Source organism: Phacochoerus africanus, chromosome 7 (genome assembly GCF_016906955.1).
Source record: "Phacochoerus africanus isolate WHEZ1 chromosome 7, ROS_Pafr_v1, whole genome shotgun sequence".
Lineage (NCBI taxonomy): Eukaryota > Metazoa > Chordata > Mammalia > Artiodactyla > Suidae > Phacochoerus > Phacochoerus africanus.
In genome coordinates, this window is record NC_062550.1 from 67,209,654 (window position 1) to 67,274,530 (window position 64,877).

The window sequence follows — 64,877 nt, forward strand, 5'->3', positions numbered from 1 at the left end:
TTCTTTCAGCTTTTCACCATTGAGGATGTTGTTAGCTCTGGGTTTGTCATATATGCCTTTATTATGTCGAGGTAGCTTCCATCTATGCCCACATGCTGAAGGCGTTCTATCAGAAATGGGTGTTGGATTTTGTCAAAGGCTTTTTCTGCATCGATTGAGAGGATCATATGGTTTTTATTCTTCAGTTTGTTAATGTGGGGAATCACACTGATTGATTGGCTGATATTGAAGAATCCTTGCATCCCTGGGATAAACCCCACTTATCATAACGTACAATCCTTTTAATGTATTGTTGGATTTGGTTTGCTGGTATTTTGGTGAGGAGTTTTGCAGCAATGTTCATAAGTGATATTGGTCTGTAGTTTTCTTTTTTTTGTGGAGTCTTTGTCTGGTTTTGGTAGCAGGGTGATAGTGACCTCATAGAATGAGTTTGGGAGTGTTCCTTCCTCTGCAATTGTTTGGAATAGTTTCAGAAGGAGAGGTGTTAGGTCTTCTCTAAATGTTTGATAGAATTCGCCTGTGAAGCCATCTGGTCCTGGACTTTTATTTGTTGGTAGTTTTTTCATCACCATTTCAATTTCAGTACTTGTGATTTGTCCATTCATCTTTTCTATTTCATCTTGGTTTAGTCCTGGAAGATGGTACTTTTCTAGGAATTTGTCCTTTTCTTCTATGTCAGCGTTTTATTGGTATATAGTTGCACATAGTAGTCTCTTTTGATCCTTTGCATTTCTGTGGTGTCTGTTGTACCTTGTCCTTTTTCATTTCTAATTTTATTGATTTGAGTCTGCTCTCTTTGTTTCTTCTTAAGTCTGGCTAAGGTTTTATCAATGCTGTTGATCTTTTCAAAGAACCAGCTTTTTGTTTCACTGATCTTTTCTACGGTTTTTTTTTGTTTCTGTTTCATTGATTTCTGCTCTGATCTATATGATTTCTTTCCTTCTGCTAACTTTCAGTTTTCTCTGTTCTTCTCTCTCTAGGTGCTTTAGTTGAAAGTTAGGTGGTTTATTTGAGCTTTTTCTTGTTTCCTGAAGTAGGCTTGAATTGCTTTACACTTCCCTTTAGAACTGCTTTTGCTGCATCCCATGGGTTTTGGAGTGTTTTGTCTTTCTTCTCATTTGCTTGTAGGTATTTTTGGGTTTTATAATTTTTGCCATTTCTTGGACCGCTCCAGCGGCATGTGGATGTTCCCAGGCTAGGGGTCGAAACAGAGCTGTAGACACTGGCCTACACCACTGCCACAGCAACATAGGATCCAAGCCATGTCTGCAACCTACACCACAGCTCATGGCAACACCAGATCCTTAATCCAATGAGCAAGGCCAGGGATTGAACCCGCAACCTCATGGTTCCTAGTCAGATTCGTTAACCACTGAGCCATGATGGGAAATCCACTTCTAGGTATTTTTTAATTTCCCCTTTGATTTCCTCAGTGATGCATTCGTTGTTTACTAACATGTTGTTTACTCTCCATGTGTTTGTGTTTTTTGCAGTTTTTTTCTTTTTGTTGATTTCCAGTCATATAGCATTGTGGTCAGAAAAGATGCTTGATATGATTTCAATTTTCTAAAAGTTACCAAGGTTGGATTGATGTGATCAATCCTAGAGAATGTTCCATGTGCACTTGAGAAGACTGTGTATTCTGTTGCTTTTGGATAGACTGTCCTTTCCTATAAATATCTATTAAGTCCATCTGGTCTAATGTTTCATTTAGGGTCCTTTTTCCTTGTTGATTTTCTGTCTGGATGGTCTGTCTATTACTGTAAGTGGGGTGTAAAGGTCCCCCACTATGACTGTGTTATTGTCAATTTCTCCTTTTAAGGTTGTTCACTGTTGCCTTATATATTAAGGTTATCCTATGTTGAGTGCATATAGATTTACAATTGCTACATATTCTTCCTGGGTTGATCCTTTGATCATTATGTACTGTTCTTCTTTGTCTCTTATAATATTCTTTATTTTAAGGTCTATTTAGTCTGATATGAATATTGCTACTCCAGCTTTTTTTTATATATATCTGTTTGCATGGAATATTTTCTTCCAACCTCTCACGTTCCATTTGTATGTGTCCCTAGAAGTGAAGTGGGTCACCAGAAGACAGCATATACATGGGCTTTGTTTTTGTATCCATTCAGCCAGTCTATGTCTTTTGGTTAGGGCATTTAGTCCATTTGCATCTAAGGTAACTTTGATATGTATGTTCTTATTGCCTGTTTATTAACTGTTTTGGATTTGTTTGGCTTGCTCTTTTTTCTTCCCTTTATTTCTTGTTCTCTCCTCTTGCGGTTTGATAACTATCTTTAGTGTTGTATTTGAGTTGATTTTTCTCATTTGTGTGTATCAGTTGTAGATTTTTGGTTTGCAGTTACCCTGAAGTTTTGATATAGGAGCCTATATATACACACGAGATTGTTTTAAGTTGTTGGTCTCTTAAGTGCAAGTGCATCCCCAGTGTCCTGCATTCGTACCCTCCTTTCCTCATGATTTCTGGTTTTGGTCGCATACTTGTGCAAGAGTGATTTCCTACATTTCCTGTGCATATGCCTTTACTGGTGGTCCTTGTCATTTGAGGTGTTTTTGTTTCTTTTCTGCCAAGAGAAGTTCCTTTAGTATTTGTTGTAAAGCTGGTTTAAGGTTTCTGAATTCTCTTAGCTTTCACTTGTCTGTAAAGCTTTTGACTTCTCCTTCAAATCTGAATGAAAGCCTGGCTGGGGAAAGTAATCTGGGTTGGAGCTTTTTTCCTTTCATCACTTTATATCACGCCACTCCCTCTGGCCTACAGAGTTTCTGCTGAAAAATCTGCTGAAAACCTTATTGGGGTTTCCTTGTGTGTTATTTGTTTCTTTTCCCTAGCTGATTTTGGTATTTTCTCTTTGTCTGTAATCTTGGTCAGTTTGATTAAGATCTCTCTCAGGGCGTTCCTCCTTGGGTTTGTTTTACATGGTACTTGTCCTTTCCCATGTTAAGGACATTTTTGGCTATTGTCTCTTCAAATATTTTTTCTGTCCTTTTCACTCTCTCTTCTCCTTCTGGCACCCCTATAGTACAGATATTGGTGCATTTAATATTGTCCCAGATTGCCCTTAGACTGTCTTCAGTTCTTTTCAGTCTTTTTTCTCCTTTCTGTTCTGCATCCGTAATTTCCACTTGGCTGTCCTCCCCCTCACTTACTTGTTCTACTGCCACCTGTATTCTGCTGTTGCTTGCTTCTAATGAATTTTTCATTTCCATTATTTTATGGTGCATCTCTGCTTGCTTAAGTTTTCAAGCTTCTATTTCTCTGCTCACCATTTGCTGTAAATTATCAGTCTTTGCCTCCAGTCTATTTCCAATGTCCTGCATCATCTTCACTATTATCAGTCTAAAGTCTTTTTCCTGGAGGCTGATACTCTCCAGATCACTTAGCTGTCTTTCTGTTTTGTTTTGTTTTTCCTTGCTCCCTTACCTGAGTTATAGTTTTCTGCATTTTCATTTTTATGGGTTTTTGGTGTGATCTCCTTTTTGCAGACAATAGAGTTGAAGCCTCTCTTCCTTCTGATGTCTGCCCCGATTGTGGCTAAAGTTGGTAAGGGTGGCTTGCTCTAGTCTTCCTGATGGGAAGGTGGATCTCATTCTTATCCCTCTGGTGGGTGGGCCTTTGTCTCCTGGTGAGATTAGAGGCAGCCTGATTACTGATGCGTGGGGCTGTGATCCCACCTGAATGATCCTTTGGCCTGGGCCTTCTCAGCACTGATGGGTCAAGCCAGATTTTCCCAAAATGTCCACCTCTAGAGGAACACACACTGATGAGTATTCCAGAAACATCTCCTCCCATCTTCTTCCCCCACAGCAAGCCACAGTCACCCCCCCCCCCCATTTTCCCAGGAGATCCTCCAAGCATTGCAGTGAGGTCCAACCCAGATTCCTATGGAGTCCCTGGGACCCAGGGCACATGAAAAACCGTGTGCCCCTTTCAAGAATGAGGTCTCTGTTTCCCCCAGTCCCATGGAGCTCCTGCGCACACGCCCCACTGGCCTTCAATGCCAGATTCTCCAGGGGCTCTTGCTCCCAATGCCAGATCCCAGGCATGGGAACCGGATATGGGGCTCAGTACTCTCACTCCTGTAGGTGAGTCTCCGTGATACAGGTACTTTCCAGTCCGTGGACTGCCCACCTGGTGGGCATGGGGTTGCTTATGTGATTTCTATTTCTTCCTAGAGTTCATTGGTGTTATCTTTGTCAGACATGATCGAACCCAAGTTTGCCATTTCCCGAATCCCCAACCATGATTTTCAATTGCTGTTCCTTTAGATCAACTTGCTCTCTCAAAGCTACAGCAGTAAACAAGTAAAGGCATTAGCATTCAATAAAGTCTGGAGTTTCCCAGTTTCTTATACCCTGAATTTACATAAATGTGGCAAGATGTGCCTCCTTTAGCTGCACAAAAACTCAATTCAACCTTCTAAATACTTAAGAAAATTCATGCAAAACGGAGATTCTCAAATGTGGACACAGAAAAGAGAGCAATTAAATCAAAAACCTCTACGGAATAGCCATTTATGTTGCTGCAAAGAGAACACTAAGACCCACCGAGAATCATTGAAGAGTTGGATAAAGACTATGATTAGGAGTGCCCGTCGTGGTGCAGTGGTTAACGAATCCGACTAGGAACCATGAGGTTGCGGGTTCGGTCCCTGGCCTTGCTCAGGGGGATAAGGATCCAGCGTTGCCGTGACCTGTGGTATAGGTTGCAGACTCGGCTTGGGTCCTGCTTTGCTGTGGCTCTGGCGTAGCCTGGTGGCTACAGCTCCGATTGGACCCCTAGCCTGGAACCTCCATATGCCACTGGAGCGGCCCTATAAATGGCCAAAAAAAAAAAAAGAGGCTATGATTAACAGCAACACATCAGCTGTATGAATGTCTATATCAATAGCATGGCTCTTCTTCTAAGGAGAAGTTTGAAATACAAGTTTATGTTTTCTGATCAAAGACCATCCTTAGTTAATTCAATAACTTCCATTCTCCATATAAGACAGGGGCCTTATGTACCAGATAGACTATCCTTAGTCCAAATTCAAACATCACTCTCACTCTTTCATTAACAACTCAGAAACTACGAGTATTACAGCTATAGATCAGGGATCAAGGATATTTGGTGACCAATCATAAACAAATCCCAGAAGGACAGCTGTGAATGATATTATAGTGGGACCTAGCCAGATTTCTTAAAGAAGATCAAATTGGTAGAACACACGTGTGAGCAGCATTTTCCTGCCTTCAACTCGCAGTGAAGAGATAGAGGAGCTGATATAATTCACTTGGAAGGCTATATAATTGGACAACAAATAACAGTGTCTCAAAGAAACAGGAAGAAGTGATGGAGAAGAAAGACTGTATATAAAGATTTGATAACCAACTAGACATGAGAGAAGAGTGACGAGGAGTCTGTACGGCCACAAGGAATAAACAGAAAAAGTAACCTGAGGATGTAGAGATGGAAAAGGAATAGGCAGGTGTGTAGAATTTGATGTTTTATTTGATGTTTTATTTTTAATTTTATCCCATTTTTTATGTATTTATTAGGCAGGACAAGGAAAGCTGTATCCATTCTCTCCCATGCGCCAACCTCCAACCTTCAGCTTTGAAAATCACACGCTAGTTTGGTGCCTCTCAAGAAAGAGGCTCCGACTAGTTCAGATGAATCTTCAGGGTTACGTCTTTCTCCACGAGCCCATCTTGGCAGGAATGAGGGTGTGAGTTTGGACCAAGTTTAGAGTCTCTTGTCTAAGTAAGAGTGACCTGGAGCATCTGAGAGCCTGGGCACAGACATGACTTGAACAGCATTTGGGGGAGATGAGAAAACAGGGCAGTTCACTCACCTGGCCATTTCCTTTGAGAGAACATAGTAATTGGGGATCAAGTCACTGAATGCATTTGACATGATACATTAAATCACCAACAAAGGGAAAAGTACTTTACTCAGAACATTTTACTTTGAGCAGTTTCATTCTAATACAATTATACGTCAGCAAAACACTGTTGAAATACAAGCCATTAGAGTATCTGAGTCTTCGTCTCATATCATTACAACATCATGGGAAAGCCACCATGGAGGCGCCAGGGGGACTTAGTTCAACGTCATCATACTCAGGGTCCCCCTTTTCCCTCTGGAGAAGCAAGGGGTTATCTTCTCCTTTCCCAGGATCAGCCACCTCTCTAGGGAAGTTCAGAGAAGAGCCTGAAATAGTCCAGAGAAGTTTGCTTAGAACCGACACTCAGGGACAGGGCAGTGTCCTGTGGTGGAAGCAAGTCTAGCAGGTGGTGATGACAAAGCATCCTTGGGGACCCAGTAATGCTCAGAGAGGCTCAGACTAATTCGTATGAGTTACAGGACGGATGCATCAGCACTGTCCTATGGGGATCCAACTCATCTGGGTCTCTGGGGCCTCAGTTTGCCGTGAAACTTGGCACCACAGGACAGGACATCTGTGCCCAGGAGCTCTGTGAAGACCTGTTTCCTGGCTTAGACAATCAGCAAGGAGATGGCCCATGAAGGGAAAAATCTCTAGAAGGACTTGAAAACTTTTCTCACAATTGACAGGTCTACCCTGACGAGGACAGGAAGACAGGAAACCACATCGGGAGAAATCTCAGCTCCTCACTGACGATCCACCTCTGCCCTTGGTGGTCTTGACTTGTGTTCCCAGCTGCCCACCAAAACAACCACAGGCTGCTTTCATAGCTGCCCCTTCCCCGGGAATTGTATGGACCTCAGAAGGAGAAATACCCTTCTCTAGAGAAGGAGTGGATTCACTTGGACATTACAGTCTCCGGAGCAAAATAGCCCTAACCCGCCCACAAATCTGAGTCTAATATTCACCACCATGGGCTTTATTTTTTTTTTTTGATTGTTTGTTTGTTTGTTTTTTGTTTTTTTGCTCTTTTTTGTCTTTTCTAGGCTGCTCTCGCAGCATATGGACATTCCCAGGCTAGGGGTCTAATCAGAGCTGTGGCCTCTGGCCTAAACCAGAGCCACAGCAACGCGGGTTCCGAGTTGTGTCTGCAACCGACACGACAGCTCATGGCAATGTGGGATCCACAACCCACTGAGCAAGGCCAGACATCGAATCCGCAAACTCATGGTTCCTAGTTGGCTTTGTTAACCACTGCGCCACGACAGGAACTCCCATGGGCTTTATTTTCTAAGGACACAATACAGCATAGACTTTATACCTACTTGGGCTGACATGTGGTCACAGTGCATCTTAAAGTATAAAAATGCTTCCCAAATTTCAATATTAAAAGATCTTCTTAAACCTCTAACTGCATTTCATTCATGAGACAACCCCCCAAAAAAATGTTATCTGAACATGTGTTCCATGTTTGGATTTGGTAAACATAGTCAATCAATCTATAAGTCTTAATGCAAGAACATCGGGGATAAAGCTATGAAGATATTGATGCCCAGTATACAAAGTGATTCCTCCCTCCCAACAAGTCTGACAGCATTACAGAAAGGAATGTGGTGGAGGTGATGCTATCAAGCAGAGGAGGTCATCCAAATTTTGATTCTCCAGGATGGATTGGTAGTGAGGAGCTCACATTCACCCTTTCCAGGACAAAGACCATAGATGACAGGAGATCACTCAACCCCACTCACCTGTCTGAGAGGCCCGCATCCCACTCTCCTCTTCTGGAGGCACTTCCCTGGTGCCCATCGGAGAGGCAGCAGGAGCCCCAGGCACGGGTACCTCTTCAGCATCATCATAACCCTCACTGGGGGCATCAACCCCCTGGGCTGAGGGTTCTAAGGGCAGACAGGGGGGTCAGATGAGAGCACAGTAAGTGGGTTTGCCTGGGAAATACTGAAAGTCCATTCTGACCTAGCGTCTCTGACCTGATAAATACAAGCACCATCTACTCATTCACTTCTTTTTATTTCTATTTTTCCTTTTCTTTTAGGGCCACACTTGTGGCATATGGAAGTTCCCAGGCTAGGGGTTGAATAGGAGTGGCAGCTGCTGGCCTACACCACAGCCATAGCAACACCCCTTCCTAAACCCACCAGGTGAGGCCAGGGATCAAACCTGCATCCTCATGAATACTAGTAGGGTTCATTATCTGATGTATTCCAATGGAAACACCCACCATTCATTTCTTTCAACAGGTTTCTCTTCAAGGCCATGACTTTTATTGTAATGTGCCCATGAAGCAGAAAAATCTGTTGGTTTTTTTCTTGATTAAAACCGCCTGTTTCAAAGTAGCTAGTACATGAATGAGCTCTACTAAAATGTTTTGCCAAATTATGTTCTCCTGATGTTGTTATGTAAGATAATGGCTGCCTGGGAGTTCTCCTGTAGCACAGCAGGTTAAGGACCCAGCATCACTTCTGTAGTGGCTTGGGTCACTCCCGTGGTACAAGTTTGATCCCAGGAACTTCCATATGTCAAGGGTACAGCCAAAAGCAAACAATGTGTGCTTGTTGTGACTGAATGAGGACGGTTTCTGGACACAGAGAGCTCATCCCCCACAGGAGACTTCACAAAACAGCCAGAGAAGGGGAGGCTGGACCCCATCTGGAGACAAGAGGTCCCACAATCCCAGTCAAAGGAGAGCCGCTCCCCTTGGGGCCCATCCTTAAGGGGGAATTTCCCTGCCCCCAACACCCAGCCCAGGCACAACCTCCTCTACCATCTGGAGCAGATCTGGAGTCTCTGTTCTCTTCACCTTCCCCGGTGTAATACTGCAGTTTGGTCACTGAGTCATCTGATAGGAACCCTAAGGTGAAGAAAATCATCACAAAGGAACAGAACAGACCTTCCCACACCCATAGGAGCCTCAAGGCTGAGAGGACGTGCTGGGACAGCCTTGGCTCCTGGAGTGTAAAGGGAGTTAGGAGTTCACAGGGGCTCTGGAGAGGCCCATCATGCCACCTTTGCTGCAGGGGCTGCCTCTGTGAGCTTGGGGCAGATGTAGGGTCTGTGGATCCTGAGAAGCCTAGGCTGACCACCAGGGGTCCCAGGAGGGCAAGACAGAGACACACACCTGGGCTGCCCAGCAGATCCTCCTTCGGGGTTACAAGGTAATCGATCTCTTCATACACGGCCTCAGCGAGAGCACCTTCCAAGCCGGATAAGGCTGAGAAAACCACCAGCAGCTCAAACATTGCCACCCTAGACACCCTGAACCAGCAGGCTAGTTCTTCAACTCCCCCATCCTCATACACACAAAACCCTCAAGACTGCTGGGAACTCGTATAGTCCATGCCCCATGTGCTATGTCTGCACCTTCTGCCCTTGCCTGACCCTAAATCCACATCTCAGCCCTGACTCTCTCTTCTCGCACACAAGAGGCCATCATGGTCACACCCCAATTCTAAGAACCTCTGTCTCGTCAGCCCTTAGAGTTCAGCATGGAGCTGACGGAGTTTTGCAGACTAATGGGGGTAAGAACAGAGACCTCACCCGCTTTTCCCCTCCTCACACTCAGCCCCATTTCCCACGTCCACACACTCTCCCTGTTACCCAGTGCCCCCAACAGCCCACCTCTGCGCTCTGCTCTCCACCTGAGCAGCTGAGTCACCAGGGCGATGACAACCAGGAGGAGAAGAGCCCCCAGGATGAGGCAGAGGATCTCAGGAAGGGAAAAAATGCCAGGGATAGGATTGGAGCCTGGTCTGGCCCCTACGGAGAACAAGACAAGAGGGGTTGGACAAGGCGTGGGCACAGGGAAACTCCCTGCCAGCATTTCCACAGAGCTCTGGACAATGAAGCCTCTGGACTGACTGTGACTGGGATCCACCAGGTCCTGCCCTTTGAAAAGTCAACTCCAGGGCAGAGCTGGTCATCATCAAGGAGCTTCCCTGCTGAGACAGCCTCTGAGGACCAGGCTCCCAATTTCATCCCTTTCCCAGGGATTCTCAACACCAGGGCATCAAACAAGTCCTGAGACTGGTACCTTGCTATTGAGGACGGACATTCATGGGCAAGTAGGAAAGCCTTAGAGCCTACAGCACAGGAACCGGCCTCCCGTGACCAGGTGCATGAGAAATTTCTGGCACCATCAAACAAGGCAGGGGAGTTTCCAAAGAAAATGTCCTTCTTCCTCCCCACCAGCCAGTGACTCCTGAGGACCTTTCCTCTCCTGAGTTGGCTAATTCTGCCAGAGAGTCCACAGAACAGGTCCCAAGAATCTGAATACCCTCCCCTGTCCATGGGTGTGGCTGTGTACCTACTTTAGTCAGGGCAATATAATTCTTTCACCTAGTGAAAAAAAAAATAGGAGTTTGGAGCACAGGAATTGGGTAGAATGCAGGGAAGCTCATCTCCCCTCTGTGAGACCTGAAATCACCCCTCAGTTACTACAACCTCAGTGTTGAGTCTTCACCAATCCCCCTTCTCCCTTGTCCAGAGCTCCAGCACCAAGATGCTTTCTTAACAAATTCTCTATCTCACCCCTGTACATCCCATGGCTCCATCATTGCCCCAGCTCACTCAAAGCAGATCCCAAGCCCCCCTCCACTCACCAGAGCACCTCACTCCAGCGTCCTCCTCGTGCTTGCAATCGCTCTGCCCCCAGGGCCCCGCAGCACAGTCCCACAGGGAGGACTCCCTGCCCCTGCACTGCACCTCGTCCAGCCAGATGCTCCCACTTCCGGGGCCAAATGCCGCATCCCGCAGGGCTTCCAGGGCATGGCCACAGCCCAGCTGCTGACACACCACCTCGGCCTCTGCCAGGCTCCAGGAATCATCACACACTGTGCCCCAGGAGCCGCTGTGCCACACCTCCACTCGCCCTGAGCACACGCTGTTTCCTCCCCTGAGTCGCAGCTTCTCTTTGTCTGAAAAGGCAGCAGCCCCACCTGTGACTGCCCCTGGTGGGAAGGAGGGAGCCCCTGGGAGCCACGGGAGAGGTTGGAAGGGCTGACATACCTGTGCAGGGGGCAGCAGTTGGGCAGCTCTTGGGTCTCCTTCCTGCAGAAGCAAACAATGGGGAGGTGCTGGGTCAGGGACAGTTGGGGTGTCTGTGTCTCCAAAACAAAGTTATCTATGGTCCTTGGCTCAGTCCAAATGACAAGCATAGACACAGGCTTCACTATCTGATGGGGTGAGACATTCATTGCATCCTATCACCAGCTGTAATAACTTTCTATTTTTACTTGTTTATCACTCTCTATACCCCACAGATATCTACAAATACACACACACACACCTTCCTGAATTAAAACTCCAGTAGAGGAAGGACCTTACATATATTATATATTTTTAGCTATTAGGACAGTGCCTGGCACATTGTATGCATTTATTCAGCAAGTATGTATGGAGGACCTTCTCTAAATACTGTGATAGTGGTTTGGTATTTATTAAATAAATGAATAGATGAATAAAATCCAATGAAATATAATTCCTTTAAATTCTTGCTAACTAGTAAGGCAATAAAGAAAATACACATGAATACTGTGGTAACAGAGAAGAGATATTTTAAAAATAAAAAATCCAGAATCACAGAGGTAATTTGTATTCAATATTACACTTATACTTTTTAAAGAAAAATAACATAACAGATTCTAAACTTTTCAATCTATTTTCAGTATGATGTATGAACAGACAAAGAGATTACATAAGAAGATGATACTTTTGGAGTTCCCTTGTGGCTCAGCAGGTTAAGGATCTGGCATAGTCACTACAGCAGCTTGGGACACTGTTGTGGCACAGATTTCTTTCCTGGCCCTGGGATTTTCCACATGTCATAGGCATGGCAAAAAAAAAAAAAAAAAAAAAAAAAGATGAAGAAGAAGAGAGGACACTTTTTTAAAAGGAATGAAACAATTGGAATTTAGAGAAAGTTAGATAAGTAGACAAATAGCTAGGTAGTAAGTGTCCATGAGGTTCAAACAAATATATTTTTAAAACTATATTAAGAGGACACAGAGATTTTTAAAAAGGTACAACCAAAAAAAACATATAAAAGTATTGAAGACAAAGAAAACGTATAAATTCAAAACAGATGAGGAAACAGACATATATACAATATTTGTCATAAAATATCAGAAATGACATATCCTTTCCATATTACCCTATCACAGTCCTACCCTAAGCAGTAAGACCATTTCTAAAAATGATGTAAGGACCTCTTTCAGATGGTTGCTCACATTCAGTGACAGCTACATGTAAAAGAATGAAATTAGAACATTCTAGAATACCATATACAAAAATAAACTCAAAATGGAATAAAGACCAAAATAAAAGGCCACATACTATAAAACTCCTAGAGAAAAATGTAGGCAGAACACTCTTTGACATGAATCACTGCAACATCTTGTTTGATCCACCTCCTAGAATAAGGTCAATGAAAACAAAAATAAACCAATGGGACCTAATTAAACTCAAAAGCTTTTTCACATCAAAGGAAACCATAATAAAAACAAAAAGACAACACACAGAAAATCTTTGCAAATGATGCAACAGACAAGGCCCTAATCTCCAAAATATATAAATAACTCATACAACTCAGCAACAAAAAAACAAACGACCCAATCGAAAAAATGGGCAGAAGACTTAAATAGACACTTCGCCAAAGAAGATATACAGTTAGCCAGTAGGAACACGAAAAAATGCTCAATATCACTATATTAGAGAAATGCCAATCAAAACTACAACGGGAGTTCCCGTCGTGGCGCAGTGGTTAACGAACCCGACTAGGAACCATGAGGTTGCGGGTTCGGTCCCTGCCCTTGCTCAGTGGGTTAACGATCCGGCGTTGCCGTGAGCTGTGGTGTAGGTTGCAGACGCGGCTCGGATCCCGCGTTGCTGTGGCTCTGGCGTAGGCCAGTGGCTACAGCTCCGATTCGACCCCTGGCCTGGGAACCTCCATATGCCGTGGGAGCGGCCCAAGAAATAGCAACAACAACAACAAAAAAAAAAAAGACAAAAGACAAAAAAAAAAACTACAACGAAGTCCCACCTCATACCAGTTAGAATGGCCATCATTAACAAGTCTACAGATGACAACTGATGGAGAGAGTGTGGAGAAAAGGGAACCCTCCTACACTCCTGGTGGAAACATAAATTGGTACAACCACTATGGAAAATAGTATGCATGTACCACAAAAAACTAAATATAGAACTACCATATGATCCAGCCACCCCACTCCCAGGTATATACCCAGACAAGTCATTCATTCAAAAAGATATATGCACCTCTTTGTTCACCACAGCACTATGCAAAATAGCCAAGACATGGAAACAACCTAAATGTCCACGGAAACAGATAAATGGATTAAGAAGATGTGGTACATATATGCAATGGAATACTACTCAGCCATAAGAAAGACAAAATAATGCCATTTGCAGCAACATGAATGCAACTAGAGATTCTCATACTAAGTGAAGTCAGTCAAAAAGAGAAGGAAAAATACCCTATGATATAACTTATATGTGGAATCTAAAATAGCACAAATGAACCTATATACAAAGCAGAAACAGATCACAGACATGGAGAGCAGAATGTCGGTTGCTATGGGGAAGGAGGAGAGAGTGAGATGGATGGACATTTGGGGGTTAATAGATGCAAGCAGTTATTTTGAAATGGATAAGCAATGGGGTCCTACTGCACAGCACAGGGAACCATGTCAAATCTTTGGATTAGAACATGATGGAAGATAGCATGAAAAAAAAAGAATGTATATATGCACGACTGGGTTACTGTGCTATACAGCAGAAATTGCAGCAACACTGTAAAACAACCATAGTTTAGTATGAAAACACAATTGAACTACCAATAAGTAGGCAAATGGTAATATGAGCTGCAGTACCAACCTCTCGTGAATAAAATATTATGCCATTGTTTTACAAATGCATTAAATCTACCTGGAGGAATATCCATGATATATTGTTCAGTGATACAAAGTGGATTTGACAATAATGTGTAAAACATAATCCCAATCTTATAAATATGAGTTACAAGACACCATCAACATTAACTCTTTTATGGGTACATGTGTTTGGATATGTTTATGTGAAAAATGTAGAGAATTTGAAAAATAGCATATATTAGTCCATTAATCTTGTTTACATCAGGAGGATATGAACGGACAAGAGGTCATGGGATGGGATTAGTTTATCTTATTACATTTTATATGTCCTCTCTGTTTATAATAATTAAGTAAACCCTTTGTCATTTAGATGAAGGAGAAAGGAACCGGTCTTTTTAAGCATAAAACAGGGCAGTGGAAAGGACACAATTTCCCTATGCCAAGCATGGTACAAACCAGTAAGAGGAAGTCTGGCAGATTCAGGGAAAAGACAGAGAGATAGGTGGGGACTTAAAGGAAGGAGGGCTAGCCATCCTTTCATGGCTTCGGTGTTCCTTTACTTGGTAGTATTGTTCTTTCCCTGGGAGATCACCACAGGGGTAAAGTTCCCTTACACTACTGTACTGAGGGTGAACCTGAACCTGTCTCCTTGTAACCTCCATCCATTACCAGAGTCCTGTCCCCAGAGCAGCTCTGCTGAGTCTCCTCTCTCTTCATTGGGAAAGTCCTTCAAAGTCTAAGGTCAACAATTAGGCTACATTGACTCTGGCATTTCTGCTAATTAGCCTGATCATAGACTCCCTGTGACATGGTTTCTGGTTGTTTCTGCACTTTGGACACAGGCATCCCCTCTCCCTAGTGTTTTTCACATAAACTGCTCTCAGCCCATGTTTCTTTACTTTTTCAGTTGAAACAATATTGCCACAAGTAGATTAAATAATCTTGATGTAAAATTCATTTTATAGACTTGACTTAAGCTCATCATTTAGATTTAAATATATAAAATCTCACTAACAACATAGTACAGGGTTGGGACAGACACACAGAAAGACAGTAAGTCACCTGCACAGGAGACATAGGCTTCCTCCTTTGAAGAACATGAACTATATTTCCAAGGGTCAGAAGGACACTCCCAGAGAGAGCGATCAGTTTTCCGACACTGGATTCTATCCACCCACCGGGGTCTAGAACCTTCCCTAAGAGAAACAGAAGAGTTGAGGGTTCCACGGTCCCCACAGCCAAGCTGCCTGCAGATCATGGACAAGGTGATGTCTTCCATGGGGCTGCGGCAGACGCCGCCCCAGGTCCCGTTGTAGAAAACTTCCAGCCACCCGGCACACTCTTGGTCCTCGCTCACCATCCTGAGGGCCAGGGACTCTGCAATGGAAAGGGGGGCACTCAACTCAAAGCTCTTGGTTTTCTTCTCTTCCAGAAATTGTGGACACTCATCCCCAACAAGCTGTTACTGGGTGAATTTGTCCATATCTGTCTGCCTTTCTACTTCTACCACAGTGATGTAGTGAAACATGAACTGAGAAGGAACACCAACCTGGGCACCTGCAGGAGGGGGAGCTAAATCCTGCTTCCTGACAAAACCTCCAAAATCTATGTGAAAGGGGTAGAGACAGTGGAGTGGCAGACAGAATGATGGACCCCCAGAGACGCCCACATTCCCAATTCCTGGAACCTGTGAATATGTTCCCTTACTTTTCAAAAGGGACTTTATAGACATCATTAGGACTAGGACTTTGGAGTAGTGAGATTAACCTGAAATATCATGAATTAACCAAGTAATCTAATCACATCCTTAGACCTACTAGTCTTTAAATGGGAACACTTTTCCTGACTGTGGTTAGAGGGAGATGAGACTTGGAAGAATGGTCAGAGGAGAGAATGTTCTCTGTCTGAAGAAAAAGAGAGGGAGCTCCTGCAGGAGCAAATGAAAGCATCCACTTCACATCTGCTACAAAGTCAGGCTCCCTGGGAGGAAGCATCCTCCTCTGGCAGTTTCAGCAACTCTCCCTCAGGGCTCAGACCCTGACCTCCAGGGGCCCCGCCCCTCCCCCAACCTGTGTTGAGCGGACCTGAGCAGATGACCCCTGCATCCTCCTTGTGTCTGCAGTTGTGCTGCCCCCAGCCCCGGGAAGGGCACTGCCATACGTGGGACTCCTTTCCTGTACAGATCACGTCATCCAGCCAGATGCGTCCTGAGCCCGCCCCGAAGTGAGCAGACCCTGGGGCACTGATGGCATCTCCACAGCCCAGCTGCCTGCACACCACGTGCGCATCGTCCAGGTCCCAGCTGTCATCACAGACGGTGCCCCAGGAGCCCTGGTGAAGGATCTCCACTCTCCCTGAGCAATAACTCTCTCCATCCACCAGGCGCAGCTGTCTGCTGTCTGAGGAGAGAGAGTCAGCAAGGTCAGGCATTTACGCAGGGAAGAAGGAGGGTTTTCTGGTCCTGTGCAACCCCTACCTGAGCAGCTGGAGGTGCTCTCCTCTGAGGCTGCAGAGCCTGCTGGTTCAGACAGGGAGTCATTGCACTGAGGCAGCACCTGGGTCTGGTTTCCTACAGAAACAATAATGAACAGAAGGTTGGTGGGGCTGAAGTACAGGACCTTGAATTAAGCTAGTGACCTACTGCTGCGGTCTGAGATGAAAACTGTAATAATGCAGTAAAGTCATCAAAACTAAGATTTCACCTTCTCCATGGAGAGTTCTGCTTCTGACAATGTCAAAATTTCTGTTTTAAGTCAAGAATTTCACTAAGAATGAATTTACGAAAGGGAGAAAATATCAATACTCTTGATAGTGTTGCAGGGATTGAGATGCGGGCGTCTCTGGGGGTCCATCATTCTGTCTGCCACTCCTCTGTCTCTACCCCTTTCGCATATGATTTTAGAGGTTTTGTCAGGAAGCAGGATTCAGCTCCCCCTCCTGCAGGTGCCCAGGTCCTTCCATCTTGGTTCAAATGGCAGAATTTTACTCTTTTTATGGCTAAGTAATATTCCTTTGAATATAAACACAACACCTTCTTTAACCATTCCACTCTCTTTCGGCTTGTAGAGTTTTGGCTAAGAAATCCACCAATAGCCTAATGTAGGTTCCTTGTAGGTGACACTTCTTTTCCTGCTACTTTTATGATTCTTTTATCTTTTTTTTTATAGTTTAATTATAGTGTTTCTGGGAGAAAGCCTTTTTGCAATCAGGTAATAGGTGGTCTATTAACTTCATCAATTTGAATTTTCAAGCCTCTCGTCAAGTCTGAAAAGTTCACAGTTATTATTCACTTAAATCAACTTTCTAACACCCTCTCCCTCTCTTCTTTCTAGAACCACAATTACTCTAATATTTATGTGTTTGATAGAGACCCATAGGTCACATAGGATATCTTCATTCTTTTGGTTCTCAACAGACTGATTATTTCAAAGGTTGTACATATCTTGTAGTGGCTGATTCTATCTTGAATTTTGTCTGCTCTTCAATAGATGCTCTCTTGCATTTTTTATTTCATTTATTAAATTCTTCAACAACAGGATTTCTGTTTGGTCCTTTTTATAACTCTCATCTCTTTGCTAAATTTCTCATTTTATTCATCTATTGTTTTCCTGATTTTGTTGAATTGTCTTTCCATGTTTTCTTGTAGCTCATTCGGTTTCATCGAAACAGCTGTGTTGGATTCTTTATAAGTTAGATCACAAAATTCCATGTCATTGACATGTGTCTTGGTCAGTTTTGGAAGATTATTATTACCCTTTTGTGATGACATCTTTCCTTGATTCTACATTTTTCTTTTAATTTTGCATTTTTGCTTTTGTCTTAGAAATAGCAGACACCCCGCCAAAACTTTACTAATTACCTTCAGTGGTATATACTCTTCTCTGACCTTGTATAGACTCTCTTGCTCCCTCTTATAGCAGAAATCTTAAGCTTTCGTGTTTTCTCCGATTCTTACAACTCACCAGGTAGGCTACTAGAAACTTCTCTTCTGTTTTGCAGAATGTTGTGCTGCACCTCAATTCTATGGTTCCCTCCTTTCCCACAGACCCTAGTCTGGTTTTTTGAGATCATTCCATTTACTGGAGTTTGCTCTCAACTCCACTCTTGAGAATACACACAAAAATAGCTGTAGGGAGAGCAGGAGTATGTGTGGGTTTAGAACTCAGGGCACTAGAGGTGTCCACAGGCCCAGGGAGGGAGATCTTTGGGTGACATTCTCCCAGAGGCTTATGGGTGTGTTTCCTGCTGAAGCCCTGAGAACAATCAGCAGGTACCGCATCACTTTTACGTACTTTGACTTTCTTATTGATCTTTGACATCTCCTCTGTCCCTCCAGTCATGGAGACCCAGCCCCAGAATTCTGGGTGCTACTGGAGAGAAATTGGTTTCTCCAGCAGCATCCCACGCAGCTGGTTGAGTGGGGACTAACTCATAGCTCTCCTTTTCTCCATGCAAGAGTCCCCACTAGCTAACTCAAATGTCTGCTGTGTCACCTTAGTGTGAGGGGCAGCTCTGGAAAAATCCTTTAATCCTTTCCAATCATTCAAATATGTTTTCTTCTTTTGTGGGTATTTGTTTTGTTTTTTGCTCCAATGGAGTACCAAAATATCCCCTCAGGAATCCTGGACTTTTACCAATTTTTATCCATGGGTGTCTGACCAGTCAGCATTCTCAAGGTTTCACCAGGTTGTCCCTGACCATGGTCCAGGGATTGGGACAAGTTCACTAGCTCTTACTAGTTCACAGCTCTTACATTACTAGATACCAATGTTTATCTGCCTATTACTGGATGCCCAGGTGGGTGACCATCCTTCTGGTCCCTTGGTAAAAGATATTGCACCCCACAACTTTCCTAGAGGCACTTTTGATCATGAATGTATGGTTAATTAGTTTTTAAAAATGGAGGCAGGAAGGAGAGTCATCTTACACCACCACAATGCTGATGTCACTCCTCCTTTGTCAAGACTTAAATATTTAGCTAAATTAGAGAAATTCCTTGAAAAGCACCACTTGAAATGACGCAAGAAGCAATAGAACATGCAAATAATGCTGATTTATTAAAAAATATTGAATTTGTAATTAAATCTTTCTGCCAGAACAACAAAACAAGACATAAAGCTAACAACTTCAGGTTCAGATGTATTTTTTAAAGTTAATAACATGTGAAGTTAAAATTTCCTGAATTTTAATGAACATCTTTGTGCTTAAGAAATATGCTGAGAAATCTACTAATGTAATCTGATGTATATAATAATTTTAAATAGTACAGAAAGGTAAAAAAAAAAAAAACCCGACTGACATGTATGTTTATTGCTTCTACATTGTTCTCTATGATTATACTTACATACTTAGGTTTACTTAAAAAAAAATTTCCCCTTGATGCCTGTTGCCCTGATCTGAAAAATGAATGAGCAATGAGAAAAAGCAATTTACCATAAAATATATTTCTTTTGAAGCTAGTTTTCCAGCACTCTTTGCCCTTAGAGACATTCCCCTCCAGGAGCATCCTGAGTAGCAGCTAGCCCTTCTCCCTCTTACCTGAGCAGATCACAGAGGCTGTGTTTCCATGGGCACAGTCAGGAACACCCAGGGCAGTCACAGGGCAATTCCACAAGAAGGACTCAGCCCCAGAGCAGTGAAATCGGGCTTTCCACATCTGATCACCTCCCTCTGCTCCCTTCGGGGTGGAGAGGGCGACTCCACAGCCGAGCTGACGACAGACAACATTGGCATTGGCCGTGGTCCAGTGGGAGGCACAGAGTGTTCTCCATCCTCCAGAAATATTCATCTCCACTCGCCCCGCACACTGAGAGGTGCCATTTCTCATGAGCCGGACTTCTGAGTACACTGGTGGGAGAAGACGGGATTTCAGCAACATCTCAGTTTTCTTACCTGAACTGGGTTGGCAGGGAGGTTGGGTCCTGATCTGCCTCTCACCTGAACAGACAACTTGAACAGCTCCACTGTGGTGACAAGTGCCTCCTGGACAGGGCACTCTGGGGCAGGACCAGAGCACGGACTCCTCCCCCTTACACCTGAACTCTTCAGGCCAGACCTGGTCATCTGACTCTCTGAGGGGCCTCTGACCCAGGACAGACACAGCCTTGCCACATCCCAGCTCTGCACAGATGACCTGGGCGGTGGGGAATGTGAAGTTCCCATCAGACACTGGCATCCAGTCTTCTCCAGAATGCACTTCTACTCGCCCTGAACAGGGTCCATTCCCTTGAGCTAGACGCACGAATCCTAAGAGAAACAAACAAACAAAAAACCCAATTAGTGTTCATGATCCTGGCTTGATAGCTGGAAAAAACATGTCACAGGCAATGGTGTGAAAACTTCTCTCTTCCAGGTGTGGGGCATGGAGAGAGAATTTGACAGTGTCAGAGTTGCATTTTCATGAACAAGTTTCTGAAGAGAAATGCAGGAAGATTTGCGGGGTCAGTTTGGAATGGCTGAATCCCAAGAATATATACTTTGAAGTTGGTTAGAAATGAGAATTCCTTATCAAGGGGCCTGGAAATTACAGGGCTCAAGACTGGTCATTTGGAATGATCGAATATTAGGAACACGTACTTTAGCATTGGTTGGAAAAGTGACTTTCAAATTTAGGCGCATGGGACCTAAAGAGCCCAAGGAAATAATGCACAATGTGTGGGCACTTCAGCTTGAGTATAGAGATGTGAAGAACAGAACCAACCCAGAGTGACGTGATTATGAGAGGGCAGAGACCTGGCACGTAGACAAAAGTTAGAAAGCCATCCTGAGCATTGTGGGGCTAAGCATCTGATAAATTTTCTCCGCCAGGATCCAATCCTCAAGGGACTTGGAGTAGAGAAAATCATGAGGGCTGGATCCATGAGGGTATGCTGCCCTGTATACAGATGAGGGCTCAAGAAAAGAAATATAGACATAATAAATAATCTACTTTTATGGTACCAAATTTTGTTTTTCTAATAATTTTTGATTGCAAAATTTCCAAGAATTTCTCAGGTGGCCTAGTGGGTGAAAAGTTGAGTTATGTTAGGAAAGCTCAGAGAGTCTTAGGAGAGAGATCAGTTGGTCCCAGCCATTTCTCTTGAAAACCTAGGATTTGTCAATGAACATGGGAAAGAGTGAGCTCCAAGGGAAATTCATGAGCCGGTGAGTTTGCCAAATGATTCTTACCATAGGTTTCTCTCCTGAGATAGAAATATAGAAAATGCTAAAGGGTGATGTTAATTGACTTTCATTTTATCATTGCGCTAATTCCGTATTCATATCCAACATCAACAAGATGACAGAAAGGGAGGTCCTCAACCATCATTCTCTGCAGAAACAATGTATACCCAGCAGCATACCTGCCAACTTCAGACACACCTGTATACCCAGAAGCAGCTCCATGATGCGGCTCCAAGCCTGCACCACCATGGTCCTAGAGGCAGTCCTGTCTGCCCAGGGATTCAAGTGGAGCCACACCATTTAGCATCAACAGTAACAGGATTGCCAAGTGTGAACACGAGTGCAGAATTATAATACAGCCCTGTGATCTGCTTCCAGCCTCACTCTACCACAGCAGGGAGACAATCCTACGCACCCAGACACCCAGAGGAAGCCAAACCCACCCACGCTCCTGCCACAGGCTCGCTGATTGAAGACATAACAGTAGCCCCAGCAGCAGCCCATAACCTGTTTCCAGCTTTGCTCAACATGATTCCAGTTCTGTCAGTTCAAGGACCTGGCAGAATAAGATCTTTATTTGTCGAACCAGTCTGTAAATTCTGGAAGAGAGTCTGCCCCTTCAAATGCACAGTCATCAATGAAGGCTAAACAAATCGTGAAGAATCTGGCAAATATGATGCCATTTAAAGAAACTAATAAATCTCCAATAGCCTACCCTAAAGAAATGAAGATCTATAACATCCCTGACAAAAAAAATTAAAAGCTCAGTGAGGAGTTCCCATCATGGCTCAGTGTTAACAAACCTGACTAGGATCCACGAGTATGTGGGTTCAATCCCTAGCCTCATTCAGTGGGTTAAGGATCTGATATTTCTGTGAGCTGTGTAGGTTGCAGATGCAGCTCAGATCCCACATTGCTGTGGCTGTGGTGTAGGCTAGCAGCTACAGCTCCAATTCAACCCCTAGCCTGGGAACCTCCATATGCACTGAGTTTGGCCCTAAAAAGACAAAAAAAAGTTTAATTTAAAAATAGAAAACATAAAAAAGACAAGTTCTGGAATTCAAGAAAACAACTGAATTGAAAAATTGAATAGAGCACTTCAAGCAAAGTGTATCATGCAAAACAGATTATCGGCAAACTTGGGAACTATTTCAAATCATCTGATTAAAGGAACAAAAAGGAAAAAAATGAGTAAATTATACATATGTGATATAAGGGAAACTTTGCAGCAAAATTATGCATGCAATATAAGTCCCAATAAGAAAAGTGAAAGATAAAGAGGCAGAAAATTGAATTTAAAAAATAACAACTGAGGAGTTAACTGTCGTGGCTCAGTGGTAACGAAACTGACTAGTGTTCATGAGGATGTAGGTTCAATCCCTGGCCTTGCTCAGGGGGTTAAGGATCTGGCATGTAGGTTGCAGGTGCAGCTTGGATCCCTAGTGTAGGCCGGCATCTATAGCTCTGGTTAGACCCCTATCCTGGGAACTTCAATGTGCCATGGCTGTGGCCCTAAAAAGTAAAAAAAAAAAAATGTGAACCTCCGAAATCTAGGGAGAGAAAAGACATCTTGATTTATGAAGTCCAAAAGTTTTAAATAGGTAGAACCCAAAGAGGTCTATACCAAGAAACATTATAATTTAATTATCAAAATTCAAAAACAAAGATAATTTTTTTGTCTTTCCAGAGCTGCACCCATGGCACATGGAAGTTAGGGGTCTAATTGGAGCTGTAGCCACTGGCTTGCTCCCAGCCACAGCAATGCCATATTGGAGCCACATCTTTGACCTACACCACAGCTCAGAGCAACACCAGATCCTTAACCCACTGAGCCAGGTCAGGGATAAAACCTGTGTCCTTATGGATATTAGTCAGATTTGTTTTTGCTGAGCCACAACCAGAACTCCAAGACAAAGCTAATTTTGAAATAATCAAGAGAAAAGTGATTTGTTCCATACAAGGGAGCCCCTATTAAGACTAATAGTAGATTTCTCAGCAGAAAACTTGCAGGCCAGAAGAAAGCAGGGTAATTAATATATCCAAAGTATTTAGAGGAAAAAAACTTGCCAACCACCAAAACTTTACATAGCAAACTGCCTCTTAAAAATGAAGGAGAGGGTTTTTTTTAATTAAAAAAGATAAGCAAGCACTGAGGATGTTTATCACCACTAGACCCACCTCTCATGGGTAAAGTTAAATATGAAGAGAAGTACGGAATATTGAAATACTGTTATCATGGCACATAACTTGCTTTTAATCTTAGTTTATGAATCAAAAGATGAAAATAGTAAGAATAATTATAACCACAGGAATGTGTTGATGAAAACACATTTATTATAAAGAAATGAAATCTGACATCAATTACATAAAGTGTAGGGAAGAAGTAAAATGTAGAGTTTCTGATTGCTATTGAAATTGTTACCTTAACTGTATGCAACTTCTTTTACAGACTGCTATAAGGATAAAATGTTTGATGCAAGTTCACAGGTAACCATAATTAAGAGTTTAGCTTATACCCAAATTAAAGAGAAAGCAGCAAAGTATACCATAAAAAACATCCTTCGCAAAGACAGCAACAGAAGAAGAGAGGAATAAGAGAAGTGCACAACAGACAGAAAACAGTGAACAAAATGGCAGCAGTTAAGTCCTTACCTTTCAATGATTATTTCGAATGTAAATATACTAAACTTCCCAATCAAAAGAAGTAGAGTGTGTGAACAGATTTTAAAAAATAAGACCCAACTACATACTCTCTACAAGAGACTCACTTTAGTTATCATAAAACACATAGGCTAAAAGTGAAGAGGTGGATAAAAAAATTCCATGCAAATAGTAACAAAAAGAGAACAAAATCAGGCAAGAGTCTAATTCCAAAACTGTCACAAGAGACATAATGATAAAATAATTAGTTCGACGGGAAGATATGACCAATTACATACATACATGCACCAAACATTAAAGCACCTAAATATACAAAGAAAACACTGACAAATCTTAAGGTAGAAATAGAAACAGTACAATAATAGAAGACTTCAATATCATGCTATCTATAATGGATGGATCATTCAGACAGAAAATCAATAGGAAACAGCAGAACTGAACATTATAGATCAAATTAAACTAAGAAACATATAGAGAACACTCATCCAACAATAGAAGAATATAAATCCTTCTCAAGAAAACAGAGAATATTCTCCAGAACTGATGGAATGCAAAGTTACAAATAAGTCTTAACAAATTTAAGAATTTTGGAGATTCCATCGTGGCTCAGTGGAAACAAATCTGACTAGCATCCATGAGGATGCAGTTTCAAACCCTGGCCTAGCTCAGTGGGTTAAGGATCCAGTGTTGCTGTGAGCTGTGGTGTAGGTCACAGACTCAGCTCGGATCTGGCATTGTTGTGGCTGTGGCATAGGCCAGTGGCTATGGCTCTGATTCGACCCCTAGCCTGGGAATTTTTTAATTTAAGAATATCAGAATAATTCCAAACATCTTTTCTGACCACAATGGAATGAAACTAGAATCAAGAATGGAAAAAAAAGGAAAAATTCATAAATCTAAAGATAGACTAATATTTTAATATTTTTTTTCTATTTATATAAAGAATGTCATTGGGATTTTGATAGAGATTGCATCAAATCAGTAGATTGCTTTGACTGACAGACATTTTTAGCAATATTAATTATTCTAATCTGTGAACACAGAATGCCTTTCCATTTATCTGTATATCTCTAATTTCCTTCATGAAAGTTTTCTATATCAAACATTTTATAATTTTAAAGGAATCTTACATGCTTTTTAAAAAAAAGAGAGCAAGAAGAAATCAGCAATCGAGCCATAATCTGGAGAATTCCAAGTTGCATAAGCCTCCATATTGATAATATGCACAAATATTTGGGGAAAACATTAGTCGAAAAAGTTTTTAGGATATTTCATCACCCTTTGCTCCTCCTATCTACCTCTTAACCCTGGGTTTTCCCATTTCTCCCACTTCAGACGAGTAAATCCAATCTTAAAAGATACAAATGGATGGAAAATAAAAGTAAAAAGGGAAGCAATTGCTATAGAAGTGGAATGAGGGTGGGGTATGTGGCAGGGAAAGATAGCATACTATGAAGTTTTGAAGCTAAAGGAGGGAAACCAAAAGAAAAATGCAACATTGGTAGTGCAAGAATTATATTTTAAAGAGAATGAAAAGTAATCAATTAAAGAAGATTTTAAATTCATCAAGTACAATCCCCCAGTTTCTGAGAGTATTCTGATTATGTATTGCTAGACTTCTTTCTGGTAAAAGACTGAATAGAAATGCCCAGCATCCATTCAAAAAATTACTAGACTTCCAAAAAAATAAAGAAAAGGAAAAATATAGCCCATAACAAATTTTTTTGTTTTTTTTGGGGGGGGGTAATTATTTATATAATGATTTTTATTTTTTTCTATTATAGCTGGAACAGTGTTCTGTCAATTTTCTACTGTACAGCATGGTGACCCAGCAAAAAGCCATAACAAATTTTTAATGAATAATCATTAAAAACAAACTTGGAAATTACAGAGATCATTGACTTGGCTGAAAAGGGCCTTAAGCCACTAATATAAATATGCCTAATGAAGCATAAAAATAGAGGAAAAAACTAGAAAAAATAAGCCAGTGGAACTTCCAGAACTTAAAATCACTATATATCTGGAATGAAAAATTATCTGGAACTAGAGATTGCAGAGTAAAAGCAGTGGAAAGTTTAAAACCTAGCAATTGATTATCCAAATCAAAGGACAGAGAGGAAAAAAAGGACAGAAAATATGAATATAAACTCAGTGGCTTGCAGGATAATATCAAGCCATGTAAAAATATGTTTACTTGGAAATTCTGAGTAAAAGATGAGTAGAAAAAAAATCTTTTAAAATGACAGATGGAATTTTTCCAAATTTAATAAATACTATAAACCCACTGATGCAAGAGACTAACAAACCCCAAACAAGATAAACATAAACAAAACCACCTAGGACATTTGACTATATAATTGCTGAAATTGATTAATAAACAAAAAATAGGAAATATTGACACACTACCAGCAGGATAACAATGATAAGTATTATTGGCTTCCTGTTTGAGGCAATGCAAGCCAGATGATAATACAAAAATATCTTTGAAATACTGGAGGAAAGTTATTAACCTGGAATTCAATCATTTGGGAAAATAACTTTCAACTCTGAGAGAAAATTAAAATGTTTCAAATGAATAAAAGATGATAGAATTTGAGAACACCAAACGTACACTACACAAAAATGTTACCAAAGGTTCCAAAAGCTAAAGGAAAATGATAACAGATGAAACATGGATCTACTCAAAGCTATAGGGACTGCACTAAATGATACTTCTGCAGATAAATATTTTTAAAAACACTTTTCTTCATTAAAATACTAGAATATTTAAGGCAAAGAAACAGCATTGTGTTACCTAATTTACAATATATTTATAAGTATAATGTGTGGCAACAATAGCACAAATGACAAGAACAGGGAAAGGGAAGAATATATAGGTAGATCTTACATTATACAGTCAATGACTTAATATCATTTGAAGGTAAAATGTCACTAAAGAGTAATAATTTTAACATTATGGTAAGCTCTTTAAAAGGGAAGATATAGCTCATAAACCAATGAGAACAAAATATAGACTCTTGAAAATATTCAATTAAAGACTAAAATGGAACAAAGAAAACAAAATAAATAGCAAGCTAGAAAACTTAAACCTAACCATAATGATAATTACACTAAATTTAAATAATTTAAACACCCCAAATGAAATCAAGATGATCACACTGGATAAAAGTAAGACAAAACCATATTCTGTATACAAAATCTTTGACAAAGAAGGCAAGAATATAAAATGGGAAAAAGACAGTCTTTTCAGTAAGTATTGCTGAGAAACCTGGACAGCTACATGCAAATCAATGAAGCTGGAACACACCTTCACACCATGCACAAAAATAAACTCCAAATGGCTTAAAGACTTAAATATAAGACAAGACAACATCAAACTCCCAGAAGAGAACATAGGCAAAACATTCTCTGACATCAACCTTACAAATGTTTTCTCAGATCAGTCTCCCAAAGCGACAGAAATAAAAGCAAAAATAAACCAATGGGACTTAATCAAACTGACAAGTTTTGCACAGCAAAAGAAACCAAAAAGAAAACAAAAAGACAAGTTACAGAATGGGAGAAAATAGTTTCAAATGATGCAACTGACAAGGGCCTAATCTCTAAAATATACAAACTTAACAACTCAACTGCAAAAAAGCCAACAACCTAATTGGGAAATGGGCAAAAGACCTGAGTAGACATTTCTCCAAAAACATGCATAATTAAATGTAAATACAGATAGGGGTCAAAAAGATATACCATGCAAACACTAATCAGAGAAAGCTGTATGTACTATCTATGTTAATATCATACACTGTAAGACAACACGACAAAGAATGTATTTAGAAAGAAAAAAGAAACATTTCACAGTAACACACACAAAAAAGTGTGCAGTTTCAAAATCAGTAGGATACAACTAAAACAGTGCTTAGAAGAAAAATTTAGAGCATTGTTGCTTCCTGGATGCTTACACTAGGACAGAAAATAAAGCTAAGTGTAAAAGATCCAAAATTCCATCTCAAGAATCTATAAAAATAACAGCAAATAATAACCAAACAAGACAAAAAAATAACAGAAGTCAATGAATTAAGAAACAAATGCACAATAAAGAAAATCAATACAGTCAATTGGTAATTATTTTCCTTATTTTATTTATTTATTTATTTTTGGCTGTGCCCACAACATGTGGAAGTTCCCAAGCCAGGGAGCAAACCCCAGCCCCAGTAGTGACAACAAATCTTTAACCCACTAGGCCATCAGGGAACTCCAGGTAATTCTTTTTAAAGGGGTAATAAAACTGATAACCCTCTAGCAAAAATAATAGAGAAAAAAATAAGATGGAAGTTCCCTTTGTGGATAGGAATCCTACCAGGAACCACGAGGTTGCGGGTTTGATCCCTGGCCTTGCTCAGTGGGTTAAGGATGGGGCGTTGCCGCGATCTGTGGTGTAGGTCGCAGACACGGCTTGGATCTGGCATTGCTGTGGCTGTGGCATAGGCTGGCAGCTGTAGCTCTGATTAGACCCCTAGCCTGGGAACTTCCATATGCTGAGGGTGCAGCCCTAAAAAAGGACAAAAGACAAAAAAAAAAGAAAAAAGAAAGAAAAAATAAGAGAATACACAAATTTAATCATACCAGGAATGAAGGGGGGTTATCACTATAGATCCTACCAATATTTAGGTGCAATATAAGAACAAATTTTATCCTAGTTTGAAAAATGGGCTGAATCCATAAAAACTACTTGAACAATACAACTCATCAAAATCTGATACTACAAAAAATGGAAGATCTGAGTAGTGCCAAATTCGTTAAAGTAATAGAATCCATATTGTAAAAACTTCCCACTAAAAAAAAAAAAATGGCAACCTTCAAAGACTAGCTCTTCCACAGAGCTCAGAAACTACTGTTAAATCAAGATAAAGGAGAAGGGAAGGAAGAAATGAGAGCAGGAAGGAAATAAAAAACAGAAGCTTTGGTCAATAAACCAGTTAACAAGAATCTTAATCCCCAATCACCCTTCCTGCAATCAGTTTCATCTTCCCACAACCATTTTTTATTTCTGTACCCAGCCCTTCTCAAGTTGAAAAGCTATTCCCAAAACTTTCACCCAAACCTCCTGAAGTCCCCTCTTATTTCATACAAGCTCCTCTACATTCTTCTCAGGTCGTTGTTTCTACCTCTGGATTTCTCCTAAACACAGCTCATTACATCCAACAATCAACTAAATAGACCGAAATTTTTCTTCCACATCCCATTCCTAAAATTAAGATGAAGAAACTCCAAGAGTTCAATATTAATTTAAAAATTTGAAAGGCATGCTCTTCTACTCCCATCTCTGCTCTATCATCACCACTTTGACTTACCTTTACATCACTAAACATGTTTTGAAAATATAAATTAGTAGAAGAAATGGTAACTGTCGATAAAAAATATGGGTGCCTACATTAGAGCAATGGTAGTCATGGAGTACAATGTTTAAATGCCATCGCACCTTCAAACTCTTCTTATTTTTAAGGGTATCTTAACTGGATTTAATATCAAGACATTGATTTTCTCAAAATGATAACATTAAAAGCTCCGATATCACACAAATTTCCAGCTCATGCACTCTATTTTTATCAAAATAAGTCAGGGTCTCCTGTAGGGTTTCCACAAGCTTATCCTGAAACCATAATTAGGATATTGTGACAACTGAGAATGTTGCTCAAAATGCCAGAAAACAGGTTTTTCTTAAAATAAAAATTCCTAACTGAAATTCAAAAATTCCTAACTGAAAATAATGATATAATAATAATAATGGAATAACTTTTACAGTGATGAACAGGTTTGTAGCATATATTGTATACTTGCCTCCCAAAGCAGTCAGGTTGTATGCATTACATATGTACAGTTTTTTGTATGTCATACCTCAATAAAGTAGCATAAAATAATTATTTTCTGGGAGTTCCCATTGCAGCTCAGTGATAGTGAGCCCAACTAGTCCATAAGGACTTGAGTTTGATCCCTGGCCCTACTCGGTGGGTTAAGGATCCCACACTGCCATGAACTGCAGTGTAGGTTACAGATGTGACCCAGATCTGGCGTTGTTGTGGCTGTGCATTAGCTGGCAGCTACAACTCTGATTAGACCCCTAGCCTGGAAACTTGCATATGCTGTGGGTGTGGCCCTAAAAAAAATAAAAATAGTAATTATTACTTTCTTAGGGACCTCAACTAGTATCATCAAAGATCTGCTGAAGGTGAGATTGGAAAAATCTCTTCCCCAAAATAACACCAAAGATATGATTGGCTATGGCTGCTAAGGACCTACTACAAATGGTCTCAGGTCTCCCCCGTCCCACCTATGAGATAGTTAACCCTTTCCTAAGACCCAACCACCTATATTAGGAATTCACTGTGATATCTCATAATATCTAACTCCAATGCAGCTGTTCTGACGGGATTAATATCTTGGACATTTCATCCACTATTGTGATAACAATTGGAAATATCTCTGGCAGATACTGCAACTACCCTCTCACACTCTAGTTTCACTGCAACCACCTTGACACAGGTCAACTACACTTAGTACTGAGCACAGCGTATAAGTCTCTCAGCCTCATTGTTCTTTGTACTTACTTTGCTCCAGCTACTGTATTGTTAATTTTAAAACTTCACATTTTCCTGCTGCCACAACATCCCCACAAACAGGATGTAAGCACCACCCCCAGGTGACCAGGTGTACCAATGTGATAAGACTAGCCCCTGCCACAAATATCTCTTCTTGCCTTGAGTGCAACCTAGTAACATTCAAATGCACTAATGCTGTGAATATTGGTGTACAAATATCTGTTTGAATCCCTGTTTTCATTCTTTTGCACGCATAACCAAAAGTGGAATTGCTGGATCATATGCTAATTCTATGTTTATCTTTTTTTTTTTTTTTTTGGCCATGCCCAAGGTATGCAGGAATTCCTGGCCCAGGGATCAAACCCGAGCCATAGCAGTGACAATGCCAAATCCTCAATAAAATCCTCTTGTGCCTTTTCCTTATATAAGTCCACCCTGACCCCAGTATTGTCCACTCACTCTTTTGACTCCTCATGCTTCATTGAGCTAGCCCTCTTAGAGACTGCCCCCCTCCCATATAGACCCCTTATGTTTGTGGTGACTCTATCTCCCTTGGACCAGTAAGTATAATAAACTATGTTTGACTGACCCTCTTCTATGTCTTCTTTTGTAGCCTAACCTGACTGACCATTCCATGAAAGGATAGAAAGCAGCTAAGGTAATGAAACTAATTCATAAAAGTACAGCCCAGCAGTGGTACCTGTCGGAAATATTTGACCTCACCTTCCTGCCTCTTAGGACACACCACAGAGATCTGAAGGGTCCAGTGGTCCACGGGTCTGGAGCATTTACTATCCAGGGACAGGCAAGCCCTCATGCTCCCTTGAGCACCTAATGCTCTAGGATCACTGTGTGACCAGAGTCTTCATGTAAGTATGTTCTAAAGGCTGTGATCTCGTTTACCTAGACTTATTCTGGGAATGAGACTGTGGCTTTTCCTGCTGGGGATCCCCTCCCAGACAAGACAGGCCTTACCTGAGCAGATTGCTCCAATACTCTGGTCATGAGAGTAGGTATGATTATAGTTTTTGAAATCAGAATGAACACAATTATGGATAGTGAAAGGTGATTCTGGCTCTGCATTGCTGCAGTTAACAAAGAAAACCCAAATAGGACCAAGCCTTGGTCCAAAATAAGACCCTCTGGGAGCATCAATAGCAGGTCCACATCCCAGTTCTTCGCACACCACTTCTGCATCCTCGATGAACCAGTACTGAATATATGCTGAGGCCCATATTCCTTGGTGCTTCACTTCCACTCTCCCCTCACATCGGTGGCGTCCATCCTTCAGCCTCAGCTCCAGAGCTGTAAGAAAGACACAGGCACAGAACACGGGACACAGAAGAGATTTTAAAAGACCATGCAGTGGTGTGCTGGTAAGTGTTAAGAAAATGTGTGCTCTGAGAGGAAAAACTCTCCGTACTGCATTTGTTAATTTCTGTCATATAAATATTCCCACGGTGGCCAATTCTATGCTACCAGTGTGGCATCACTAAATGGGGAGCAGGGAAGGGATATTCCCAATTACCTCTCACAAGCCTGTAGAACCAGCTCCAGGGTCACCCTTGAGGGCAGGTCTTCAGAGACTCTGGAGGCTGCCTTCGCAGCAGATGTGCCCAAGGCCAGTAGGGCTCCAGCTTCCCTGTCTCAGTTACAGTCATGACCATGATTGCAGGGAGAAAATTTTCCCTTCCTTCTCTGACCCATAGGGGGCATTCTCATCTAGCTTGGGAACAGAGGACTATGGTGAGCAGCCTCTCCAATGTCTTAACGATTCCTGCCACCTGGTACTAATGTCCTTACGTAAACCCCACACTTTACTGTACTTAACAACATGCATCTAACAAATGGGATTTGGCAAAAGTGATGTCCCTTGAGAGATAAGGTTTCAAGCCAACTCTGGTTGCTCCCTTGTTGGCCTCTCTTGCTCTCTCTTGCTATGCTAAAGCCACTGCCATGTCTGAACTGCAAATGGAGAGACCCCCGTGACAATGGAGGCCTCCAGCCAACAGCCAACAAGGAACTGGGACTCTTATTTAACAGTCCACCAAGGCCTGAAGGCTGCCACAACCAGGTGAGTCGTGTGAGTGGTGCCCACTCCTAGCTGAACATTCACATGACTGCAGCCTTGTGAGAGATCCTGAGTCAGAGGACCCAGGTAAGCCATTCAGGTTCCTGACCCACAGAAATTATGAGATGCTAGGTGTTTATTGATTTAAGTTGCCAATTGTGGTAGTAATTTTTTTCATAGCAATATATAACTAATGTAGGTGTTCCCTCCAGAGTCAGAAAACAGCAGGTTGAACCAGCTAGAGATTTCTATGAGCACCTAAATTGATACATCCATATAAGACTCATTCCTGTGTGAGCAGTTCTGCTGCCTGGTCTTACCTGGGATCTGGGACCCAAATCACCTCTCTCTGTCATGTCAGTTTCCTATCCAGTTCCTAGGCTCCTTCTGGCATGTCAGGAACTGAGAAGTTAGTTTCTGAGACCTTGAATCATCTCCATTAACTTTGAATTCAGGCCAACAAGATGAAAAATTTTTCCCTATAACCTAACACGTGGTCCCTGGAGTATTATTCACACAGCTCAGTCAAATCCCAAACCCTCACCAAGATGACACATCCAACAGATGACATTTTCCACAATAAATAGTCATGCTCTTGCATAGAAACAGATTCAGAGCTTGAATCTCTAGGTTATCCAGATAATATCAATATTTGCACTTGTGTTAAGATGGTCTGCTATTAACATAATACCGTGACATCATGAAAAAGTAATAAAACCCTCTATAAAGGAAGTTATCTTCATCCTCCAACTCAAATTATTTCTACGAATAACTTTTATAAACAAAGTGGTGTGTTGTCAAAAAAAAATCAGGCACACAAAGAAACAAACATCCATTAACCAGAGAAACTACAAAAGCAGACACAGAGACTTCTCATACTAGATACATTAGATACTAGATTCTATTAGTACATATGCTATATTTAAAGAAATAAAATACACTGTTAAAGAATCTTCAAGGAAGTAAAAAATGCACAGAAAATTTATTAAGCCTAAAATTACTACTATGAATAAAAAATATACTTGCTGAAATTTAAAATTTTGCATGAGATTAAATTCAAGCAAGAGAGAGTTAGTGAAATAAATAAGGCAGAATAAATTATTTGAAATGCCCTCACAGACTAACAAAAGAAGGAAAAATACAGAAGAGAAAATTTTAAATTGAAACAAGATTTAAAATAAGTTAAATTGAAATATGGGAAGGAAGAGAGGGAGTCAGAGCCAGACAGACACAAAAAGGGAGAGAATTAGAGCAGAGGAAATATTTGAAAGATATTGACTGAGAATTTTCTAGAATTGATGAAAGATACTAATCTTTAGAGTGAGTAAGCTCAACAAAAACTCAGACATATAAAAAGGAATTCATTTGGAGGAACATCATAGATGGAAACATTACTGGTGTTCAGCTATGTTTAAAATCCTTTTTCTGAGCACATGGAGGTATTAATACTTCCTTGCCTGCTTGAAGCTAAGCATAAACATGTATTCTGACTTACCCAATGAAGTGTGAGAACAAATGATGTGTGTCACTTCCACACAAAAACATTTAAGAGCCAATATATGCTTTTACATAGGAAATACCACAGCCTCATGTTGCCACTACTCATAATAGCCAAGACATGGAAACAACCGAAATGCCCATCGAAACAGATGAATGGATTAAGATGTGGTACATATATACAATGGAATACTACTCAGCCATAGAAAAGAACAAACTAATGCCATTTGCAACAACATGGATACAACTAGAGATTCTCATACTGAGTGAAGTTAAGTCAGAAAGAGAAAGACAAATATGACATCACTTATGTGTGGAATCTAAAACATGGCACAGATGAACCCATTGCAAAACAGAAACATACTCAAAGACACAGAGAACAGACTTGTGGTTGCCAGTGGGGGAGGGGGGAGGAAGTGGGATGGACTGGGAGTTTGAGGTTAGCAGATGCAAACTATTACATTTAGAATGGATAAGCAATGAGGTCCTACCATACAGCACAGGGAACTATTTCTAATCTCTTGGGATAGACCATGATGGAAGATAATATAAGAAAAAGAATGTATGTGTGTGTGTGTGTATATATATATATATATATATATGTATGTATGTGTGTGTGACTGGGTCTCTATGCTATACAAAAGAAATTGGCACAACACTATAAATCAACTATTCTTTAGTAAAAGTAATATTAAATTAAAAAGTAAATAGGGAAGTTCAGGGCAACTTTTTTCATAATAGCATAAACATTAAAAACTACTAAATGTCTGGCGAAATACAATTTATATTTTAAGGTAGACGAGAAACATTAAACATAAAATTCTCTCTGTGTGTTTATTTGGTCCTCCCCCCTCCCTAACGTGCAGTGTGCACCTGCATTACATATTAATCAGAACTTTTCAAAAATGGGAATGCCTGCTCAGCTGGGAAGTTCATTTTTTCCCTTTCCTCTGATGCCAGAAATGTAACCTGCTAAAAGAACAGCATTCTTTCCTAGCTCTCTAGGGGGTCATGGTGACTTGCTGCTAAACTGGACAATGTACCCTTATTGAACTTCATATAAAATACCAGTATATCTTTTGTCTCAAAAACGTATATGACTGTGCCTTCAGTTTCTAACGGGCAGAACAGTTCCCAAAGCTCTCTGAGAATCAGCTCCTGGGTTATAATTCTCAGTTTGGCTAAAATGAAATTCCCTTTTTTTTCATCTTCCCTTCACTGTAATTAAAATTTCATGGACATGCCCAAGCGATTAGGTGAGTATATTGTGTTTCAATTATATAATGAAATAATTGGAGGCAATTAAAATTTTCCATATTAACCCTGTAATAGCCTATATTTTTATAACTCTACAATGAGATATTTTTAGGGTGTAAAAGAACAGTTAATGGTGAAGATATCCAAAATATATTGTCTTTTAAAAACAAGTTACAAAATAATATATATTGTATTATCTAAACTTGAGGATCTATGTTTTTGAGTATAATGAGTATAACTGTATGTGAAGGGACAACTTTTTTTCCAATGCCCATAGTGGAGACTCCTGTAATGTGTGCCCAGCTCAGAAATCATCAAATACTCAGAAAGTAAAGGAATGTAGGTTTAAAAGGAGCAAGTCCATTGTATGAAGTACAAGAAAAAAATTTTAGTAGGATAACACTGAATGGCTTTGTTTCAGGGAAAATGAAAGGAGTACTTGCTTTGGTGAATGTTCTTTCTTCTTGAGTAACCACTGAGGAAACGTCCTACAGTTTTCCTCATAAGGGAGTGGGCCTCGTGTCAGAACATCTATTATTTGCTCCCCTTCATGGGACCAAAACCAACCTCTGCACTTCAGAACCATCAGAAGGAGAATCTTCACTAGCATGTTGTCAGCAATCCAGGAGTAGAGACTTGTGGGGAGGGGGTTTCCCAAGGAAAGTTATGGGACTAGAGACTGAGCTCTAAGGGGATGACAGTGAGATCTGAGAGAGGACAGGACTGTACTGAGGACCAGGACCCAGATCTGAAAGAGCAACCAGCTCCAGACTTAAGACTAGGTTCAGGAATTCCTGTCGTGGCTCAGTAGTTAACGAATCCGACCAGGAACCATGAGGTTGCGGGTTCGGTCCCTGGCCTTGCTCAGTGGATTAAGGATCCGGCATTGCTGTGAGCTACGGTGCGAGTTGCAGACGTGGCTCGGATCCTGTGCTGCTGTGGCTCTGGCATAGGCCGGAGGCTGCAGCTCCGATTAGACCCCTAGCCTGGGAACCTCCATATGCTGCGGGAGCGGCCCAAGAAATGGCAAAAAGACAATAAATAAATAATAAATAAATAAAAGACTAGGTTCAGCAGCACTAGCTCTGATGCCTGCAGTCCTCTCACTCAGTGAAAATCTAATCCCAAGAAAGGCAAGAAGAAGGCATGAGAGAGAAAATGCACCCACGAAGTTCACAACAGATCCTAGGGAACTAAAAGGACCATTGTAGGAGTTGCTACTGTGGCACAGTGGGTTATGAATACAACTGTAGTGGATTAGGGCAATACGGACACTTGGGTTAGATCCCCAGCCCAGTGCAATGGGTTAAAGGATCTGGCACTGCTGCAGCTGTGGTATAGGTCACAGCTGCGGCTTGGATGCAGTCCCTAGCCAGGGAACTTCCACATGCCATGGGTGCAGCAAGAAAAGGAAAGGAAAGGAAAGGAAAGGAAAGGAAAGGAAAGGAAAGGAAAGGAAAGGAAAGGAAAGGAAAGGAAAGGAAAGGAAAGGAAAGGAAAGGAAAGGAAAGGAAAGGAAAGGAAAGGAAAGGAAAGGAAAGGAAAGGAAAGGAAAGGAAAGGAAAGGAAAGGAAAGGAAAGGAAAGGAAAGGAAAGGAAAGGAAAGGAAAGGAAAGGAAAGGAAAGGAAAGGAAAGGAAAGGAAAGGAAAGGAAAAAAGGACCATTCCAGGACCCCAGCACATCAGAAGACAACTCATGGAGACTAGGGCAGGGATTCAGGAAATGTTCTATATCTATTGCTGTACATCAATTAATCTCTATAAACAAAGGACCCCTCTCCTGGCTGCAATTCCACTGCTCTACAATGGACACCTGGAAGGAACAGGTGAGGCCAGGAGGCAGAGCCTCTCACAGAGCCCAAAACTTCACAACAGACAGAAAGGAGGCTGGGGGATTGAAGGAAAGGTGCCAAGGAGAAGCAGGCAGGTGCAAGATTATCTATGATCTGGTAACATGCAACTGACATGACCCCCCAACCATGTGGGCACCCACTATGTTTCACAAAACAACTGATTCAATCCCTTCTCAGCAGCCCTGTTCCTCTCACACAAACAGGCTTACAAACTCCTCACATATACTTTACACTTTACACACACACAAGCACAGAGCCAAAAGGAGCCAAAATGCGTAAAACATGGGAATCCAGTGGAGAGTCCTCTACAAAGTAGGCAAACGGCGTGTGTGGGGAATAGCCCGGACACCCAGCTGAGGTCAGTCTCTGGACCTGCCACACACTGGGAGCCACTGGGACTCAACAGAAGCTCCCTGAGAGCAAGAGAGACAGCGGACAAGACTGAAACACACTCACATCAGTCCACACCAAATATCATCGCTCTGTAAAACCTGCTGCTACAACCAGTCCACCCTCAGCAGGAGAGGACAGAATACACATGGGTCACTGAGGTTTCTTTTTGGTCAAAAATATATGGTCTAAATTAAGACTTCCTCTTCATAAATCCAGGGACATTTCCCTTTAACACGGTGTCCAACCCCTGACTGTTGATCCCAGGAAAGAGACGAAACTCTTACCTTGACCCCCCACCATGATGACCAGGAGGAAGCAGAGTCCCTGAAGAGAGAGGTGTCTGTCCAGAGCCATCCTGACTCCCAGGTCACCAAGGTCAAAGTCCCAGCTGCAAAATAACCTGGGAGGAGGCATCAGGGGACCGACAAAGGTCTATATAGACCCATCCCCTGACACCCTCCCTACCGACAGCCAATAGAGACGTCTTTTACCATTTCAGATGCTATCGGAGGCTTCATCTCCATTTTTTGAAGCTCAGGCACCAATTAGCTTCTGAGTCTTCAACATCTCCTTATATGAGCAACACCGTCCTTTGACCTCATGCTTCCGTGGGTCCCTGAGAACAAGGCCCCCATAACCCGGCTGGCATAGAACAGTTGCATCAAAAAGCCTGAGTGCTTTCTCTCTCCCTGACCATCTCTTGGGCTTTCTCTCCCCACCAGCATCCTGGCTGATCACCACAGGCTGTGAGATCTCACAAGGTCGGGATGCTGGGACCAGGTGGCCCCTGGAAAATATCTTTGATGTAATCAAGCATTGATCTTCCCCGTGACCGAGCCCAGGGCTGAGCGGAGTACCACAGGAGACTCGAAATACAAGAATCAGCAGCAGCCCAGCAGAAAGTGAGGACCAGGAGCACAGGACTTCACAGGTGAACGTGGAGGGGGTGAGGTGAGAGCCATCAGCTGGGAGGCGTGATTGCTGGTCTTTCCCCCCTGCTCAGGGTGATCTAGTTTCCGGGTCCTGGAGCACAGAGGGGCTCATAGTAACACGGGGCTTTGACAGAACCTAACGTTTCCCCTCGCGCACTTTTCTTAGCCCCTAAGACCAGTCTGTCCTGCACAGACATGTCCCCTGGAGCTAAAGTCTCCTTCTCCAAGATGGGAAAGGCTCCAGTCTACAGGGGATTTATAGACCCGATGTCCTCCTCTCTGTGCAGCTGCCCAGGGCCAGCAGTCCTGCCCTGAGGGTCAGGATGGGGTCAGGGGTCAGGGTTCAGAGCCACTGGTGCACTTGAACCACATTGTTTCCTACAAAACACAGGTTGACCTCGGTGATGCGAGTGTGTCCAGGCAGAATCCCCTTGGACCTAGTCCAGAGAGGGCCCTGCCCTGGATCCCCCACATCAGAGGACAATTCCCCACTGTCCAGGCCCCCAGCAAGGAGAGGGGTCCGTGAACTGAGGGGACACACACACCCAGATAGTGTCCATGCCTTCCCCCTTCTAGACCATCTGTGTGTTCTCCTGCCCCAGTGGAGGAATCTCCTTACCCAGTGGAGCCCAGCTGACTTCAAGGCCTGCAGTGGCCCCTTCCCAACACATCCAGAGTGGACACCGAGTGAGCAGCCCTGGTTCTGACAGTGACCGAGGGCGCCTGCTGTTTGCTGTGGAGGTTTAGACCAGGGCTTCTCAAAGTACAGACCATCTGCAGGCAGCATCAGCTGCGATGCTGATTACCTGGGAGGCTGTTAGAAGTGAAGGTTCTCAGGCCACATCCCAGGCCTAGAAAGTCAGAATCTGTGTGTCACAAACTTTCTAGGTTATCCTTACGCACATTAAGGTTTGAGAGGTGCTGGTTTATGGGAAACAAAGACACACAGGCTGGGTTGCAGCACCTGCTCACAGGCCAGGCCCCAGGCTGCTGGGAGGTGAGGGACCTAGAAGAGCAGATGACAGGCCTCAGCCTGGCTCTCCCCTCAAGGCCACATTCTAACCTCTTCTCCAGCCTCAGGGTCCTCTGAGGGACAGGGCATTGCAGCACATTTTGGGCAGGGGATGCCCACCTTGCACAGGGAGCATGAGGAAAAATCTCTGGCTTCAGCACACACACACAAAAATCCTCCTTGCTAGACAGTAGATCCCCTTAATATTCAGACTCTGCTTAAAAGGGCCAAGCGCCACAGGACCAAGTCTAATGTATTTCCTTTGCAAATTCTGCATTCAGTAGTCAGGCTTCAGATTTTCATATCTATTACATTCTGATGTCTTGGTGGAAACTCAGCTTTAACACTTCTCTCCAGAAGCATAAAAGAGCTATCAAAGGCAGACCGTGGGATTGCCCATGCAGGGATTGGTGAACCAGAGAATGTCCTGACTGGCCAAGCTGAGGGATGGCCTCCAAGAAAGGCATATGATATTGTCTCATTGGGATGCAAGGTACATGCGTCTTTATTGGAAAGATGGGTTTGTCAGTTTGCAGAGCTTAAAGCCATTAAACCTTCCAACTAAATATCCACCTTCCCCTGTTCATGAAGTAGGTCTTCAATCATTTCATACCATCCCCTCCTTGACTCTTGTGAGTAAGAGGTAGACGATGCTTTGGTCACATTGATGTGATTTTCAGCCCATCGCAATGTTTCAGTTCTCAGTGTAAATTAATTTTTAAAAAGTTATTCTGAATTAAAATGTGTACTGTTTAATGAAAAGTTGCTGTTGGTAGACATCTCAATTTCTTTTGAAAATAAGAACATATAGGAGTTCCCAGGATGTCTCAGTGGATTATGGATTGGACATGGTCTCCATGAAGATGTGTGTTCAATCCCTGATCTCTCTAAGTGGATTAAGTATCCAACATTGCCACAAGCACTGACATAAGTCCAGTTGCAGCTAAGATCCAGTGTTGCCATACTGTGCCTCCAGTTCTGATTAAACTCCAGCTTGGGAATTTCCGTATACCACAGGTATGGCCATAAAGAAAAAGAAAAAAGACAAAACAAAACATATTAACAATTAGCTTCCTTCATGCTAATAATTTATTGATGATTATCCAAGAGAAAAAGAGAAAAAAGAATGAAACTATGAAGGAAGATGGAAAGAAAAATTCCATATCTTTGTTTTTATATAATTAACGTTTCCATAGAAATCCTTTCCCATAAATTGTGTCCAGATTTTGGATTATTTACATGTACTAGATACCCAGAACAGGAATTATTCTTATTATTAGGTTTACAGAAACAACATTTATTATTATTCAAATGGAAAAAATATTAAAAAGGTTACCACATCGCCATGTGGTAAAAAAAAAAAAAAAAGGAAAAAGGAAAAATAAATCTGTCTTTCATCCCAGCCCTGGTCTAGGTCACTGTCTCTTCCAGGAGCGGCTGGGTGGGCAGAGTTAAAGGCAATGGACACTCTCGTGCTGATGACTCCGCTCACCTCCACCCCTGCCCTTTGCCTGGGCTCACTACCAGGCCTCAGCTCAAGTAGACAAGGAACCTTTAAATAGTACTTGATATGTTCCAAATACTTAAATGATTAAATTTTATGGTGGTAAGTCAAGGTTAAATTGCAATCCACTCACTGGATCGGTGGACTTGTCGGTTAGGAGAAGGCATCTGCTTCCTCATGGATGCTGCTTGTCTAATAAAGTATCAGAGGCTCCACTTCGTAAATATCCAGTTTACAGGATCGCCACAAGGTGGCAAGCTGGGAATGACAAAAACTCCTGGAAGGCGTCGAAACCAAGTTGCTTGTTTTTTTAAAAAAAGATCACGATTCATAGCTATTTCATATTGTGACATCTTAGAATAGTCTGTTTATAAAGATGTCATAGTTTCATTGTTTGAACTATCAAGGAAATGAATGAAAATAAAAATATAGGTAGACACTAAAGAAAGAGATTCGACAGATGAGATGATGGATTGGTGATGACAGGGATGGTGACAGAAAAATAGAGAGATAATAGATAAATTGATTCATAGATACAGAGACATACTAGCTTTATGTAAGGGGCTTTTTAAACATGCTAAATCCCTTTCCCTTTTTTGCATTTCACATGAAGTGAAATAGCCCTTTCAGCTCGTCACCAAACAATGCTTCAGGAGAGAAAGATGTTATTATTCCAGGAAATAAAGGGAAAGAAGGAGTCATCATTCAAGCCTAGCCCTGCAAAACAGGACTGGGGGTCGCAAGAAGAAAATAAATACTTTGGAAGACTAAACTTTCTAAACTTCAGATTGTTCCCCTCACACTCCCCAGAGCCCCCACCAGAGCTCAGAGCCAGCTTCACACCCTCCCCATCCCACACCTGAAGTTCTCTGTGGGACAAACACTGAGGGCAACTGCAAGTCAGGCCACAGCACCCCTCACATTCCCCATGAGGAGGACCCACCTCATCCGGGTCAGCAGACACAGCTTCTCCTTTCTGCCATGCCCGTCCTTTCTCCTTGAGGCTCAGGTAAATGAAAGGGAGAAAGGCAGTTGAGCACATGTACGTCTCCCGCTAAATATTCTAACATTTACCCATTAATTTTCCAAGGATCTCTTACTTGTCATCTGTTCCCCTCACTCCCACGCCCCATGGCTATACATGAGCCCTATCTCCTTCTCTGCCTGTATCCTTATCACATGGATGACAGGACTGATTACACATATCAGAACTGGAATTTAAATTCAGGTGTTGGAGGAGGACCGGGATCCACTCAGTCACTTAGAGCTGATGCTTTATTACCTCTGGGACCTGAATTTATCATTGCTGACCCAGTTTTGTATACCACAGCATCACCAGAAACCATTCAGCCAGACACCTAGCGCATAGGATGTGCTTGCTGGAGTCCATCCTGATTTCCCGCAGGATGACATGGGGAGGCATTTACTGTAACCAGCTAAACGTGACCGTGAACCCAGGTTTCTTAAAGTCTGTATCACTGCTTCATCTATATTTTGGTCACACCCATGGCATGTTGAATTTCCCAGGCCAGGGATCAAGCTGCACCACTGCAGAGACAACGCTGGATTCTTAACCCACTGCCTCACAAGAGAACTACAAGCATTGCTTCATCTATTAAATGAGGGGTATGATCTTGCCTGGAAGAGAATTAATAATAAGTTGGCTCAAGCTGCTTCATGCCATGGCCAAATAAAATAAAATACAAAGAGCCATTTTTATTTGGAAAATAATAATAATAAGTTGGCATTAGCACATGGTATTAAAATGGCTAGCTAGCAGTAGTACATAGCAGTAGTAGTAGATAGCTAGTATTAGGGCATCTTTCTCCCTCCTACCCCAGGAATCACAGGACTCTAGAATGTGAGGTTAAATTCTGTTACCTCAAGACTTGACTGGAACCATCAAAAATCTGCCAGGGAACCAAAGTGTTGCGATGACAATCGGTGCCGCTCAGAGCTGTGCCTTCCACGAATGACCCCTCTCTCTTTTGTGTCTCCATTCTACTGCTCATGAAACTCTCCCTTACAGTGTGTAGCCTTTCATGAACTCAGGGGCCAGCAATACTTCATAAGCTCTAAAGATTTGGTAGATTTTCTGTATATAATTCACCTCTATGTCCCCAAAGCCTGGTTAATTAAAAATCCCAAATTGTGTCTTAAACGAATGAAAGAATGGCACTCTGCTAGATGTTTTACACAAATCATATCAAGATAATGTTTGGAGAATGTTATTCAACTTGTGAGGAGTATCACAATGCAAGAGACACAATGCAAGTTGATTGTGATGTTATTATGATTCCATAAAAAAAAAAGATATGAGCTATGTATGGTTCAATACCACACATTCCTGCAATAAAAGCAGAAACTTTCAATTTTCAGGAACAAATGCAGTCACATTCCCAGAGCAGTCCTTAGACAGAAAGTTCTAAAAATTTATAGATGCTGCAGGTTTCTTTCTGTATCTGAAGATACAGAAGACAAACCACAACATGCTACAGGTGAAGACCATGTAGCCGTGTACTCTGTCTTAATCAGATACAGCCAAGTGGGCAGGATGTTTATATATTTATCACTTGGAACACTTTCAGTTAACTGCACAACTCTCATACTAAGTGAAGTAAGTCAGAAAGAGAAAGACAAATACCATATCACTTATATGTGGAATTTAAAATATGGCACAAATGGTGATAATATGGCACTATCTACAGAACAGAAACAAACTCATGGACATAGAGAACAGACATATGGTTGCCAAGAGGGAGGGAAAGGAATGGATTGGGAGTTTGGGGTTAGTAGATGCAGACTATTGCATTTGGAGTGGATAAGCAATGAGATCCCGCTGTAGAGCACAGGGAACTCTAACCGATCATTTGTGATGGAACAAGAGGGAAGATACTATGAGAAAAAGAAAGAATTTATATGTATAACTGGGTCGCTTTGCTATACAGTAGAAATTGACAGAACATTGTCAATCAATAATAATAAAGAAATGTTTTGTCTAAAAACATTTAAAAATTACTGTAACAGGAAGAGAATTTTGTTACAAAACATTTAGTTCAGCAGCTTCTATATTGAATAAGATAGTGCAGAAGTAAAGAACAGAAAGAATTCTAATTTTTGACTTAGGATAAAGGGTCACTTAGCCTTATGGATTGCTAAACAATACAATAAGTTCCCGGAATATTGTAATGTAGCATTATAATTCCCAATTTACTTACGAGAAAGTGAAAGCTTAAGAGGTTAAGTAATCTCTTTTCTGAGGATATTAATAATTAAAGCTTTTGCTTAAGGAATATTTCCTTAGGAGCTATCAGAAACATAGGGATTAGGATTTTAAAATATTCCTTATGAACAAAAAAGATCTTTACAACGTGAAAACAAATTGTTAATTAAGTTGTTTATCAAAGCATCCACCTTATCCATCTGTGTTCCTTGCATGGGCTGTAAAAGGGTTAGTAAAGTCTACTTTACCAAAGACCACTTCATCACAAGGGCAGGAAAGAAAGAGCAAGGTCAAGTGCCTCATGAGGTCCGGCCCACCATCCTCATTCAGCCCTTTGCTGTCTATGACTAGCAACATCTAGCACGGAGCTAAGCACTGAATTGGCCTCATATATTGGCTCCACAATTCCAGCACGTAATGCCCAGAGACCATGCCAGGTCAAACCTACTAAATTAAAGCCAAGCAGATAGTAAGTGGAGAGCATGCAGACCAAGGACCCTTCCCCACTGCCATTAGTGTGGTAAGAAGCTCCCTCATCCCATTTATGGAGTGAAGGAAAAAGAAGATGCTTCCTGATAAGAGGAAAGCTAATCTCACAGAGAGTTTGAACCAAGAATTGGCAAAGTAATTATTACAGTGAGCCTGAGCTCGCCGAAGGACACATTTTATTTTATTTTTTCTGTTTACTGTCCCACCTGAAGCATATGGAAGTTTCCGGGCTGGGGGCCAAAGTGGAGCTGCAGCTGTAGGCCTCTGCCACAGCCACAGCAATATCGGATCTGAACCACATCTGCCACCTACGCCACAGCTTGCAGTGTTGCTGGATCCTTAACCCACTGAGCAAGGCCAGGGATTGAACCCTCATTCTTGTAGAGACTAGTCAGGTTCTTAACCTGCTGAACCACAGTGGGAACTCCAGAGGACACGTTTTAATTGGGAGAGTCTGTGTTAGCTTAATGGGAAAATTTAATCCACCCAATACGGTAACCTAGTGAGCAAGATTAAGTCAGTTATAAAAATACAGAACATTGCATTTATGCATATTTGAATTCTAGAGGACACATTTTCAAGCCCACTACAGATAAGTAATTCATAAACTTTCTCATGTTTGTACAGGCACAAATCTGTCACCAGAAACTTCCTTACTTTCTCCAAAGGGGGTGCTTCTTGAGAGCAAGTATTATGTCTTATTCCTCATTGTCTCTTTAGGGTCAAGTGAAAACACATAGTAAGAGCTTTAAAATATTGGATAAATAAAGAAAAGAATGCAGCAACAAAGGGTGAAGATGGCAAGGGAGATGGGGAACAAGGGAAACACAAGTCTGGCTAATACACTAGGTACAGACTGAAGTGGATGTGAGGAGTTAGAGACACGCCAGGCAAAAGAATCAAATAGAAAATGCCTCCGAATCCGAGTCTGGGAAGAGTCTTATCACATGCCATATCTTCACAATACTTTTACATCCGAAGCCTATCCAAGGCAAGACAACACTGAAAGCATCACTATCAACAGTTCTATTGAGGGAAGCGGCATAGTAATACTCATCCAATGTGTTTTTTTCTAGTCCCCAGTGACTAGTTCTGCCAAAGAAATGTGAGTGGGTGTCACCTGCATCACTTCCATATGGGGCAGTGCAAAGGTCAAGTATGATTCTCTAGTCTCTCTCTTTCTGCCCCCCAAAATCCATGTTACATGGTACATGTTCCATCCAGTGGAGCCTCAGTCAGCCTGGGTCCTGAATTACTATGTGGAGCAGAGCTCTCTGCAGACCACAGTACATTTGTAGCTTGCTGATCAATAATTTTGTGTGTGAGTCACTGAGATTTGAGAGTTAACTTATTCCAGGGGAAGAAGAGAGTCTATTCTGACTGATATAAAGGAGAAAGAAGACTTGAAAAGACAAAATCTGTCACAGGAAGAGATGCTTCTCAGCAGTTTCCTGGATCTTGACTTCCTTCTGTGTCTTCATCCCAAGCTGCTCTCAGGTCTCACCTTGCTTCCTCCTTGGACTTGGCATGTTACCAGTCACCATTTCTGATTTACCAGCAACTTTATCTAAAGCCCTGTTTAAGAGCACCTGCTCCTGGGTGCATCACTTTCGCTTTTTCTATCAGTCTGTGCCAACAGTCACGCCCCATTTCTCCACCTTCTTTTCTTAGCATCTTGACCTTCATCCTTAAACAGCTCTCCTTTCCTCTGGTTAGCTCTCCTTTCCTATGATCATCGTTGAGCTGATTTACATCCTTCTACCCTTCTTCTACTAATGAAAAGGCAGCATGTGCTTTTAAACCCCTTCAATTCCTCCTTGATTTCCTGAACAAATCGGATTCCTGGACTTGGTTCTCCACGCACTTAATTAACTTCTTGGCCTTTGGGTAAGAAAGAGTTTTACTGAATTGCTTCCTTTCCTCAACCCAAGCAAATGGCACATTCAAATGTACATTTCCCTTCCTAGCACATTAGTTGTGTGATTAACCCACTTTCCTTCAGAGTTCATGTCATCAACAACTCCAGAGCAACAGTGTCCTCATGGATGGTGATTCTTAAACAACTGAAATACAAGGTTAGTGGCGCCAAGGCGGCCCTCGGAGTTCAAAGCCTGATGCTCCGGCACTGGTGCTCTGTTGTACTTGAGGTTTAGTGCAGCTTGGTCCTGCCTGCAGACCAGCCTAAGAACACCAGAAATATAGCAAAACCTGTTCTTCCCTTTAACATCAAAAGTGTGTGATGTTTCCTTAGCATTGAATCCTTCCCCATCCAGGCAGGTTACTTAAGGCCACTGTAGGCATCTGCTGAGACCCTGCCAGAGCCCAAGTCTGGGGTAAAGTCTACACAGAGGCAGCTCCTTTATGCCCCTGTTTTACCTCCCAGGTACTGCTGCCAGAGTGCCTGAAATTTTCAGTTCCTTTGTTGATCCCTTCAACTAGACTATGAGGAGAATGGCTGCGCATTTCCACTGTCTATGACTTAATAGTTGTTCAGTTAATGTCTATTGAATGATTGGATGGTGCTGTGCTAGACATTTAAGAGAAATTATCTTAAGAATGAAGGAATATTTTTTGAGGACATTCTTTAGGCAATTGACACTTTGACACTTAGACTTTTATTTTCAAGAAAAGCAGCTTATGGGTTCCCTGGTGGCCTAGCAGTTAAGGATCCGGCATGGTCACTGCTGTGACTCTGGTCACTGCTGTGGCCCAGGTTCAGTCCCTGGCCAGGGAACTTCCACTTGCCATGAGCGCAGCCAAAAACTCAAGCAGCTTCTCATCAAGACCTGTATAACAAAAAATGTTGCAAATCTCTGTATCAAAAGATGCACAGAACAAACCACAATATACTAACAGGTGCAGACCACGTGGCTTCTTATTAAGTCTTAATCTGACCCTGCAGATGAGACAGGATACTTCTATATAATTTATCATTTGGCTGCTTTTCAAGTAAAACCACACAGGAATATAACAGGAAGAAAGATTACCATTACAAACATACTGCTGCACCATGTATATGGCATAAGGAGGGAGACGAGGGGCAGAGTTCTTTTTCTTAAAAAAAAAAAAAACAGCTTAATTAGCCTTTCACTTTGGGAATGGAGGGTCTTCTGGAGCTGATCTTGAAGGATGCTTTAGAACCAGGACAACCCAACTGTCTACACAACAGTAGAAGGGAAGCGGGAGGGTCAGGATGCAGAGGCAGGCTATGTTTGTGCCTAGCAAATTAAAACAAGGATTTTTGCAGGAGACCCAGGACCCAAGAAGTCTGGTCCTCCCTGATCTATGACTTACACCTGCTGTCCCAAAGTAGATAGTAATTAGTCAAACAAATATGAAATTAAACATGCATCCAAAAACCTCTCACCTTGTCTTTCTACCTAAGCTCAGGCAGTAAAGCACAATGTAGCCTTAAAAGTGAGAAGTAAAGAAAAGAAATAATGAGAAAGTATAAAAGAGGACCAAGATACAGGAGCGTTTAGGCACCCATCCTTTGTCAGGGAGGTTAGCTTATTGTTATCTCTTCTTGTCATTTCCCGATTTGACTTTGGTATATTGGGGTAAAGCTGGCCTCATAAAATGAGTTTGGGAATATTTCCTCTGTTTCAATTTTTTGAAAAAAAAAAAAAAAGAGTTCCTGTTGTGGTTCAGTGGTTAACAAACCCAACTAGCAACCATGAGGACATGGGTTCGATCCCTGGCCTTGCTGTGTGTTAAGGCTCTGGTGTTGCCGTGAGCTGTGGTGTAGGTTGCAGATGCAGCTCAGATCTGGCGTTGTTGTGGCTGTGGTGTAGGCCAGTAGCTGCAGCTCCGATTTGACCCCTAGCCTGGGAACCTCCATGTGCCACAGATGTGGCCCTAAAAAGACAAAAAAAAAAAAATTTTTTTGGAAGAGTTTAAAAATTATGGCTTCAAACACAATGTTGTAACAACTATATTTCAATAAAAATAAATTTCATAAAAGAATTATGGAGGAAGTGAGAAGGACTGTGAATTCAGAGTTAGTAGCTGCAGACGATTACATTTAGAATGGCTAGGCAAAGAGGTCTTGCTGTATAGCACAGGGAAATATATCCAGTCTCTTGTGAGAGACCATGATGGCAGACAATATAAGAAAGAACACGTACATGTGTGTGTGACTGGGTTTCTCTATGCCATACAGCAGAAATTGGCACACCAGTGCTATAATTTATAAAATTCAACAGAAAATAAACATTAAAAAACTATAAAAAGAATTATGGCTTTAACCCTTCTTTCATTATTGGGTAAAATTATGAATGGAACCATTTGGACCTGGTCTTTTCCGTGCTAGGCAGTTTTTGATCACTGATTCAATCTCTTTGCTTCTTAATAGTCTGCTCAGATTTTCTATGTTGAGCTCAGATTGGTGAGCATGAAAAAAAAAATCTATGTTGCCATGATTCAGTTTGGAAGGTCCTAGGTTTCAAGGAATGGATCCATTTTTTTCTAGGTTTTCCAGTTTCTTGGTATGTAAACCGTCACAGTATAGTCTTATAATCCATTGTATTCTATGTATATCAGTTGTAGAGTCTCCTCTTTCATTTGATTTCATTTCATTCATTCCTCTCTTTTCTTCTTCATTGGTCTAGCTTAAGGTGTGGGTTTTTTTGTTTAACTTTAAAAAAAAAAAAAAAAAAACCATGTCTTGGAGTTCCCGTGGTGGTTCAGTGGTTAACAAATCTGACTAGGAACGATGAGGTTGCGTGTTCGATCCCTGGCCTTGCTTAGTGGGTTAAGGATCCAGCGTTGCCATGAGCTGCGGTGAAGGTTGCAGACGTGGCTCGGATCCTGTGTTGCTGTGGCGCTGGAGTAGGCAGGCGGCTACAGCTCTGATTCGACCCTTAGCCTGGAAACCTCCACATGCCACGGGAAGTGGCCCTAGAAAAGGCAAAAAGACAAAATAATAAAATTAAAAAATTAAAAAAAAAACCATTTCTTAGTTTCCATGATCTCTTTTATTGTCTTTCTGTTCTCTATTTCATTGATTTCAGCACTGATCATTGTTATTTCCTTCTATCTATTAATATGGGGCTTATTTTCCTTCTCTTTCTCTAGTTTTGGAGATGTGCCTTTAGGTTGCTGTTTGAGATCTTTCTCCTTCCTTAATGTGGGCATTTATCACTTTAAATTTCCGTTTTAAAAACTGCTTTTGGGAGTTCACATTGTGGCGCAGTGGTTAACGAATCTGACTAGGAACCATGAGGTTGCAGGTTCAATCCCTGGCCTTGCTCAGTGGGTTAAGGATCCGGCCATGCCGTGAGCTGTGGTGGAGGTTGCAGACGCGGCTCGGATCCCACTTTGCTGTGGCTCTGGTATAGGCCGGAGGCTGCAGCTCCGATTCGCCCCCTAGCCTGGGAATCTCCATATGCCGCAGGAGCAGCCCTAGAAAAGGCAAAAAAAAAAAAAACTGCTTTTGGTCTTCCCCAGAACTGTTGGTATGTTTTATTTCCATCGGTGTTTTTTTCAAGATACTTCTCTATTTTCCACTCACTTTCTTCTTTAAGTCAGTGGTTAAAAAAGAGTGTTATTTCATTTTCATACATGTCTCAATTTTCCAGCTTTCCTCCTGTTACTGAGTTCCAGTTTCATATCCTTGTGGTCAGAAAAGATACTTGGTATGATTTCAGTCTTTTTAAATTTGCTAAGAATTGCTTTGTGACCTCTCATATGATCTTTCCAGGAGAATGTTTTGTGCGTGCTTGAAAAGAAGGTGTATCATGCTGGGTTAAGATAGAATATTCTGTATATGTCTCTTAGAGCCATTTGTTCTAAATTATGGTCACTGTCCAATGTAACTGCATTGATTTCCTGTCTAATGATCTATTCCTTCTTGAAGATAGGACATTGAAGCCCTATACTGTGTTGTATTGTATTATACTCTGCATATCTGTTCATATCTCCTTTTATATTTGGCTACTCCAATATTGGGCACATATGTATTTACAAATGCTAAAGCTTCTTGATAAATTTAACCCTTTATCATTACAAAACAATCCTCTTTATCTCGTCTTATAAATTTTGGCTTAAAATTTATTTTCTCTAAATGTAGCCACACTGTTCTCTTTTTAATTTCCATTTTCATTGGATATTATTTTCCATCCCTTTACTTTGAGCCTACATGTACTCTTAAAGCTAAGCGAGTCTCTTGTAGGCAGCACACAAGTGGGTTATGGTTTTTCATCATTCAGCCATTCTGTATGTTTTGACTGGAGGATTGAGTCCATTTAGGTCTAAAGTAATTAGGAATAGGTAAGAACTTGCTAATGGCGTTGTATTGTCTTCTTGCGTCTTTATCTTTCCTCTGTTTCTTTCTTCCTCTCTTTTGATTGTCTTTTGTGAATTGATTTTTTCATTATGGTGTGTTTTGATTCCTTCTTCCTTATCTTTGACCATCTACTCTAGGTTTTTTACTTTTTAGTTATCATAAAGCTTGCATACAACATCTTATAGATATGACAATCTATAACACACTGACAACATCTTAATTTCAATCACATACTAAAGCTCTAAACATTTACTCTCCCCACTCGTATTTTATGGTTTTGATGTCAGAATTTACCTCTCTTTATATCAGTATCCACTAACAAAACATTGTCTCTATAGTTATTTTTAATACTTTGCCCTTTAACCTATATACTAGAGTTAACTTGTTAACACACTAACATATTGTGGTATTAGAGTATTAGATAATTACATTTTCAAGTTCGTAGGGTATTTTATTTTTTTTCTTTTTGTTCCTTTGTTGTTGTCGTCCCTGTCACTAACTACAATCCTTTCAGTAAGCTTGAAGAACTCCCACCAATAATCTTGTAGGCAAGTCCAGTCTTGATGAACCCCACCAACTGTTGTTTATGTGGGAAAACATTTAGCTCACCTCCATTTCTGAAAAACAACTTTTCAGGGTATACTTTGTAGGCAGTTTTTTTTTCCAGCACTTTGAACATATTATTCCCTTCTCTAATGGCCTGAAAACTTGCTTCTAAGAAATCCACTAATAGACTTGAGGCAATTTCTTTTTACGCGAGGATTTACTTTTCTCTTGCTCCTTTTAAAATTCTCTCTTTGTCTTGATTTTAGAAAACATATCTTGAGGAAACTCATTGTGAGTAGGACTTTGGACATGACCTATTAATTACATGAACTTGGATGTCCAAGTCTCTCATCAGATTTGGGAGATATCATTATTTCTTTTTCTTTTTTTCTTTCTTTTTCTTTTTTTTTTTTTTGTCTTTTGTCTTTTGTCTTTTCTAGGGCCACACCTGTGGCATATGGAGGTTCCCAGACTAGGGGTCTAATCAGAGCTGTAGCCGCCAGCCCATGCCAGAGCCACAGCAATGTGGGATCCAAGTCACATCTGCAACCTACACCAGAGCTCACAGCAACACCAGATCCTTAACCCACTGAGCAAGGCCAGGGATCAAACCCACAACCTCATGGTTCCTAGTCAGATTCACTAACCACTGCGCCACAACAGGAACTCCCCATTATTTCTTTAAATACAAACTTGGTGTCTTTCTCCCTCTCTTCTCCTTCTGGGACTCCAATAATGCGTGGGTTGTTTCTGTGAAAGGTATGCCATCATTCACATGGATTTCTTTCATTCCTTTCTCATTCTTTTTTTCTTTCTTGTCCTCTGGGTATTTCAATAGTCCTGTCTTCTACTTCACAGACTCTTCTGCTGGATCCACACTGTTGCTGATGCTCTCTGTTGCAATTTTTATTTCCTTCCTTGTAGTCTTAAGCTGCAGAATTTCAATTTGGTTCCTTTTTTATGATTTCTATTTCTCTGTAAAATATCTCATTTCATTATGTATTCTCTTCCTGAATTGGTTGAATTATCTACCTGTGTTTTCTTAGAGCTCACTGAGCTACGTTACTACTGCAGTTTTGATTTTTTTTTTCTTTTTACAGCTGCGCCTGCAGCATGTGGAAGTGTCCTGGCTAGGGGTCGAATCAGAGCTGCAGCTGCAGGCCAACACTACAGCCACATCAACACTGGATCTGAGTTGGCTCTGTGACCTATGCACAGCTTGCAGCAATGCCAGATCCACAACCCACCAAACGAGGCCAGGAAGTGAACAGACACTGTGTCAAGTTAATAACCCACTGAGCCACAACAGGAATTCCCCGTTTTGAATTCTTTATTGAGCAACCCACATGCCTCCATTTTCTTTAAGGTCGACTACTGGAAATGTTGTTCTTTTGATATTGCATTATTTCCTTGCTTTCATGCTCCTCGAAATCTTGCATTTGTGTCCTCACATTTGAAGAAATAGTTATTTCCTCCAGTCTCTACTGTTGGTGTTTGGAAAGAAATACATTCTTCTATCAACCCTGAGGATAGATAGAGGGTATGGAGAAAAGGGTACCAAATTCTGAGGCTTTCCTAGACGTTTTCTAGTGCCCCAAGCTCTTTGTTATATCTTATGGCTGAATTCTTAAGCTTGTGTACCTTCTCTCAATCCTGCAAAGTTAAGCTGAGTGCTCACAGCTTCCCTTTTGCTTTTCCTAGGGAAGCGCCAAATGCTTAAGTTTGTGGTATCTCCCAGGCCTGTGAGGTCGTGCAGGTTTTCTGCACATGCTTACTAGCTATCTGCCAATACTCCTTCACATTACCATCATAAACACGCACAGGTAGCCAACCAGGGGTGGGCAGGTGTGTGGATGAGTCATGCGAAGTGCTCGGGAGGCTGTGGGTCAGTGGAGGGGATCTGCAGGTGAGGAATTCCCCACTCTTTGTAAACAGGTTTTCCAATGCACAGCAGTTAAAGAATCCACATGACATTGATGCCCTCTGGAGCATTATCTCCACTCCCATTTCATAATTTTATCATTGCATCAGGCCAGATATTTCTGAGGGCTGAAATGACACATGATAAAACAAGTCGATACATTATATGGGCATGAGTACATTACTTGACCTTTTTTTCTGTATAGTGAGCTCCTAGTACACAAGCAATATTAGGGTAGGACACCCGTTAGAGTGAATAAAGTATTCAGCAAGTCCAAGAATGATAGCACAAGCAGAAGTATTGTGCACAGGGAAGACAAACGTATCCAGAATAAGTCTCTATTCCAGGGAGGAAAACAACCACATCCTTATCCATGATGGAAGAGATGTAATGTAACCAGCTTTGAGAACAGGTGGCTAGTTCATCTCCAATGACATGGCAGTATATTGGAAGAGTCTTTGGATTCTGCAATTATCAGGTTTGATACTCACCAGAATTGCACCCAGATCAGACTTGATGAGGGAAAGACCAACTGCTGAGCCCTTTTTTTTTTGTCTTTTTTATTTTTGCTATTTCTTGGGCCGCTCTCATGGCATATGCAGGTTCCCAGGCTAGGGGTCGAATCGGAGCTGTGGCTGCCAGCCTACACCAGAGCCACAGCAATGCAGGATCCGAGCCGCGTCTGCGACCTACACCACAGCTCACGGCAACACCGGATCGTTAACCCACTGAGCAAGGCCAGGGATCGAACCCGCAACCTCATGGTTCCTAGTCGGATTCGTTAACCACTGCGCCACGACGGGAACTCCATGCTGAGCCCATTTATAACCTCCATTCTTCACATTATTGCCCCTGTGTTCACAAGTCGATGAGCAAGCGTGAAATTGATTGCCATGCCCAGAGCCTGTTAACTTGTCGAGATGATTTTTGAGCACCACCTCTATGAAAAAGGACTTTTGGTGAGCATTCACCTGGGACACAAATATCTCCAGTCTTTGTGCCCTTACAAACTGTCTGCATAGCTCTTCTCCAATACCTGGCTGTGAATCGTTCCATCTTGTTCTTTCTAACTCTCCGAATATCCTGCCAAATGATTAGTCAAAACCCATGGATCAATATAGATCCATAACTTATGACCTTCCCTCCTTCCAGGGAAGCAGACAACGAAATGCACCAAAGTTCTGGACACTAAAAAGTTATTTCTTATTCACTTCCTTTCAGGACCTGCCTTGAAGGATTCCATAATAGCAAGGTTATCAACTTTGAGGTGCTGCCAGCATATAAATCAGAACCATCTATAGATGTCTTGAAGTTTGTTCTGTCAATTAGTCATAGAAGCTTCCCATGAAGCCCTGTGCGGGTGAAAAACAAGGGGTCAGTGCAACGGGATTAGGTGCCATTGGAGGTGCTCCAATGGGGTGGGGGGAATGTGTTTCAGCAAATAACACTTTGAAAATTTATTATGTACAAGAAAATAATTGCCTGTAATTATGTGTAACAATTCATGTCATTATCACAACAATCCTCTGAGATAGAGTTTTTACTAACATCTCTATTCTACAAAGAGGAAAATCAAATTAAAAACTCATCTGTGCGTTCCCGTCGTGGCTCAGCAGTAACAAACCTGACTAGTATCCATGAGGACGGGGGTTTGATCCCTGGCCTTACTCAGTGGGTTAAGGACCTAGTGTTGCTGTGAGCTGTGGTGTAGGTCACAGACACAGTTCAGAACTGGTGTTGCTGTGTCTGTGACATAGTCCTGTGGCCACAGCTCCGATTCAACCCCTAGCCTGGGAACTTCCATATGTTGCAGATGAGGCCCTGAAAAAAACAAACACACAAAACAAAAACCTCATCCAATATCACACAGCTGGCAAATGCTGTATTGTGAAGCCAGGCAGTCTAGGCCTGGATGAAGGGAGTGGAAAACAGAAGATAATCCTGGAGATGGGAGCAGAGCTGTTGGCTGCTACTGAGGTCCTTCGGCGCCATCTGCTGCTCATCCAAGGTTAGCTGTAGCAAATGGCATGGAGTGAATCCCTAAGGCTGTTTTTCTTCCTCTTACTGGATCCTCTGCATGGGACCTTTTTTTCTTCTATTGAATCATCTATTCAAATGAAGGTATTGATATTACTTGGTTCTCATTTAAATTAAAAAATGGGTCCTTAAACGGCTCGATTATCTGAGGAGGGCCCGGAAATGGGAGCATCTGTCTGAAAGAGGTAGAGAGCAGGGACAGGGAGTCCTCCCTACAGGTTCCTGCTAGGAAGCCCTGGGGGCAGAGCAACTGCAAGCATGGGGAGGATGCTGCAGTGAGGTGCTCTGGTCAGTGGGAGAACCAGGTTTGAGACTAGGACCGAAGAACATGTGACTTTGTATGCAGAGGCCCTTCATAAACTAACCTCCTGTTTTGAGCTCTGGTTCCAGGAGAGGCTATTGCCTTATCTCGTGGAATCTGGGAGAGGTTCATATGCCAGGGATGATAGGTGTGATCCTGTGGTTTTTTTAGGCCAACTGAGTACAGTGATCCATTTACTCCCATCCTCAACTTTAAAACTCACACCCAAGTCTGAGGCCCAAGAATTGATCTAAAACAGATGATGCGACACCTCAGGAAAAGCATACACCAATGATCAGGATTGTGCTTTTTCCCAAGTTCCTCTTGCTGGGAATGAGGGTGTGAGTGTGGACCACGTTTAGCATCTCTTCTCTACATAGGGGTGACCCTGAGCATCTCCAAGCCTGGGCAAAGTCATGCCTTGAACAAGGGAGCTAAGAAAACAGGACAGTTCACTAACCTACATTTCTTCTGAGGACCAATCCTCTAAGAGCACTGGGATGAAACTTGCTAAATTATCAAGAACAAAGTTACTTTATTCAGACTATTTCATTTTGAACAATTTCTATACAATGCAATTATACATCAGCATTACCATATCAGAATACAAGCAATTAGAGTAGCGACGCCTTCATCTCATATTTAATGGAATATCATGGGAAAGCTACGGTGAATGTTCCAGGAGCACTTATTTCAACGTCGTCGTACCCAGGGTCAAATATTTCCCCCTGGTGCAGCCAGCGGATAGCTTCTCCTTTTTCAGGCTCAGCCTCCCCTCGAGGGAAGTTCAGAGAAGAGCCTGAAATAGTAAAGTTTGATTAGAACTGACACGCAGGGACAGGACAGTGTCCTGTGGTGGCAGCAAGTCGAGCAAGTGGTGATGACAAAGCATCCTTGGAGACCCAGTAATGCTCAGAGAGGCTCAGACTAACTCACATGAGTTCTAGCATGGCTGCATCAGGGCTGTTCTATGGGAATCCAGCCCATCTGGGTCTCTGAGGCTTCAGTTTACTGGAAACTTTTTTCAGGCCAACTAAGTACATGATCCATTTGCTCGCTAGATGTCTCTGCTCAACACAGGAGCCCTGCAAAGACCTGCATCCAGGCTTAGACAATCAGTAAGGAGATGGCCCAAGACACATAAGAAGCATAAAAAGGAATTTGAAATTTCCTCTTTTCACAGCTCACAGGTCTGAATTTACACTGAGAAGGAGACTGGAATCTGGAAAAAATCTCAGTTCCTTGCTGACAGTCAAACTCTGCGCTTAGTTGCATTAACTTTTGCTCCCAAATGCCCACAAATACAATCACGCACTGCTGCATCCACAATTGAGGAACCACAGGGATCCTCAGGTGGGGAAATACTCTTTGCTGTAGAAGGAGTGTCTTCTCCTGACCATTGAAATGTCTGAAGCAGATTAGCTTTTAGTTGCCCACAAATTTTGAGTCTATGATCCACCACCAAGGCTTAATTTTAAGGCCACTATACATCACAAACTTTGTACATGTTAGTGCTAACACAGGAACACAGAGCATCTTAAATTATCAAAATGCTTCACAAACTCTAATATTGCAATATCTTTTTAAAATCTCTGACTACCTTTCAGGTACAAGACAGCACAAAGATGGCAGCAGAACCATTCTTAGATTTGGTAAAGATGCTCAATTAATCTACAGGTTTTAATGGAAGAACATCAAAGATAAAGTGATAAACATATGGACACATAATGGAGACATCCACACCAAGAATACAGAGTGATTCCACCCTCCCAAGGCAGCTGAGAGCACGAAATAACATGTTTCAGGTGATGCCGTCAAACACAGGAAGTCATGGAAATTTTGATTCTCAAAGACAGATGAGCATTGAGGAGCTCACATTCACCCTTTCCAGGACAAAGACCATAGATGACAGAAGATCAGTCAACCCCACTCACCTGTCTGAGAGGCCCGCATCCCACTCTCCTCTTCTGGGGGCACTTCCCTCTTGCTCATCAGAGAGGCAGCAGGAGCCCCAGGCACTGGTACCTCTTCAGCATCATCATAACCCTCACTGGGGGCATCAATCCCCTGGGTTGGGAGATCTAAGGACAGACAAGGGAGAGAGATGAAACCAGAAAAATGGGTTTTCCTGGGAAATATCTAAAGTCCCTTCTGACCCAGAGTCTCTGAGCCGCTAACTACTGGCCATATTTGCTCTTAGATTTCATAGGTTTTTTTCTTAGGCCATACTTGATGTCGATGTACAGCAACAATAAGCAAAAAAAGAATTTTAAAACTATGACTATTTCTGGATTAAAATTGTATGTCTCGAGATAACTGTTACACCAATGAACATTACCAACGAATTATATTTACAAGAAGTAATTTTTAAAACAATATGTGCCTGTTGTGACTGAATGAGGAGGGCTTCTGGACACAGAGAGCCCAGCCACACATGAGACATCACAGAACAGTGAGGAAACGGGAGTCTGGACCCCATCTGGAGACAAGAGATCCCACAATCCCAGTCAAAGGAGAGCTGCTCCCCTTGGGTCCCATCCATAAGGGGGAACTTCCCTGCCCCCAACACCCAGCCCAGGCACAGCCTCCTCTACCATCTGGAGCAGATCTGGAGTCTCTGTTCTCTTCACCTTCCCCGGTGTAATACTGCAGTTTGGTCACTGAGTCATCTGATAGGAACCCTAAGGTGAAGAAAATCATCACAAAGGAACAGAACAGACCTTCCCACACCCATAGGAGCCTCAAGGCTGAGAGGACGTGCTGGGACAGCCTTGGCTCCTGGAGTGTAAAGGGAGTTAGGAGTTCACAGGGGCTCTGGAGAGGCCCATCATGCCACCTTTGCTGCAGGGGCTGCCTCTGTGAGCCTGGGGCAGATGTAGGGTCTGTGGATGCTGAGAAGCCTAGGCTGACCACCAGGGGTCCCAGGAGGGCAAGACAGAGACACACACCTGGGCTGCCCAGCAGATCCTCCTTCGGGGTTACAAGGTAATCGATCTCTTCATACACGGCCTCAGCGAGAGCACCTTCCAAGCCGGATAAGGCTGAGAAAACCACCAGCAGCTCAAACATTGCCACCATAGACACCCTGAACCAGCAGGCTAGTTCTTCAACTCCCCCATCCTCATACACACAAAACCCTCAAGACTGCTGGGAACTCGTATAGTCCATGCCCATGTGCTATGTCTGCACCTTCTGCCCTTGCCTGACCCTAAATCCACATCTCAGCCCTGACTCTCTCTCTCGCACACAAGAGGCCATCATGGTCACACCCCAATTCTAAGAACCTCTGTCTCGTCAGCCCTTAGAGTTCAGCATGGAGCTGACAGAGTTTTGCAGACTAATGGGGGTAAGAACAGAGACCTCACCCGCTTTTCCCCTCCTCACACTCAGCCCCATTTCCCACGTCCACACACTCTCCCTGTTACCCAGTGCCCCCAACAGCCCACCTCTGCGCTCTGCTCTCCACCTGAGCAGCTGTGTCACCAGGATGATGAGGACCAAGAAGAGAAGAGCCCCCAGGATGAGGCAGAGGATCTCAGGAAGGGAAAAAATGCCAGGGATAGGATTGGAGCCTGGTCTGGCCCCTACGGAGAACAAGACAAGAGGGGTTGGACAAGGCGTGGGCACAGGGAAACTCCCTGCCAGCATTTCCACAGAGCTCTGGACAATGAAGTCCCAGCCTCTGACACAACTGGACTGACTGTGACTGGGATCCACCAGGTCCTGCCCTTTGAAAAGTCAACTCCAGGGCAGAGCTGGTCATCATCAAGGAGCTTCCCTGCTGAGACAGCCTCTGAGGACCAGGCTCCCAATTTCATCCCTTTCCCAGGGATTCTCAACACCAGGGCATCAAACAAGTCCTGAGACTGGTACCTTGCTATTGAGGACGGACATTCATGGGCAAGTAGGAAAGCCTTAGAGCCTACAGCACAGGAACCGGCCTCCCGTGACCAGGTGCATGAGAAATTTCTGGCACCATCAAACAAGGCAGGGGAGTTTCCAAAGAAAATGTCCTTCTTCCTCCGCACCAGCCAGTGACTCCTGAGGACCTTTCCTCTCCTGAGTTGGCTAATTCTGCCAGAGAGTCCACAGAACAGGTTCCAAGAATCTGAATACCCTCCCCTGTCCATGGATTTGGCACAGTACCTGCTATAGTGGGGGGAGATGTGGTTCTTTGACCTAAACAAAAAAGCAGGAACACAGGAATTGACCAGAATGCAGCGTAGCCCATCTTCCCCTGCCTGAGCCCTGAAATAACCCCTCAGTTACCAAAACCTGCCAAGACCTCCCAGCTCCTTCTCTCTAGCTCCAGAGCTACAGCACCAAGATGCTTTCTGAACAAACTCCCCATCTTACCTCAGCCCAGCCCATGGACCCATCACTGCCCCAGCTCACCCAGAGCAGATCCCAAGCCCCCCCACTCACCAGAGCACCTCACTCCAGCGTCCTCCTCATGCTTGCAGTCGCTCTGCCCCCAGGGCCCCGCAGCACAGTCCCACAGGGAGGACTCCCTGCCCCTGCACTGCACCTCGTCCAGCCAGATGCTTCCATTTCCAGGGCCAAATGCTGCATCCCTCAGGGCTTCCAGGGCATGGCCACAGCCCAGCTGCTGACACACCACCTCGGCCTCTGCCAGGCTCCAGGAGTCATCACACACTGTGCCCCAGGAGCCACTGTGCCACACCTCCACTCGCCCTGAGCACACGCTGTCTCCTCCCCTGAGTCGCAGCTTCTCTTTGTCTGAAAAGGCAGCAGCCCCTCCTGTCACTGCCCCTGGTGGGAAGGAGGGAGCCACAGGGGAGGCTGGAGGGCCTGACATACCTGTGCAGGGGGCAGTAGTTGGGCAGCTCTTGGGTCTCCTTCCTGCAGAAGCAAACGATGGGAAAGCTCTGGATCAGGGACAGCTGGGGTTGTCTTGTCCCCAAAACAAAGTTATCTATGGTCCTTGGCTCAGTGCAAATGACAAATGTAAGCACAGGCTTCACTCTCTGATGGGCCGTGACAGTCACTGCATCTTTTGTCAGCTGAAATGACTTTAGCTGCTTACTTATATACACTCTCCATATTCCACAACTAATACAAAACACACATGTTATACACTCAATCTAAACTCATCACTTGGGTTGCAAAATGCAAAATCTCCCTAACAACATAATACAGGCTTGGGACATATACATACAAACAAACAGTAAGACACCTGCACAGGAGACATAGGCTTCCTCCGTTAGAGAACATGAACTGTTTTTCCAGGGGTCAGAAGGACACTGCCAGAAAGAGGTGTCAGTTTTCCGACACTGGATTCCATCGACCCACCGGGGTCTAGAACCTTCCCTAAGAGAAACGGAAGAGTTGAGGGTTCCACTGTCCCCACAGCCAAGCTGCCTGCAGATCATGGACAAGGTGATGTCTTCCATGGGGCTGCGGCAGACACCGCCCCAGGTCCCGTTGTAGAAAACTTCCAGCCACCCCGCACACTCCTGGTCCTCGCTCACCATCCTGAGGGCCAGGGACTCTGCAATGGAAAGGGGGGAACACGACACAGTGAGCCCTCCACTCAAAGCTCGGGGTTTCTTCTCTCCCAGAAATTGTGAACACTCATCCCCAACCACCTGAGCAGATGCCCACTGGGAGACACGACTGAAATCTGTCCCTCTTTTATGTGACTTTATCCACATCTGTCTGTCCTTCTATTTCTACCACAGTGATGCAGTGAAATATGAACCAAGAGGAAGACCATCCTGGGCACCTGCAGTAGGGGGAGCTGAATCTTGCTCCCTGACAAACTCTAAAATCTATGTGAGAGGGATGTGGATAGTAGTGTGGGAGCTGGAATAATCCCTGGAACCCGTGAAGTTGTGACTTTACTTGGCAAAAGGGACTTTATAGATGTGATTGAGGTAAGGACTTGTGATGTGAGATTAAGTTGGAATATTGTGGATGGACCACGTGAGCCCAGTCGAATCATATCCGTAGACCCACTGTCATAAAAGTGGAATACTCTTCCTAGCTCTGGCCAGAGGGAGCTGTGACTTTGGATAATGGTTAAGAGACATGCAAGATTGCTGGTCTGGGGATGAATGACGGAGGCAGTGGGCAAGGAATGCATGCAGTGTCTAGAAGCTTGAGAAGACGATAAATGGACACTTCCCCCAGAGCCTCAGAAGGGACACAGCCCTGTTAAAACCCTGATTTTAGCCCTCACCTACAGAACTGGAAGGCAATAAACATCTGTTGTTTTGAACCACCGAGTGGTAATTTGTTCAGAAAAAAAATGGAAATTAGTACAGTGGATGTAAGATTTTTATACCCAGACATAACTGAAGAGGGATCCCTGCTTTCAAGTGGAAACTGTAACAAATGGCCCTGCCAGGGGATATTGCTAAGAAAGCACCAGAACCTCAGCTGCTGTAGGAGCTAGAGAAAGCATCTGCTGCACATCTGCGAGAAAGACCGGGTCCCTGAGAGGAAGCTTCCTAGTCTCTGGCCATTTCAGCAATCTCCCTCAGGGCTCAGACCCTGACCTCCAGGGGCCCCGCCCTTCCCGCCAGCCTGTGGACAGGTGTGGCACGGACCTGAGCAGATGACCCCTGCATCCTCCTTGTGTCTGCAGTCGTGCCGCCCCCAGCCCCGGGAAGGGCACTGCCACACGTGGGACTCCTTTCCTGTGCAGTTCACGTCATCCAGCCAGATGTGGCCTGAGCCCGCCCCGAAGTGAGCAGACCCTGGGGCACTGATGGCATCTCCACAGCCCAGCTGCCTGCACACCACGTGCGCATCGTCCAGGTCCCAGCTGTCATCACAGATGGTGCCCCAGGAGCCCTGGTGAAGGATCTCCACTCTCCCTGAGCAATAACTCTCGCCATCCACCAGGCGCAGCTGTCTGCTCTCTGAGGAGAGAGAGTCAGCAAGGTCAGGCATTTACACAGGGAAGGAGGAGGGTTTTCTGGTCCTGTGCGACCCCTACCTGAGCAGTTGGCGGTGCTCTCCTCTGAGGCTGCAGAGCCTGCTGGTTCAGACAGGGAGTCATTGCACTGAGGCAGCACCTGGGTCTGGTTTCCTACAGAAACAGCAGAGATCAGAGGGCTGGCAGGGTCCAAGAACAGGACATGGCATTACACTAAATAGTGACCTACTGCTGGGGTCTGAGATGAAAACTGTGACATAGCAACAAAGTTATCGTAACTTTACAGTTCACCTTCTCCATGGAGAATTCTGCCTCTGTTGTATTTACTTAAGGCCAGACTTTCTGTTTTAAGCTAAGTGTTAAACTAAAAATGATTTTAGAAAAGTGAGAAAATGTCAATAATTTTCATATTACTGAAAAGTTGTTCTAGAGCTACCAAGGCAGTGAGACTTCGGGATCCAAGATCTCAGAGAGAAATAATGGGCAGAAGTGAGCCACTACCCTGAGATCTTTGTCAATTTAAAGACAATATCTGAGTCCCTGAAAAGCTCAGCAGAGGTTTTGCCAGGCCTACAGGGCTCAGGGAACACAGAGCATAATTCAGGGTTGGCCAAGGAGGAGGAGCCCTGTTGATCAGACCCCTATACTGAGGTGTATGGAACTCTCTTGTGGTACAGCAAGTTAAGGATCTGGGGTTGTCACTGCAGCAGCCTGAGTTCCTGCTATGGTGTGGGTTCAATCCCTGGCCAGGGAGTTCCATTTGCCACCAGTGAGGCCAAAAAAAAAAAAAAATATATATATATATATATATATATACACACACACAAACGTGTGTGTGTGTATAGCGTATGTTGGAGTGTGTGCATGCGTGTAAAAAAGAGAAGAAATTTGACAAAAATCAATGAGGAAAAACAGAGGCATTAGAGAGAAATTTATAGGACATTCAACTCCCGGAGTTACCTGACAGGGAGTTTGAATCACTATGACTGAAATGTGCAAAGAATGAAATGACAACATAGTATTTGGTAGAGAAATGATAACAAAGGATCAAATAAAAATTCTAGAACCAAAATAGTCAATATTTGAAATATATACTCTCAGAGGATGAGAGTAACAGCCCATCAGATCAGCTCAAGATAGACATAGTAAAATGGAAGATCAGGAGAAAACGCACAGAACAAAGCACTCAAAGACACGATTGGAAAATATAAAAACATACTTAAAAATTCTGAAAATGTCCAACACGCATGTTCACACAGTACTAGATACATAAAGCCATAATTGACAAAGCTAAAAGTAGAAATGTAAAATCCACAATCACCCATTTTATACATCTTAGTGATTTTTTTTTGTCTTTTTGTCTTGTTGTTGTTGTTGTTGCTATTTCTTGGGCCGCTCCCACGGCATATGGAGGTTCCCAGGCTAGGGGTTGAATCGGAGCTGTAGCCACCGGCCTATGCCAGAGCCACAAAAATGCGGGATCCGAGCCGCGTCTGCAACCTACACCACAGTTCACGGCAACGCCGGATCGTTAACCCACTGAGCAGGGGCAGGGACTGAACCTGCAACCTCATGGTTCCTAGTCGGATTCTTTAACCACTGCGCCACGACGGGAACTCCCATCTTAGTAACTTTTAAACTCTTTGATGTTACATCCATTGAGAAGTGAGGTCCTTCCCTTGAATCTCTGCTGACCCTCCTGGGTTGCTTGGGAACAATACAAAGATGTGAAGGTAACACTGCTTGACTTTCAGCACAAGGTCTGAAAAGTCACTCAGCCTCCCCTTGAGTCACAAAGAAAATATTTGCTTTAGGAAAATATTCCCTGTGGAGACTCTGGTCCTGGAAAGAATGACATCTGCGGGTCTCTGGTCACATCCCAGCTGAACCTCTAGCTCCCAGACATGTTCATGAACCACCCTGCATCCCCAGCTCAGTTGGGGATCAGTTCGATGACTTCAGTCCCAGATATCTGACCGCAACCTCATGAGAGACCCCAAAACAGAACTGCCAACCTGAGCACTTCCCAAATTTCAACAAATCATGAGCAAAAGAGAAAAGAAAAGCAACTACCATTCCCAACACATGCTCTGGGTACACATAAGCCACCACCACCGGTGAGAACTCCAGAACTGGGCACCAGCCATCACATCTACATACCTGCTGTCAACAGGACCACAAACATAGAAAGTTAGAAAATTTGAGGTGACAGAGAAACATGTTACAGATAAAGGAACAAGATAAAGACACACAAAAGCAAATCAATGAGGATGACAGTAAAGGTGACCCAGGATCTTGGAAAATGAATGGAGAAACAGACTGAGAATTGCAAGAAATGTTTAACAAAGAGCTACGAGATTTAAGGAACCAGCAAACAAAAATGAATAACACAATACCTGGCATGGCAAATGCGCTGGACGGAATCAATAGCAGGATAATGGAGGCAG

The 64,877-nt window shown here is 42.8% G+C and overlaps 2 protein-coding genes across 3 annotated transcripts in view; both read right to left on the bottom strand.

The window, feature by feature from the left end:
- Window positions 1–5,950: 5,950 nt before the first annotated feature.
- Window positions 5,951–37,665, bottom strand: LOC125131272 (antigen WC1.1-like). The gene is made up of 14 exons (XM_047787630.1): window positions 37,560–37,665; window positions 31,180–31,509; window positions 19,730–20,038; window positions 19,331–19,639; window positions 16,269–16,361; window positions 15,877–16,191; window positions 14,855–15,169; window positions 10,911–10,952; window positions 10,505–10,819; window positions 9,525–9,716; window positions 9,025–9,117; window positions 8,662–8,757; window positions 7,640–7,786; window positions 5,951–6,217 (listed from the first exon to the last, which is right to left on the bottom strand). The coding sequence occupies exons 1-14, from the start codon at window positions 37,627–37,629 to the stop codon at window positions 6,072–6,074; spliced, it is 2,772 nt and encodes a 923-aa protein (XP_047643586.1). The 5' UTR covers window positions 37,630–37,665; the 3' UTR covers window positions 5,951–6,071.
- Window positions 37,666–56,096: 18,431 nt separating this feature from the next.
- Window positions 56,097–64,877, bottom strand: part of LOC125131269 (antigen WC1.1-like) — a 21,334-nt gene continuing 12,553 nt past the window's right edge. Inside the window, exons 5-15 of one of the 2 annotated variants that reach the window (XM_047787625.1) lie at window positions 62,491–62,583; window positions 62,099–62,413; window positions 60,724–61,038; window positions 60,348–60,389; window positions 59,952–60,266; window positions 59,673–59,705; window positions 58,973–59,110; window positions 58,475–58,567; window positions 58,121–58,207; window positions 57,461–57,607; window positions 56,097–56,325 (exon numbers count right to left, since the gene is read on the bottom strand). In XM_047787625.1, coding sequence (XP_047643581.1) covers window positions 56,180–56,325; window positions 57,461–57,607; window positions 58,121–58,207; window positions 58,475–58,567; window positions 58,973–59,110; window positions 59,673–59,705; window positions 59,952–60,266; window positions 60,348–60,389; window positions 60,724–61,038; window positions 62,099–62,413; window positions 62,491–62,583 — 1,724 coding nt within the window. In that variant the 3' untranslated portion in view covers window positions 56,097–56,179. The remainder of the gene's footprint in view (window positions 56,326–57,460; window positions 57,608–58,120; window positions 58,208–58,474; window positions 58,568–58,972; window positions 59,111–59,672; window positions 59,706–59,951; window positions 60,267–60,347; window positions 60,390–60,723; window positions 61,039–62,098; window positions 62,414–62,490; window positions 62,584–64,877) is intronic. The other variant, XM_047787626.1, reaches the window with a different exon arrangement.

What these genes read in the sequence shown, in the direction of transcription:
- LOC125131272 (XM_047787630.1), bottom strand. Translation starts at nt 37,629, where the DNA reads ATGGCTCTGGACAGACACCTCTCTCTTCAGGGACTCTGCTTCCTCCTG. An exon ending in GGATCTGCTGGGCAGCCCAG is followed by an intron (nt 8,758 to 9,024) that starts GTGTGTGTCTCT and finishes TCTTCACCTTAG; the next exon opens with GGTTCCTATCAGATGACTCA. An exon ending in GATGCGGGCCTCTCAGACAG is followed by an intron (nt 6,218 to 7,639) that starts GTGAGTGGGGTT and finishes GGACTATTTCAG; the next exon opens with GCTCTTCTCTGAACTTCCCT.